The sequence below is a fragment of the Pongo abelii genome, chromosome 1 (assembly GCF_028885655.2).
Source record: "Pongo abelii isolate AG06213 chromosome 1, NHGRI_mPonAbe1-v2.0_pri, whole genome shotgun sequence".
NCBI classification, from domain to species: Eukaryota; Metazoa; Chordata; class Mammalia; order Primates; family Hominidae; genus Pongo; species Pongo abelii.
In genome coordinates, this window is record NC_071985.2 from 67521288 (window position 1) to 67593376 (window position 72089).

A 72089-nucleotide genomic window follows, 5' to 3' on the forward strand; every position below is an offset into this window, starting at 1 on the left:
TCTCCTTTCCACCTATGGAATGCTTTCTCCCCATCTTGTCCATCAGCAAATAGTGCACATTTTATTGACAATCATATTTTGAATCCTTCCATTTTTATCCTCTCTACCATCACATTTCTAGTTCAAGTCACCATCATCTCTCAGTTGTACTTATATTGTACCTCATACATGGTCTTTCTTCTTCAACTCTAATTTTTAATTAATTTCCCAACAGCAACCAGAGTAATCTTTTAGAAACCTAAATCAGATTATGTCCCATCTTTCCTCAAATTTTTTTTTTTTTGAGACAGACTCTTGCTCTGTTGCCCAGGCTGGAGCACAGTGGCATGATCTTGGCTCAGTGCAACCTCTGCCTCCCAGGTTGAAGAAATTCTCATGCCTCAGCCTCCCGAGTAGCTGAGATTACAGGCATGCACCACTACTCCTGGCTAAGTTTTGTATTTTTAGTAAAGATGAAGTTTCACCATGTTGATTCAGGCTGGTCTTGAACTCCTGGCCTCAAGTGATCCACCCGCCTTGGGCTCCCAAAGTGCTGGGATTACAGGTGTGAGCCACCGTGCCCAGCCTCCTCAAGCTTTCTAATGGCTCTCCACCATTGTTGTAATGAAGTTCAAACTCCATTCTGTCATCTCTTATACCCTGTACTGATCTGGACCCTCCCCGCTTCTCCAGCTTCATGTCAGAGCAGGGTGTACTTGCTCCTTGTGTTCAGCTCCACTGTCCTGCTTTCAGTTCTCAGGCCACTCCAAGACAATGACCTTTGAATTTGCTGCTTCTTCAGGCCAAAGAGGATCATCCTGAAGTTCCAAGAAGAGCTGTCTGATTCTCACAGGTCTCAGAGAAGCCTTCTATTATCACATCATCTAACACCTCTACTCTTTCCTCTGTTAGGTTCCATCACATCAACTTTAGGATTTCTTTTAGGACAAGTATTATAATTAGCACAATGTTATCATCCTTCTTATTCATTTCTGTGTTTGTTATCTGTATTCTTTAGAATAATTATTATTTCCAATGTGATATACTAGAAAGAGTTTGGGACTTGGAATCTAGATTAATTTTAGGTGTCATTATCTATTACATGATCTTGGCAATTTACTCTCTCTGTGCCTTGCTTTTCTCATCAGTAGGATAAGGTTAATGTAGAATTGTAAGGTTGTTGGTTAGGATTGATGACATAACATCTATAAAATATTGCTAAAGAGAATTTTTCCTATTACTGAACACTGGGTGTGGCATTTCTAAAGATGTTCACATTCACAAAATTACATCCCAATAAGGTCATTTTAAGAATGATTTAAGAAGACTTTATGGAATGTTTTTCTATAGTTTCCTTCCCAACATAATGGCATGAATGAAGAAATGCTCTGGGTGCCTTCAATGTTCTGGGCAAACTAGTAGAATGGACAAGAAATGAAGAAAAAGTTTTCTTTTTTTTTTTTTTTGAGACAGGATCTCACTCTGTTGCCCAGGGTGGAGTGCAGTGGTACGATCTCGGCTCACTGCAACCTCTGCCTCGTGGGTTCAAGTGATTCTCCTGCCTCAGCCTCCCTAGTAGCTGGGATTACAGGCACCTGCCATTGCGCCCAGCTAATTTTTTCATTTTTAGTAGAGACCGGTTTCACCTTGTTGGCCAGGCTGGTCTCAAACTCCTGACTTCAAGTGATCTACCCGCCTCAGCCTCCCAAAGTGCTGGGATTACAGGTATGAGCCACTGTGCCCGGCCTCAAAAAAAGCTTTCTTGACCCACATAGTGAAAACCCAGTGAGGCTCAGGGAGAGCATCAGGAGATCCAGTGCAGTCGAGGTAGCATTTTAAAGCAGCTCCATGCAAACTCCTGACTTAGACGTTCAAAATAAGACTGGCCATTGGAGTTTTGGTTCCTTAATGACTTTTATTCAAGTGTGCTTTCTTTTCTTTTCTCTCTTTTTTTAAAATTTTTTATTTTATTTTATTTTATTTTTTTCTTGAGACAGGGTCTCACTCTGTCACCCAGGCTGTTGTGCAGTGGCACAATCACAGCTCACTGCAGCCTCGACCTCCTGAGCTCAAGTGACCCTCCCATCTCAGCCTCCTAAGTAGCTGGGACCACAGGTGTGCACCACCATGTCTGGCTAATTTTCAATTTTTTGTAGAGATGGTCATCTCATTTTGTTGCCCAGGCTGGTCTCGAACTGCTGGACTCAAGCAATCTGTCTGCTTTGGCCTCCCAAAGTGCTGGGATTACAGGTGTGAGCCACAGTGCCTGGCCTAAGAATTTGCTTTCTTTACTCCTAGAAGTTAAGCTCCAAGAGTAAAGACGCTACTCCTTCTATTTCATTTAAATTCTAACTTTCTCCTAGCTCCTTTAAATCATGTATGTGTGGAAGGGAACTTTTGCATAAAAGGAAAAATAAACAAACACTAGATTTAAAAACAAGTTTTGGGTCTGGGCACTGGTTCTGCTAGACACAATTTAGTTAGAGAAGTCTCCAAACCTTTCTGGCAGGTTGAAATCACTGGCAGCCTCTCAAGTATGGTTACTGTAAATCGGGACATCTTTTGTGGAGCGTTGTTTTACAATTTTAATCATTATTTCCAATGGACATGTCATTTTGACCCAGGAACTCTCCTTCCAGGAATTTATCTATAGATGTACTTGCATATGTGCACAACGGCATATGTACAGGAAAGTTCATTGCCCCATTGTTTATATTAGCAAACTACTGGAAGAAACAACTGATTAGATAATATGGCCCATCTACATATAAACATTATGCAGTTGTTAACAAGAATGGAACAGATCTATGTGCATTGGTAAGGAAATTGAAGCTATGCCGTTCGGTGAAAAAAACAGGTGCAAAACAGCATATTGCATCCCATCATTTCTGTGTGTGTGTACATGCATATATATGAAAGCACACACACACACTCCAGACGCATATACTATCCCTGGAAAGTCTACAATTTCTGATATTAGTGACTTATTCTAGGAAGGGAACCTGGAGGCAGGGTTAGGAGAGAATTTTGTGTTGATGTTTTTCTCTAAGCTTAAAGTTTTTTTTTTTTAACCATGCATTTATGATCTTTTCATAAGATCTTATGATCTTATGATCTTATGAAAAGATATAAGATAAAGATCTTATGATCTTATCTTATGATCTTATGAAAAGATAAAAGATAAAGATCTTATGATCTTATGAAAAGATTTCAGTGAAGGAGCGGTATCTGATCTTATTGCCTTTGGGCAAGTCAGTTAATCTGAGATTCAATTTCATCGTCTATAAAATGGTTACAGTGATGTACAGCCCTCAGGATGAAGTAAGGCTGCCGCATTTACGTGACAAAGCAGACTGTAGGGAACATAGCAGACATCTCCCTTTTTGTCCCCCTCACCGGGGGTAGAGCCAGTGGAGCGTCATCTCTCATGGCTTGGGTTTCCTTTCTGAGGCCAGGAAAGTTGCTGTGGATGCTGTAGCTATTTAAATCGACTGACCTTTCCTTCTAGGGCTCCAGGACACCTCTATCTTAGGCTGGCAGTGACTAAGGTTACTGATGACAGAGGTTGCTGGGGGTGTGTTGGGAGGTGGTGCAGGGGTGGGACTGTGCATTCATCAGATACGTATGACCCACTGGCTCACGGGCTCTGCAACTTTCTCTTGATAGAGATGCCTGCCTGGAGACTGGTAATCTCAGAGAAGATAGAAATAGCAGGGCTCTTGACTCTAAGTCCCTGCCTCTTCTCAGCCTGAAGTCTCTCCAATGCTGTCAGAGCTTTCTTCTACTTCATTGCTTTGGCTGCCTGAATCTCTCTCCTGAGGAGGAGCAGAGTTGGGCTGACAGGCCTTCCAGAGGACAGGATAGGGAAACTGATAAGAATGTTTCATTGCTGGGTGCGGTGGCTCACGCCTGTAATCCCAGCACTTTGGGAGGCAGAGGCAGGTGGATCACCAGAGATCAGCCTGACCAACATGGCAAAACCCCCTCTACTAAAAATACAAAAATAAGCCGGGCGTGGTGGTGCATGTCTGTAGTCCCAGCTACTCAGGAGGTGGAAGTTGCAGTGAGCCAAGATCGCCCCACTGTACTCCAGCCTGGGTGACAGAGTGAGACTGTCTCAAAAAAAAAAAAAAAAAAAAGAAGAAGAAGAAGAAGGACATATCTCCTTAAGAGACACTGACAGTGTATCATTGTCCCACCTGGTTTATTCAAGCCCAGTGATACCGCCAAGGAAAGGTCTAGGGGACTTTAACCCCCATCATGATCTTCATCAGCTCCCCTCACCCCCATCCCCATCATACAATCTAAACAACACAGTGTGCTTGGCAGCTCCAGACAGTAAACTCATGCCACATAGACTACCATGGCTTACTGGAAAACAAGTGCCTCCTAGAGTTAAGCTCAACCTGCTCAAGGTTGAACATCTGAACTGCTTTCTACAAAGCTTTATGCAAATATTGTTCTAGTATGAGAAAACTCACACAGAGCTCCATAGCTTTTATTTATAAAAAGCTCTCATGAAGTGTTAGATATTTGATCAAATTTTACTCTGGATCTTCCTTCCTTCCCTCCCTTCCTTCCTTCCTACCTTCCTTCCTTTCTTTCTTTCCTTTCTTTTTTTTTCTTGAAATGGAGTTTCACTCTTGTTGCCCAGGCTGGAGCGCAATGGCATGATCTTGGCTCATGCAACATCCTCCTCCCAGGTTCAAGTGATTCTCCTGCCTCAGCTCGTGTAGCTGGAATGCAAGGACCTGCCACCACGCCCAGCTAATTTTTATATTTTTAGTAGAGATGGGTTTTGCCTCATTGGCCAGGCTGGCCTCGAACTCCTGACCTCAGGTGATCCACCTGCCTCAGCCTCCAAAAGTGCTGGGATTATAGGCGTGAGCCACCACAACAGCCTATCCTGGATATTTCTGAGAAGTGGTCTTAGATGAGATTAACATTTAAATAAGTGAACTCTGAGCAAAGCAATTTACCCTCCCTAATGTGAGTGGGCCTCATAAAATCAGTTGAAAGTCTTAGAACAAAAGACTTACGATAAAGACTTAGAACAAAGGATTTGCTCCCTGGAGCAAGAAGAAATTCTGCCTGCAGAATGCTTTGGGACTCAAACTGCAACTCTTCCCTGAGTCTCCAGCCTGTTGGCCTACCCCATCAGATTTTGGACTCCTTAAACTTCCACGACTGCATGAACCAATGCCTTAAAATACATTTCTTTCTTTCTCTTTTTCTCTCTTTCATTTTACCCGTTTATGCAGATATAGATATAGATAATCTCTTGTTGGTTCTGTTTCTCTGAAGAACCCTGACTAATACAGGGAGTATAATTTTGTCCTATGATCAAATAAAACCTAATTAGATGATTTTTATCAATTATCTTACCAAAGTCAAAATAAAGAAGAAGCATGCATTGAAAAAGTTGGCAAAAATATATTAAATGTTAAAATTAAATGGTGGAACTATGGCTGATTTTCCCATTTTTTTTTCTTCCCAGAAAAAGGAAGCCTCTTACATTTTCTAAATGTTTAGTAATGAGAATTTACTTTTTTATAGAGACAGGATCTTACTCTGTTGCCCAGGCATGAGTGCAATGGTGCAATCTCAGCTCACTGCAGCCTTGACCTCCTGGGCTCAAGTGATCCTCCTGCCTAAGCCTTCTGAGTAGCTGGGACACGCACCAACACAACCATCTGATTTTTAAATTTTCTGTAGAGACAGGGTCGCTCAATGTTGCCCAAGCTTGTCTCAAACTCCTGGGCTCAATAGGTCCTCCAGCCTTGGCTTCCCAAAGTGTTGGGATTACAGGCATCAGCCACCAAGTCCAGCTGAGAATGTATTACTTTATAATGAAAACATTTAAAGGCACACTCACCCTCAGCTGGATTTCATCTGATTCCCACAACTCCTCTGCATGAGAGGTTGATTATCCTCACTTAAGTAACGAGGAACTGAGGCTCCAGGAAGTAGTGTGATTTGCTCAAGGCCACACAGCTGGGTAAGAGGCAGAGCTAGGATTTCAGCGCTAGTTTTCTAACTCCAGCCTCAGTGCTCTTGCCTCTACATAATGGCTGCATTTTATGGGATCCTAGACCTGAGAGAGGGCGGCATCAAGGGTATGGTTCTTTCTAGACTAGCCTTTATGTTGGACAGAGAAAAATGGAGAAAAATGCACATGTTCAAAATTATTTTCTTAAAAACTTTTTTTTTTTATATTTCTCCAAAAAAGAGAAATGGTTTTGTTTGTTTGGTTGGTTGTTTTAGATATGGGGTCTCATTGTTGCTCAGGCTGGAGTGCAGTGCAGTGACTATTCACGAGCATGATCATTGTACACTAAAGCCTTGGACTCCTGGGATCAAGCAATCCTCCTGCTTCAGCCTCCTGAGCAGCTGGGATGACAGGGGTGCACATGATGAAAATTTTGCATACCATTTCTTGGGGCTCATTGTCCCCACCTCACCAAGTATCTGTGAATCCCACATTATACTTCTTGCTTAGACTAAGAGAAAGGGAGATGTGGCCACTTCATCCCCTCCTCCTCTTCCTTGCACTCAGCACACTGTAGACTCTGACCCTCTTTGGCCCATGCTCAGCCCCTTCCTGGTTCCCATGGTGTTCACACGGAAATCTGCATCTCCTTTTTGTTCTTCCTCTGCCGTTATTTTCACCCCTAAAAAAACTAAACTTCTCATCTGCCCCTATTAGAGCGCAGGAGCAAGGCAAGGATGACCTGTTGACCCTGAGAGGAGGAGGCGGGGATAGAGGAGAGTCGGGGGTTGGTGGGAGGAAGTAGCTTGGGACAATGGAGACAAAGCGCTAAGGAATGAAAAAGCAGTGGTGAAGAGCACAGACTCTCTGAAGGCAGGATTATGTGAGTTCAAATCTCAGCTCTGCCCCTGAGTGTCTATATGACCACAGGTGAATGATTTAGCCTGTCAGAATATCTACCTCACAGGGTTGATGTAAAAATCAAATGAATTAAAGATATAAACAGTAAATTTCCTGGTATATGCAGTCCATGTTTACTTTTATAATCCCTAAACTAGCTGCGTGACTTGGGCCACTTATTTCCTCTCTCTGACCTTCAGTTTTCTCATTGATAAAGTAAGGGGTTTGGACACAAGTTCTTTTTCACTTTCAGGTTCAAGTCTCCTGACCTCCTTTTAGCCATTGGAGAATACACTCAAGTTTCTATCCAAGTGCTGGCTCTATGAATAGACAGCTGCCTATGGAGTGTAGTTTAAATGGTCACATTGCCCTTGCCACTTGGCATCTACCATTATAACTTTATGCTTTTGGATATTACAAATGCTTCACATTTTTAAGAGTGTCCAGGCCAGGCATGGTGGCTTACACCTGTAATCCCAGCACTTTGGGAGTCTAAGGCAGGCAGATCACTTTAAGGCCAGGAGTTCAAGACCAGCCTGGGCAAGCCTAGCGAAACCCTATCTCTACTACAATAAAAAAATTATCCGGTGTGGCGATGTGCACCTGAAGTCCTAGCTCCTCAGATGGCTGAAGCAGGAGGATCCCTTGAGCCCAGAAGTTCGAGGCTGCAGTAGCCATGATAGCGCCACTGCACTCTGGTCTCACAGAAAGAAAATAAATAAATAAATAACAACAACAACAACAACAACAAAAACATAAACAGTGTCCAGTGAAGTTTATATCCTCTGGGAGATCCTAAAAATAAAAAAAATGGAAGGACACTAACAGCAAAAAAGAGGCAATAGGTCCCCTCCCCTGGGAGGTGGCCGAGGAGCATGACTGTAGCCTGTCACAATCTAAAATTCTCACTCAGCTTGCTCCTTCAGTCTTACCAGATACTTCTTTGGCCTAGACAGGCTTATCTTCCTTTTTTTCTTGACTCCATCACTTATCAAGCTATTACCATCTTTTCTTTCTTCTGTTCACTGCTAGATTTTAATAAAGAACGGTCAACCCCAGCCACCTCCACTGGCAAGCCAGCTGGTCACACCCCCAACCTCCCTGCCTCTCTGAAAAGCTTGGCCCAGTTTTCTTCTCAAAATATTCTTCCCCTTAGTGTCAGTGACCTGGCACTGTTGTCTCTTCTGAGTGCTTTTGACTTTCAAACAGCCTCTAACCCTAGTCTAGCCAAGCCCAGGTCCAAAGGATGGTGAGGCTCAGGGAATTATGTTGGGGGATATTTGGCCCATCCAAAAACATCAAGATTGTCTTGGGGAAATGTGACCCTCATAGAGTTTAGACCCTACAATTCCATTTCGAAGGTGTGTGCCATTCTTTTTCTTCTTTCTTCCAAGCTCCCTTCCTGCATCCCCATCCCAACTCTACTCTTCCCTCTTCTGCTTTTTAAGCAAATGTTCAGGGAGCTGCCTTGGCAGGTTCAAAACAAACAGCTGCCAAGAGCACCACTCCGTCCTCCTGGCCCACCTGCTGGTGCTATAAATAGAATGGGATCTATACCCCCAAACACTGGAGTCAAGTTGCCAATGCTCAACCCTCTAGCAGGCCGTTCTGCTGCCCTACTCTTGCTTAGGGGGATCTTAGGGGAATCTGAAGCCCCATAAATCCCCTGGCTCCGTTTCATGATTCCCTCTGTCTTTGAGGGCTGTGGCTCCTTCTGGTGGCTGGCACATGCCCTGGGCCTCAGGGGATCCTAGGGTAAGTCAGGGTGGAAGAGCAATTCTTTCCTATTTTCAAAGCCAGGCTAGGGAGGCTAACTCCTTTCAGGTATCTCTATTCCTTCCTAAGGATGAGGCTCTCTAAACCCCAGTGAGTTCATTAAATTGCACTTGTCACCATGGAATGAAAACTGACTGTGCGCTTAACAAAAAATAGGTTTGTTTTTCTCATGTAACTAGGTTAGGAGTAGCTGCCAGTACTGTGCAACAGCACCCAGATGTCATGATGTCCAAACTTTTTTCTTCTTCTAAAATTTTTTAAATTCTTCCCCCTAGATTGCTCAGCAGAACTTTTTTTTCCAAACTCTTTATATGTTTTTGCTTCACCATCCTTAGTAAGTGGCTCTTCTCCTTATGGTCTATAGATGGCCTTTGGAATCTCCCAGCATCATTTCTGTAATCTAGGCAAGAAAAAGGCATGAATGGTAAAGGGCAAAAGGCCAGGTGGCACTTACTAGCTGAGGTTGCCCCCCACCCTTGTTGCTTTTGTTCTTCTGCCTCTATAATTACAGAAAGGGTCTGCCCCTTTAACAAGCCCTTTCCTGGATGCAGCCCCTGTTTGCACCTCATTGGCCAGAACTGTCACCTGGTTGCCCTCAACATGCAAATGAGGCTGAGGGTTTTGACTTAGGGACTTTGACACTGAACACCAAGTCAGCGTTCTCTTAGAGAAAAGGAAAGGGAAAATGGATATTTTGTAGGTAGTTAGCCCTGTCTGCCATAAATAGGACTTTTTCTTTTTTCTTTTTTTTTTTTTGAGACAGAGTCTCGCGCTGTCACCCAGGCTGGAGTGCAGCGGCACGATCTCTGCTCACTGCAACCTCCACCTCCCGGGTTCAAGTGATTCTCCTGCCTCAGCCTCCCAAGTAGCTGGGATTACAGGCACCTGCCACCATGCCTGGCTAATTTTTTATATTTTTGGTAGAGATGGGGTTTCACCATGGTGACCAAGCTGGTCTCAAACTCCTGACCTCAAGTGATACGCCTGCCTTGGTCTCCCAAAGTGCTGAGATTACAGGCATAAGCCACCATGACTGGCCAAATAGAACTTTTTCAACAGTACCCACAATAAGTTCACAAATATTTCCAAGCCCTGACTCTACCTCTGTAGATCATCCATGCTCTCTCTATATTTGGGCAATGCAGCATAATAGTTAAGTCTAGACTCCGGAGTCAGAAATGTGTTCCAATCCCTATTCTACCACCCATTAGCTTCGTGGGCTTGGTCGAGTCAGTCAAGGCCCCAGTTTTCACACCTGTAAAGTGGGGATAATAATTGTTCCTACCTCCTATGGTTGTGGTCAAGATTAAACAATTTAATAGATATATAGCACATGCTATATAATAAGAACTCAACAAATATTAGCTATATTCAATTGCTGTACAGATCATACTGAATTATATTTTAACGTATATCATTTAAAAGATTGTGAGCTCCCTGAGCAAGGTTGCTACTTCTCTCCTCCTCCACTTTTAAGTATTGAAAGCAAATATTTTTAACTACACAAGTGAGACATAAATTCACCTACCTTGTAAAAATTTAAAACATCACAGAAAAGGCTAAAGTCCTCTTTGACAATCCTACCCTTTACCATCCCTTTCCCCAACCCCTGGAAGTACACATTGTTACCAATTTATTGTTTTTCCTTCTGACTGCTTCCTATGTATTTAATATGTATATATATACCCACAGAAAATAAGTTGTTGTTTTTTTAACCCCTCTGTGGGCATGAAGGTTTTAAAAAATGTCACTTGTATCACATTGTTTGAATCATCCTTTCACTCCCTATTAAAAAAAAAAGTTCAACCGTATAGCTTGGCAACCATGGCAAAAGTAAAAACCACGTGGTTTCCCAAGTTTTCTTTACTTTTCCCAGACTACTTTCTGGTATTTCCTAGTATGGATAATACTATAGGTTATTTAGCCAATTCCCTATTAATTGACAAATAGATTATTTTCAACTTACGCTATTGTGAAATAACTGCACAAAGAATATCTGTATACACATGCCTCTGATGCCTATGTAAATACCATAAAATGAAATGTCTGGGTTTCAGAATGTGAGCATCTTAAATATTTAAAGATATTACCAAATAATCTTCTCCTCTCACCCAGAGACAGCTGTATCTAAGAAAGTGTTTTTTTCATCTTTAACTCAGGAATACCTTTGGGTCTAGCAGTCTAAGCTCAATAAACGTTTGTTAAATTGCATGCCCCGCCAAGATTTTGTCTGGTGATTACATACGGAATTTGCTATAATACATCCTGAGGTCTCCTCAGACTGTTTTCTGTGTTTGAAAATTCTGTTGAGTCTAATGTTATCTCCCTCTAACAGTATACTCTGGTCCTTTTCTGCCCCTTAGGTCAGGGAGAACAAACTAATTCCTGTTTCACATGATGTGCCCAGTCTGTAACGGACTGAAATTCCTACCTCTTCCCCTACTACCCTCATTTTTAATTTTTCAAGGTTTTTGTGAAGACAAAGGAGATAATCTTTGTGAAAGCAGTATCCAGTTCTGTTCAAGGCTGGAATGTAAGTATAGCACCAGTATGTCCCAGTTTTTTAAGACAGATTTCTTTCTTTCTTTCCTTCTTTCTTTCTTCCTTCCTTCCTTCTTCCTTCCTTCCTTTCTTTCTCCCTTCCTTCCTTCCTTTCCCTCTTTCTTTTCTTTCTTTTTTTTGTTTTTGAGATGAAGTTTCACTCTTGTTGCCCAGACTGGAGTGCAGTGGCGCGATCTCGGCTCACTGCAACCTCTGCCTCCCAGGTTCAAGTGATTCTCCTGTCTCAGCCTCTCGAGTAGTTGGGATTACAGGTGCCCACCACCATGCTGCTAATTATTTGTATTTTTAGTAAAGACGGGGTTTCACCATGTTGGCCAGGCTGGTCTTGAACTTCTGACCTCAGGTGATTCACCCACCTTGGCCTCCCAAAGTGCTGGGATTACAGGTGTGAGCCACCGTGCCCAGCCCAAGGACAGATTACTTTTCATGTAATGCACTTTTATTTATTTGAGGTTTTTGGATATGCAATACAATCACATGGTTAAAAATACCAAAATGTGTATGTTGAAAAGTCTTACTCCCATGCTTACCCCTCATCCTTTTGGTTCCCAACTCCTTTATCCATGTCCCAGGTAACCACTTTAATCAATTTCTTGAATGTTATTTGAGAATTTATTCAAGTACTGGTACATATGAAAAGACATTTTTCTCTCTCCTCTCTGAGCCCCGCTGAGCCCCACCTGTGTTCTACCCCTTGGTTCTTCCAATTCACGTTATATCTCAAAGATATTTCCACATGAAAACACAGAGCGCTTCTCTATTAAAGGAAATTCCTGACAGCCTATCATTTCATCAATAAATATTTCCATAAAAATTTTCTTCTTTTTTTTTGAGACAGAGTCTCTGTCACTCAGTCTGGTGTGCAGCATTGCTATCTAGGCTCACTGCAACCTCCACCTCCCAGGCCTAAGCGATCCCCCCACCTCAGCCTCCCAAGTATCTGGGACCACAGACCTGTGCCACCGTGACCGGCTAATTTTTTTGTTAGCTTGAATTACTGAGCTCAGGCTACCTGTCTACCTCAGCCTCCAAAAGTGCTGGGATTATAGGCATGAGCTACTGCACCCACCATTATTTTTAATATATATTAAAAATAATATATATTAAATTATATATTATATATAATTTCATATATATAATTTATATTATATATTACATATTTATAAATTATATATAATTTATATTATATATTACATATTTATAAATTATATATAATTTATATTATATATTACATATTTATAAATTATATATAATTTATTTATATATTACATATTTATAAATTATATATAATTTATATTATATATTATATATTTATAAATTATATATAATTTATATTATATATTATATATTTATAAATTATATAGAATTTATATTATATATTATATATTTATAAATTCTATAGAATTTATATTATATATTATATATTTATAAATTCTATAGAATTTATATTATATATTATATATTTATAAATTCTATAGAATTTATATTATATATTATATATTTATAAATTCTATAGAATTTATATTATATATTATATATTTATAAATTCTATAGAATTTATATTATATATTATATAATATAAATTCTATATAATTTATATTATATATTATATATTTATAAATTCTATATAATTTATATTATATATTATATATTTATAAATTCTATAGAATTTATATTATATATTATATATTATAAATTCTATATAATTTATATTATATATTATATATTATAAATTCTATATAATTTATATTATATATTATATATTATAAATTCTATATAATTTATATTATATATTATATATTATAAATTCTATATAATTTATATTATATATTATATATTTATAAATTCTATATAATTTATATTATATATTATATATTTATAAATTCTATATAATTTATATTATATATTATATATTTATAAATTCTATATAATTTATATTATATATTATATATTTATAAATTATATATAATTTATATTATATATTATATATTTATAAATTATATATAATTTATATTATATATTATATATTATATATTATATATAATTTATATTATATATTATATATTATAAATTATATATAATTTATATTATATATTATATATTATATATAATTTATATTATATATTATATATTATAAATAATTTATATTATATATTATATATTTATAAATATATATAATTTATATTATATATTATATATTTATAAATATATATAATTTATATTATATATTATATATATTTATAAATATATATAATTTATATTATATATTATATATATTTATAAATATATATAATTTATATTATATATTATATATATTTATAAATATATATAATTTATATAATATACATAATTTGGTAAGTGGGAATAATATGTATAATTTGATAAGTGGGAACCTTTTGATAAGTGGGAATTGCTATAAGTGTATGTATATATAGATAAAGATGTAAATATACATATACATACACATGTTACTTTTTTTGTTATTTAAATATTTTATAGAAATAAATCCATTAATCAGAAAAACAACCCATGGTTTTAATTTTTTTTTAATTTTTAATTTTTTAAATTTTTTGTGAGGTGAAGTCTCACTCTGTAGCCCAGGCTGGAGTGCAGTGGCACGATCTCTGCTCACTGCAACCTCTGCCTCCCAGGTTCAAGCGATTATCCTGCCTCAGTCTCCCAAGTAGCTGGGATTACAGGCGTCCACCACCACGTCTGGCTAACTTTTGGTTTTTGTTTGTTTGTTTAGTAGAGATAGGGTTTCACTATGCTGACCAGGCTGGTCTCGAACTCCTGACCTCAAATGTTCAGCCAGCCTCGGCCTCCCAAAGTGCTGGGATTACAGGCATGAGCCACCATGCCCAGGCCCCATGGTTTTAATTTGGAGTTCATAAAATCTAATCACTGCAGGCAGGGCCTGAGCAGCACGGTGAAGGCTGCCGTCTGGGAAGCAGTGCTGGCCTCTTTCCTTCGGGTCTTCTCAAATTGCTGTAGATTTTATTTATGTATCTATTTTGTAATATTGTTTTTTTCCTGGGAGCATAGATTCAAGTTTCCCTGAATATATACATTCTTGATTTTAAATACCTGCTTATATTAATATTCTCACATTTTCATGATTAAGAAAGCTATTAATTTTCTGAATCCTATCCTTGGTTTTCACTTTACAAGATTTTTCTTACCTTACCCAGACTTCACTCCGTGGGTTTCACCCCCAGCACTATTGGCATACTGGGGAATAACTTTTGGCTCTGGGGCTGTCCTGTGCATGGTAGGATGTTCAGCAGCATCCTTGGCCTTTACCCACTAGATGCCAACAGCATTCCTCTCCCCACATGAAGGCACGGACAGGGCTCACTGCAGCCTTGACCTCCTGGGTTCAAGTGACCCCCCTGCCTTGGCTTCCTGTGTAGCTGGGACCACATGTGCATACCACCCCACTCAGCTATTTATTTTATTTTATTTTTTGTAGAGACAGGGTCCCACTATGTTGCCCAGCTGGTCTTGGATTCCTGGGCTCAAGTCAGCTAATTTTTAAAAAATGTATTTACCTTTTTACATTTTCTTTTTCTCTTTTTAAGTTTAATTCTAAATATGGGACTCTGCTTGGTAAGGTTGCCTAATTTTTTTATTGTTTGTAGAGATGTGGTCTCACTTTGTTGCCCAGGTTGGCCTGGAACTCCTGGGCTCAAGCAGTCCTTCTGCCTCAGCCTCCCAAAGTGTTAGAATTACAGATGTGAGCCACTGTTCCAGGCCTCCCCAACTTCCATTTTAATAATCAAATATGTCTGCAGACATTGCCAAGTGTTTTCTAGGAAGCAATCTCCCCACCTTGAGAAATACTGCTGCAGCCTTAGAGCAAAAGGAGGAAAAATAGAAACAGCTCAGTCTACTAGCTAATATCCAAACAGAAAGAACTATTAGACTGAAGTATGCTTCTGCTTCATTTTCCGTTCCAGAGCCAAGTACTTGTTTATCTAACCAAGAAGCTCTAACTTACTAGTTTAAAGAAGGTTTGAGAATAGAGGTGGAAGCCAAAGGATAATGAAAAAATTTGTTAATTTATCTTTCCAGCCAGTGACTTTGGTGATATTTCTTCGCAGTCACACATCTCAAGTACTGTTTGTCTTTTTACTTTTGATAAATCATATTTTATATATGTGTGTTGTGAATCAATGCCTTGTTTTCCATTAAGTGTCTCAAAGTTAACTTGATGAAGTTGAAACTTTTTTTATACGTGACAAATTTATATCCAAGTCTTGATTAATTTCTGCATCAAAAGTTCGTTTCCTTTTCAGTGTTTCTCAGAATGTGCATTCAGTTTTAGAGCTGGCTACTGGCTTTGGATGAGAAAGTGGAAGAGAAGTATGAAAGAGTGTCCTCTGTCCTCCTTCTTGAGACACAACTTGTTTTTCTTTTCAGAGGGAAGAATAGAATAGAATTTCCCAGCCTAGAACATAAACATGCTGTCAGATGCCTGGAAATCCTGCTTGGCTGTCAAAGACCAGTTCACTTGCCTGCTCTTCTATGAGGTTCCTGAACCTGCTAAGCAAAACAAGTCTGTTTCATCCTTCCTTTCTGGTAATGTTTCAACACTGCCTGACATCATACTGAAGTGGGGACACACGTCCCCCTTTAACCTGGCCCCTCCATTTGGCTGTGAGCACTTTATGGTCATGAACTTTTTTATATGTATCTCTGGAATCTCCAGTGCCTATGATGGCACTTGGCACGTACTAATTGCTAAACAAATGTCGTTTAGTTTGGATTGTTTAAATCATTGAACCTTCTCCTCTCAAACCTTATGACTGCTTTAGAAGTATTTATTGTTTCTTCCTTTTGGAGTTCATGTCTTTGGAATATTCCTTCCATGCCCAGAGATCAGCATTGCTTTGTTACATTCAGTGAAAGATAAATTTCATCATCATGATGATCATCATCATCACTATTAATAAGCAACTTTTATGTGCCAGACACTTTAACATAATCTTATCCAATATTTTGCAATTACATTGCAAAGCAGGCATTGTTATACCCACTTCTCAGATGAATTAGAAAGCTGAAGCTTAGAGAGGTTGAGTAGTTTACCCAAAGTCACCAAATAATAAGCAAACTAGAATATAAAATCAGATCTCTAATTTCTAAATATTTACTCTTTCCACTGTGTCATTCCAGTATGTCATACAGGGGAGTCTCAGGGGAAGCTCCAATGTGGAGTAAAAGCTTTGGTCAAAGACATTTTTATTTTCTTCCCTGACAGGCATTCAAACCCCTAGTGGTTGCTTAGATTTCTCCTGTACAGAAGAGAATGCTTTACCTGTTAGGGTTGGAAGGACACACCTGGAAAATTAGTGTGTTTGTGGTGATTCAGAGACCCCTTAGAAGGGTCGCCCGGGGTAGTAAGAACTCTCTGGCATGGTCCAACCTCATTTCCTCCTGTTCAGTAGGTCATATCTCTGGGATTGTGCAAGGAAGGGAACATTTGAGGCAAGGCCAGCAGGAGAATGTAGAGTGGGGCAAGCCTGGAGAACATCACAGCTCTAACCAGAACTTTCTCATGCTGACTGCTGAGTGACCACTTGAGCAATTCATTGTGTAGTTTTTTTCCCATTCTTTTGTTCCCAGTGTATATTGGATAGTGACTAAGACAATTTCGAGAAGAGGGCACTACCAATAATTACACTGGGATATCAGATTGCAACTAGAACTTTCCTGGGGAGACCAGCATATATGTTCTCCCTATTTGGAAGTCCTGTTTTCACGGTTTCTCAAAAGCCCAGAGTGCGAATGCCTCTGAGACACTTTGGGTTTTGTTTGTTTGTTTTATTTTGAGATGGAGTCTCACTCTGTTGCCCAGGCTGGAATGCGGTGGCACGATCTCAGCTCACTGCAACCTCTGCCTCCCAGGTTCAAGTGATTCTCATACCTCAGCCTCCAGAGTAGCTGGGATTACAGGCACGTGCCACCATGCACAGCTAATTTTTGTATTTCTAGTAGAGACGGGGTTTTGCCATGTTGGCCAGGCTAGTCTCCAACTCCTGACCTCAAGCAATCTGCCTGCCTCCGCCTTCCAAAGTGTGGGGATTACAGGTGTGAGCCACTGCACCTGGCCCGCTGAGACCCTTTGAACTGGCTGGGAGACCTCACAAGGTAGTACAAATTGATGGGGCCTTTCCCAAGCTGGATAGCTTTGGATAAGCCATGCAAACTCTCTGCATTCAGTTTCCTCACCTATAAAATGGGTACAGCGGTATTTATCTCAGGGGCTCACATGGAGCAAATGAAATATAATATATACCATGTATAGTACATAGCAGTCCCTTTCTTAGCTGGACTGGGGGACCCCAGCAGGTACTGGTGGTGATGGGGATCATTGGATATTGGTCCAGGTTCAGGAAAACTCTGGAAACCCTGAGAGATGATTGGAGGTTTAGATTCCTCTGATTTGAGGATTCTTGGCTTACTCTCAGTTGATCAACATGGACCCCACTCATTCTGACTGGCTAAGGAATATCTATCCACCAGATGTCAATAAGGGGCAGGGGCACAGGTGGGAAGAAGAGAAGAAAGGGCTTTGAAATGTGCTTCTTGGACTACCCTGGAGATGGGTGGTGGGGGAGAAAGCCCTGACATAGTCCTGCCCAGTGACAATCTGGGAGAATATGGGAGCTAATCTTGGTTGCTGTGTTTGCAATTTCCACCCAAACAAAAAGGAACCGAAGGAAAGAGCTAAGCACCTTAAGTCCAAGGCTGGAAAAGCCCTCAAGTTTTTCCTGTTTTTTTGGGCGGGGGGGAGTGGCAAGGGGCTGGCAATATGCTTTCAACCTCCTGACTGGACAATGATTATTTGGGCATCCAAGCTCAGGGAGCATTTTCCAAGACTCGTTAGAGTTTAGAAGAAAATGTTTGGTGCAAGGCCCCCTCTTAAAGTAGCCTCCACCTTAGCCTTCCTTGCCCTGAGGGAAGGGGAGAAGGGGGCCCACCTGCCTGCGATTCACTAGGTTTGCTCAGAAGGTAAAACTGTTGAGCCCTGTGCTTGCTTAGTCAGTCTTGGTTAGTTATGCTGGAACAGCTAGAAGATGGGCAATGTGACGTCTGTTCCCTGAGACCTCACTGGGAACACCAAGTAAGTAATAGGCAGGCCTTCCAAAGGGGCAAGGACACAATTGACTCAGGTTACAGGCCTCCCATGAGGTAAGCACACAGCTGGGCCTGGGCTGGCACCAGGCAGGGAAACTGACATGCAAAGCATTGCATTCTCACCTTCTGCCCTACCTTTGAGGCTCTTCCCGAGGCCTAGAGTTGTTTTCAGCCTTCCACGCTCCTTTTTGCCATTCCAGTGGGAGGAGCAGCTGATGTGCAGAAATACTAGAAGGCACATGGCTGGGTGCTATTTCTGGCCTGGGCTGAACTCACAAGTCCTAGAAAGAATGTTTCTGACACTGTTTGCCTTCCGAGAATCCATGAAGCCCAGGGACAAACGCTGCCTGGCTCTGTACTGACTCAGACCCATGGGCTTGCCAACCATGGCATCCCGAGGGGCTGGAGCAGGAGGGTGACAAAAACAGTGACACTGCATGGAAAGAGCCCCCAGCGGCTGGCTCAGAGCACACTGCACCCTTGGCTGCTTCTTTTATTCATTCATGCATTTATTAAGCAATTGTACCTATCAGAGGTTCTTCTAGGTGCTTGATATACACAAGAGAACAAAACAGACATTTCTGTTTTCAAAGATTTTACATTCTAGCAAGGGGAAGGCGGATAATTAAAAATGAACATAATAAATCAGTAAAATTTTGTTTGTTTGTTTTTCGAGACAGAGTCTCGCTCTGTTGCCCAGGCTGGAGTACGGTGGTGTGATCTCAGCTCACCATAACCTCTGCCTCCTGGGTTCAAGTGATTCTCTCGCCTCAACCTCCCAAGTAACTAGGATTACAGGCACATGGCACTGCACCTGACTAATTTTTGTATTTTTAGTAGAGACGGGGTTTCACCATGTTGGCCAGGTTAGTCTCAAACACCTGACCTCAAGTGATCCACCAGCCTCAGCATCCCAAAGTTCTTGGATTACAGGCATGAGCCACCACACCCGGCCTAAAATGTTTAATATGTTAAATGGCATTAAATGTTAAGGAAACAAGAGAAAGCAGAGTAGAGTAAAGGAAATCTATGCTGGATGGGGAGGTTGCAGCTTTAGATGGGGTGGTCAGGCTGGACGTCGTTGACCTAGAGAGCTGCAAAGATGTGAAGGAAGTGGTTAACTTAGCCAGGCTCACAGCTGTGGGGAAGAGTGATCAGGGTAGGGGAAACTGCTAAAGCAAAGGCCCAGGGATGGGAAGACATGTGCTACATCAAGGAACAGCACAGAAGCCAGTGTAGCTAGAGCAGAGGAAGCAAAGAGGAGAAAAGTAGGAGAAGCTTCAGAGAGGTGATGGGCACTGAGGAAATAACAGATCCTATGGTGCTTTGTAAGTCCTTTGTAAGGACTTTGGCCTCTACTTTGAGTGAAATGGGGATTCATTTCAAGATTTTTGAACAGAGAAGCGGCATGATCTGACATTTTTGGAAAGAATCACTCTGGAAAGATGGCAACAGCAGTGTTAGCCTAGTTTTTGGATATTTCTGAATCCTCACATAAAAACAGAAAATAGAATGAGAACCAAGGCTGGGATCCATGGCTCATGACTGTAATCCCAGTACTTTGGGAGGCTGTAGCAGAAGGATCATTTGAGCCCAGGATCTCGAGACCAGCCTGGGAAACATGGTGAAGCCTCATCTCTACAAAAAATACAAAAATTAGCCAAGTGTGATGGCATGTGCCTGTAGTCCCAACTACTTGGGAGGTTGAGGCAGGAGGATTGCTTGAGCCTGGGAGGTCAAGGATGCAGTGATTCAAGAAGGCACCACTGTGTGCTCCCATCCCCCTAAAAAATAAAAAATAAAAAATAGAATGAGAATGAAAACCCTTGGACAACATTTAGCTCAAAACTAGGTGATGAAGTATCCTTATGAACCCCAAAATAGAAGTGGATAGAAAGAAATTACTTATAGCCGCAGACCTGGACAAGTATCAGCATCAAGGCAGAGGAAAGGGACAGAGTATTTGGTGGGCCTGAGAACAGGAGAGCCACAAAATAGCCAATAGTTATTGTATGGAAAGCACAGGAGGGTAGTTTGAAACACACTCTACTGGCAGGTGGTGCAAGGGCCTGCAGCAAGGCCTGCAGGTAGGGGCTGGAGTGCAGTCCCCGGACCTGGGGAGCTGACCATTGCAGGAATCCTGGACACCATCTTATGTGAGGAGGAACTGCTGGGTGTGGATTGAAGAACAAACAGGACAGCACAATAAAGAAACAGAAAGAGAAGGTCAGAGCAAAGTGGTGGAAGAGAACAGAACCCGGAAATCCTAGAAAGCAAGCCCTATGGGCTTTTGTTTGGTTTTGTTTTTTCAATATGACCCAAAAACAATAGAGGAGGAAGCTCTGTGAAATTAGAGAAGCTAACTGAATCAAGGCTCCTTCTAACAGTTCTAGAAAATTTAATTTCCATAAAAATGAGCAACAGAAATGTGTCAAATTCAAATTCAAACAGAATGTTTATAAGGAAAACAGTAGTAATAATGTGTCCACAGATCATGAAATCATGACAGGAAGATGTACTAAAAGAAAAAAAAAAAACAGAAATATCCAAAATACCTGATCAAAATAATAGTATTCTTTTTTCAAAATGCAGTAAAAGACACTAAGAAAATGTCTTAAATTAGCTGGGCATGTTGGTGCACCTGTAGTCCTAGCTACTCAGGAGTGGGGCTGAGGCAGGAGGGTCATTTGAGCCCCAGAGTTCTAGGGTACAGTAAGCTATGATCACGACACTGCATTCCAGCCTGGGCAGCAAAACAAGACCTCATCTTTTAAAAAAATTATATAAAAAAATAGAGGCTGGACACAGCGGCTCACGCCTGTAATCCTAGCACTTTGGGAGGCCAAGGAGGATCATTTGAGCCCAGGAATTTGATACCAGCCTGGGCAACATAGTGAGATGCCATCTCTAGTTTTAAAATAAAATTTTAAAAAATTAAAAATTAAAAATAAATAAATAATGTCATATCAGAATTAGATAATATAAATCAGAATTAAATAAGCTCAGAAAGGAGGTGACAAAACTTAGGAAATAGAAAAGGAAAAAATCAAAATAAAGATCAAACTAGAATAAATACAAAACCAAACAAACATAACAAATTTAACAGAAATAGAAAGTCAAAAGGCAGAGAATTATAAGAATCAAAAAGGAATGCAGAAAGATTAAAAAGGATTTGAGAAAAATGACAAATATTTAAGACAGGCAAAAAGATATAAAGATAATAAGAGTTCTGAAGAAGAAACCAAAACAAAGAAACTGAATGAATACTCAACACTATAACTCAAGAAAACTTTCCTGTCCCAGCTACTCGGGAGGCTGAGAGGGGAGGAAAACTTGAGTGCAAGAAGTCGAGGCTGCAGTGAGCTGTGATGGCACCACAGCCTGGATGACAGGGTGAGACTCTTTGTTAGAAAACAAAAAACAAAAAGCAAAAAAGAAAACTTTCTAAAATCGAAAAAAAAGATAGGAAAACATATTTTTTTTTGAGACGGAGCCACGCTCTTGTTGCCCAGGCTGGAGTGCAATGGCGTGATCTTGGCTCACTGCAACCTCCGCCTCCCAGGTTCAAGAGATTCTCCTGCCTCAAGGAAAAGATTTGAAACTACATATTGCAAGAATATATAATGTGCTTGAGAATAAACATATATTAGTAAAGTTTTTGACATGTTCTAACAGTTCTAGAAAATTTAGGATCATGAACAAAAAAAAGCCAAAAACATATATTAGTAAAATTTTTAGACTTTAAAGGAAATGAAGGAATCCATTTGGTATCTCAGTAAAAAGAGCATGTTACTTGTAAGGAAAAGAAAATTAGTTTATCATTAGACTTTTCAACAATAATGCTTAATAAGCAAATGGAGTAACATATTTAAGGTGCTCAAGGAAAGAAAATGTAAACTAAAGATTTTAAATCTGGCCAAACTTAACCTTAAAGCAGAAAGGACACTGACAAATTTATCAACATGTAAGAAGAACTTAAGGAATATCGCTCCCATGAGCCCTTCTTAAGGAATTTATTAAACAATATGCATTAGACAACCCAAATGACTTGAGAACAATCAGCATAGAGATGACTGGTGAGCATTAAATATATAATCACTTGTAGAATTAGATTAACTGAAGGTTAAAAGACAGAGGGTATAGTATATGTAATAGTTATATGCTCTGACAATGCAAATTTAGTATAACCAGAGAATGGGTATAGGATCAGCAAAATTTTTTAAGCTGTTTTCAATAATCATAATGACTTGTGGTAATATTAATATGGTCATTCTGAGACTATTGTATTTATAATGCAGGATAAAGCAGATGAGCAACTGTAGAATATTCCATTATCCTTAGGTCCTTGAGAAACAGGATTTTCAGAATTTGAATCAGAAATATCAGCCCTGAATTCGAATTGGAAACATCACTATGAACTCATGAAGTATTTCATCTTCACATATACATATATTTTTTTCTCCCTACTCAGTCTATTAAAATCAGCCAAGAAACACTGCAGGCCTGGGTCACAGACTATTCAAGATGAGCCTGAAACGCGTTTTCATACCATGTAGTGAAAAAGTTATCAAAGATTATGAATTGGTTTTCTAGGGCTGTTATAAGTGCCACAAACTTGGATGTTTAAAACAACAGAAATTAGGCTGGGCACAGTGGCTCACGCCTGTAATCCCAGCACTTTGGGAGGCCAAGGCGGGTGGATCACTGGAGGTCAGGAGTTTGAGATCAGCCTGGCCAACATGGCGAAACCCTGTCTCTACTAAAAATACAAAAATAAGTCGGGCATGGTGGTGCGCATCTGTAGTCCCAGCTACTTGGGAGGCTGAGGCAAGAGAATAGCTTGAACCAGGAGGTAGAGGTTGCAGTCAGCCAAGATCACATCATTGCACTCCAGCCTAGGCAAGAGTGAGACTCCGCCTAAAAAACAAACAAACAAACAATAAATCAAAACAAAACAGAAGTTTATTCCCCCTCAGGCCTGGAGACTAGAAATCTGGAATGTAAGATCAAGGTGTTGGCAAGATTATCCCCTCTGGAAGCTCTAAAAAAGAATCTGTTTCATGCCCCCCTCCTAGCTTTTGGGGGTTGTTGGTAATTCTTGGATTCAGCTTGTGGTTGCACCACCCTAATCACTCCCTCCATTGTTACATGACAAATGTCCCTCTTCTTAGTTTTTTTTGAGATGGAGTCTTGTTCTGTCACCTAGGCTGGAGTGCAGTGGCACAATCTTGGCTCACTGCAACTTCTGCCTCCTGGGTTCCAGCGATTCTCTAGCCTCAGCCACCTGAGTAGCTGGGATTACGGGAGCATGCCTCCATGCCTGGCTAATTTTTGTATTTTTAGTAGAGATGGGGGTTTTGCCATGTTGGCCAGACTGGTCTCGAATGCCTGACCTCAGGTGATCCTCTCACCTCGGTCTCCCAAAGTGCTGGGACTACAGGCATAAACCACTGTGCCCAGCCCCTCTTCTTTTAAGAACACCAGTCAGATTGGATTTAGGGCCCATGTGAATCCAGTATGACCTCTTCTTAGTTTCATTACATCTGCAAAGACCCTGTTTCCAAATAAAATCAGTCACAGGCTCCAGGTGAACAGGAGTCTTGGGAAATCCTATTCAACTTAGTACTGACTGCTAGGGTCAGGTCAAAAGAACGAAAAGAAGCTCACCCAGCTCACCTCTCCTGGGCAGCATTCTATGGCCCAGATTGTGCCCACCATCCTGATTTACCTATCCTGTGTCTCATTTTCTTAAACCCCTGTTTCCTGCTAGTTTATCTAATAGATGATATCAAATCCATTAATGTTGGTAATGGTTGAACAAGAGCTGTTTAGACACGGTCCACTTACATCTTCACAAATGTATTTTAAGCCATGACTGACAGAAGGAAATCACGAAGCAATATCTGGCACTCAGCAGACATGGTGGACCTCGCCGTTATGCAGGAAGCTCAATGCTCTGACAAAAAAGAGGGCTCTCTTCGTTCTTGCCCTAAGAATGAGGTCCTGATGATCACCCTGCTGAGTGCAGAGTACTTGCTCTAGTTGGATCTTATCCATACCTCTCTCGGTTTCTCTTAGCCTCTGGAGGTTGAGCTCGGTTACCTAAGAGCTTACAGTCACATGTTAGCCACTGAGCACTGTTCAACCCAGGGTGAAGGGGAAAGGGACATGGAGTCCACCTTCTGAAGGATTTTTCAGGCTACAGGCTCTGAGTCCTAAGTTTTGAATCCGCTTATTAACACAGTGGGTCTCATCACTCCACTCAAGGCCAGTCTGGGCCCAGAGTTCAAAGTCATGGTTGTGTGAGGAAAACTCATTGCATGCCACAATTTCTGTATTGTGCTTCAAAGAAAGGAGAGCAAAGGCATCTGGGCATCTGGTGTTAGAAAAATGGCTTGTATTTTCTTTTTCTTTTCTTTTCTTTTTCTTTTTCCTTTTTTTTTTTTTTTTTTGAGACGGAATCTTGCTCTGTCACCCAGGCTGGAGTGCAATGGCATGATCTCAGCTCACTGCAACCTCTGCCTCCCAGGTTCCAGTGAGTCTCCTGCCTCAGCTTCACAAGTAGCTGGGATTACAGGTGCCCGCCACCACGCCTGGCTAATTTTTTGTATTTTTAGTAGAGATAGGGTTTTGTCATGTTGGCCAGGCTGGTCTCGAACTCCTGACCTCAGGTGATTCGCCTGCCTTGGCGTCCCAAAGTGTTGGGATTACAGGCATGAGCCACCATACTCGGCCTATATTTTTTCTACTCCCTCTTTGGCGTTCAGCCTTAGTTCTCTCAGCCTCACTGTGCGTGGAGCTTGGCTCCTCAGCACCCGCAGGTCCTGACAGACCCTCCTGTCAATGGGCTAGAAGGCATGTCCAGCCAGGAAGCCCCGATCTGGGAGCAGTGAATGCTCCCATTCCAGCTCCAGCCTTTCACTAAGCAAACAAAGCAAACAATCCACTTTCAGTCCCCAAAAGTCATCTTTGGCCTCTGTTAAAAAAAGAAAAAAAAAAAGCATGTTAGAGTATTTGTCCCCTAGGGGTGACCTATTTGTGTCACAAGATTTTCAGTGATGACTTCTTCTCTTCCTCCTTGTTCCCTGAAGATGCCCAAGAGGCAGGCATGGACTTATTACGGGCACGAATCCTTTACATAATAGGACTTTTATTTTCAGATCCCTAGTGACCCTCAGAGTATCCATGATCCCACTGAAATTGTATGGGCATTTGAAAAATATCTTTTTTCCCTCCCCCATTGGAGAGTTTGGCTATGGCTTTAATCAGATTCTTTTTGTGTTTGTCAGACAAAAAAAAAAAACAGTCAGTACAACGAAAACACTGTCCTTTTATTATCCCTACAAGATAAAACATAATCTTTTTCACTTTCTGCTACCTTCTTCACAATTTTATTTAGAAATAATTTTAACATTTCCAACTGTTAAAATAACCCAGCCAGGCATGGTGGTGTGTGCCTAGAGTCCTAGCTATTCTGGAGGCTGAGGCAGGAGGATCACTTGAGCTTGGGAGGTCAAGGCTGTAGTAAGCCATGATAGCACCACTGCACTCCAGCCTGGGCAACAGAGTAAGACCCTGTCTCAAAAACAAAAACAAGTACACAAACAAAAACCCTTGTAAACTTATAAATATTTGTCCAGGGCTTTTGAGTATTCAAAGATCTCAATCTCCTTTAGCTTTCAGAGACCCTGTGAAGTTACATACTACGATCACCCCATTTCACAGAGGAGGAAATAGGCTCAAGGAGGCAGGTAGGGCTGGGTGTGGTGGCTCATGCCTGTAATCCCAGCATTTTGGGAGGCTGAGGTGGGCAGATCACTTGAGGTCAGGAGTTTGAGACCAGCCTGACCAACATGACGAACCCCGTCTCTACTAAAAATACAAAAATCAGCCAGGTGTGGTGGTGCATACCTGTAGTCCCAGCTACTCAGGAGGCTGAGGCAGAAGAATCACTTGAACCTGGGAGGTGGAGGTTGCAGTGAGCCAAGATTGTGCCACTGCACTCCACAGAGTGAGACTCTGTCTAAAAAAAAAAAACAAAGGAGGCAAGTAGATGACCCAGGGTGATCTAGAATTCTGATGGAAATCTCTCCCTCTAGAGAGCACTTCTCACTCTACGCAGAGCAGAAATAGTACAACAGCCTATCACTTCCTTTGTGCCAAGAGGCCGAGAAATTGTATGCACATTAAAAAATATACATGAAAGAAATAGTTTTTGGATGGGAAAGAAGGGCTTATTTTATTTGTAGACAACTTCTCTAGGCCATGTTACCGAAGTATGTGTGGGGTAGGGGGGTTTGGGGGTTGCTTTCTTGGAAGTGATTGGATCACTGGAACCCAGGAGGCAGAGGTTGCAGATAAAAAAAGCTAGGGCAGAAAAAGACTTGAAAAGAAGGATGCCCCCTTTCCACCAAATCCCAGGAAAGTCTCCTAACATGGCCCGTCTCCTCATTTTCATCTGTAAAGGGTCATGTCTGAAAAGAGCTTTGCAGTGAAGTTCAAACAGCTGCCCACTCACATTTTTCTAGCCCACAGACTGTTTCCCTACCCAACAAACATTGTTCCAATGTCACTGCGATTGCTATCTCAGTGGCAGTAACAATACCCTGAAGACAAATCTTAGTCCAGGAGTTCAGGTTTTTACTAAGTCTCTTACTCATTTGCCTCCCGTGTTTCTTTTTACTTGGCTATTTAACATTCCCAAGCCTTGATGACAGGGTGCATGAGAATTGTGTAATACTGATTTAAAGCTATTGTTTTATGTTGTTCTCTTTAGTCTGTATCTGTAATCTCTAGGGGCTCTGCCATGTCAGGTGCCCTCTCACAGTCTCCTGAGTCCACAGCGACTTCCTGGCACAGATAGAGGCAGCATCAGGGTCCTCAAAACCACCTCCCATTCCTTCCTGCAGCCCCCAAGCTCACCCTTTTCCTGCCTGCCCCGTAGCCTGAGCCTGATGTACAAACACGTGGAATCCATTTTGTTATGTAAGCTTCCTGGTTGCTGAGCTGGGTGACTCAGTGCCGAGATTGTCCCTCACTCTTTCCCAGCCTCAGGCAGCGTGCTAGCCCACACCAGGTCAGCGGCAAACTGGAATGGAAATCTAGGCCTGCTAATGGGGTCCAGCTGAGTGGCCTTCATTTCCCGGTGGAGCCTGGTGAGCCCAGCAAGCCCATGGGAACTGTCCTGGAGCTGTTGTAAACTAACCCATGGGTAGAATTCTCCATCTTCTTTGCTCATTTCCTTTTACCTCCCCTTCTCAACTTTGGCTGAAGATCACAGAAGGTTCACATTCAGCAACCCTTTGCCCTGGGGCTGCCACCTTCTGGGTCCCTGTTATGGAGTGAATGTTTGTGCCCCCCTCCAAATTCGTATGTTAAAGCCCCAACCCGCAATGTGATTGTGTTGGATGTTGGGACCTTTGGGAGGTGATTAGGTTTAGATAAGGTTATGAAGGCGAGGCCGCATGATGGGATTAGTGCCCTCTATGAGGATAAGAGACACAGCCAAAGAGGAAGATGTATGGTGACAAGGCAGCCTTCTGCAAGTCAGGAGGAGAGCCCTCACCAGCACCTGACCATGCTGGCCCCTGATCTTGGACTTCTCACCTCCAGAACTGTGGGAAATAAATGTCTGTTATTAAAGCTCCCCATCCCATATTTTGTTGTAGCAGCCTGAGCAGACTAAGACAGTCCCACTGACCCGAGTCCTCACCTCTGGGCTCTGGCAAGGCTCAGGCAGTAAGTGGTGCTGGTGTAAGAGGATGTGCTCAAAGTTTTAACTCAATGGGAATACAAATTCTGTCTCCTTGGCTTGAGGTTCTCATCACACAGTAGGAAATCCATGGGTTGGGGACATTGTCTATAGAGAGGACAGACAGGCTGATTTTGGTCTCTTGCTGTCTCTCATTTCCCTCCCCTGCAATTATGTGATTGTTTCTCCTCTCCCTTCTAGGACAGGGACAGCATCCTCCTGACTATGGGACTAGGAGCCAGAAGGCTCCAAATTCTAGCACACGTTCTGCCACTAACCTGGCATTAGGGATTAGGCAGCTCACTCTTTCTCTCTGTGCCTCAGGGACTCGACTTTCATCTGCTTTTGAATTGTTACTTGTTCCTTTCATTAATGCAACCAGCTCTTCCTAGTGGTGGGGTATGGTGCTAAACAAGATGGCAGTATTCCCTGCCCTTGTGGAGCCTCCCCATTCCAGAGTGGGGAGATAGTCAACGAGGAAATGGTTAAATAAGATAGCCACCAGCTATGACGCGTGCTCTGAGGTAGATAAGCAGAATAATGAAACAGATTAACTTGGAGGAGGTGATAATTATTTAAAAGACTCCTTAGGCTGGGCCCAGTGGCTCACGCCTGTAATCCCAGCACTTTGGGATGCCGAGGCGGGAGGATCACCTGAGGTCAGGAGTTCGTCATCAGCCTGGCCAACTTGGTGAAACCCTGTCTCTACTAAAAATACAAAAATTAGTCTGGCGTGGTGGTGGACATCTGTAATCCCAGCTACTCGGGAGGTTGAGGCAGGATAATCGCTTGAACCTGGGAGGCAGTGAGCCGAGATTGTATCACTGCACTCCAGCCTGGACAACAGAGTGAGACTCTATCTCAAAAAATAATAATAATAATAATAATAATAAAAGCCTCCTTCTGCAAGCTGAGAAAGCACCAGCCCATCAAACAGGGAAGAGCTTTCCAGGCAGAATTATGAGCTAATGGAAGCAAAAATGCTTGAAAAATTATACAGTGCAACACAGTTAGCAAGCTTAATCTAAGTAAAAGTGCCTTCATTCTCTGCAGCTTTGTCTCGTTCTTTGATTAGAGCCTAGAATTGGCACAGCTGCCTAGCACCTGGAAAACAGTGTTAGGGACAATGAAATCACACAAGAGGCCAACGCTAAGGCTCTTGCTGGGCTGGAAAGGTGGGTGGACTAAGTGTTCTGTTCTCTTTGAGGACCTGACGATCCAATCTATACAGAGAAACACTTTATCTCTCACAGTCCCACATCCCCAACTGCTTCAGTCCTTTGTTAATCCTTCTTTCAACATTCAACTGCCATTTATGGAGCATCTGCCAAAGATAGGGAGCCTCCCCTCCTCTGAGCAGGAACTCAGGAAGTGATACCCTCCTCCCCATGTCACAGTCCAGGCAGAGGCTACTCCCCCAGCTTGTTCAAATTTGGGTCCACGTTGGCTATGGTCCACTTTGCTTGCTGTTTTGCTCTCCAGCTAGATCTCTTTGGGGAGCCAGAGGGTCATCTAGGGATCACAATGTTTAGCACGCATGTTCTCTCTCTGGACAAATGTCTGCAGGCATGTTGTGGTGTGGACACACAGTGAATCTCCCTCAGGGAATCCCAGTAGCAAACTTCACTGACTGACCAACTGAGGAAATCCGCAAGGTTGGGCCCAGTGCTGATCTCTGGGCACATTTTCTTAGTGACAAGGGCACTGGACAGAGGCCATAATATCAGGTTTTCACTTGCTAAGCATGAAGCCTGATATGCAGTTTTATATCTCTTAGTTGTGCTGCCCCTTCGGCTCTGACATTCTATAGCTGTGTGACTTTAGGGGGACAGTGGTTTTCTTTTCTTTTTTTTTTTTGAGACTGAGTTTCGCTCTATCACCCAAGCTGGAGTGCAGTGGAGCTATCTCGGCTCACTGCAACCTCTGCCTCCTGGGTTCAAATGATTCTCGTGTCTCAGCCTCCTGAGTAGCTGGGATTACAGACATCTGCCACCATGCCCAGCTAATTTTCGTATTTCTGTAAAGACGGGGTTTCACCATGTTGGCCAGGCTGGTCTCGAATTTCTGACCTCAGACCATCTGCCCACCTTGGCCTCCCAAAGTGCTGGGATTACAGGCATGAGCCACTGTGCCCGGCCAGGACAGTGGCTTTCAAACTTCAGTGAGCATCAGAATTTCTTAAGAGCTTGTGAAAATGCAGATTGTTGAACCTGCTGAATAAGCAGCTCATTGGATGGGGTGTGTGGGAATCTGCATCTTCCAGACTAATTTATTCCTACTCTCTGGCCTGTCTCTCATCCTGCAATACCTTTGACCCTTTCTCATCTTAGGGGCTTTGACACTGCTGTCCTTCCTGTCTGAATGCCTTTTCTCGCGCTCCTTAAAAGGATGGCTCGTTCTGCTTCTTCAGGTCTCAGCTCAGATGTCACCTCCTCTGAGACGCTCTCATGGACTTCTCTATTTAAATTGCCCTCCCTCATTCATTTTGCCTACCACCCTAACTTTAACAATCTCATTTCAGTGTCTGTTTATTGTTTATTGTTTAGTTCCTTTGGTTAAGGACCTTGTTTGTCTTGAACACTACTCTAGCCTCAGTCTTCAGCAAATATTTGCAGAACGAATAAATGAAAATGTAAAAGAGGATTTCTCAAGGCCAGGGGCTCTCAAGCTTTAACATGCAACAGATTCACCTGGAAGGCTTTTTAAAACAAGATTGCTCAATCTTTGTTGCCAGAGTTTCAGATTCTTATTATCTGGGAGTAGGGCAGTTCTAACAAGTTTCCAGGTGCTGCTGATGCTTCTTGTCTGGGAACTGCACTTTGAGAGCCACTGCATAAAATTAAAACGCCATCTGTATCCCATTAAAGTATATCCACTGGTAAGTTGTACAGAGGAGCCCGAGAGGAGGAAGTTCAAATGAGTTGGTCTCAAAGGTACTTGGAAAAAGTAAGGGGCTCCAGGACAATGCTAAGGTCTCTTTCCTCTTGGAGTTCTTGGGTTTCTGAGATAAAAGACGGCTCCCCCACACTTTTTTTTTTTAGTTTATTGCATGAAGGAGTTACACTAGTCCAAGTTAAGAGCAGACCCCAAATGGTTACATTACATAAGCTGTGGAGGTTTTCCAACTTGTGACAAGGGACAGAAGGGAAATTCGACTCAGTGCAAGGAAATCCTCACTTAAGCTTCAGTGAGCCACAAGCACTTAAAATCCATGAACCTTCAGCTGATCATCCTTAGCCAGTCCAAGCTCTATGAGGAACTGGCATATGTTCTTGCATTGGTCACCCTGAGGCTGAATTACTTCTCCATATTCTGGATGCTCAATTACAGTACCACTGCAGGCAAAACTCTTCAACGCCTTCACTAGTTTCTTTTTATCATAATCATCAGCAATCCCTTGGACAGTAGTAAGGGTCTTTCTGCCATTTCTCTGTTGAATTCTTATATGGATATAATCCTCAGTGCCAGCAGGAAGCAGGTCATCACCCTTACTTGCATCAGCAAAGGGGTCGATAGAGTGGAGGTTCTGGATAGCAAACTTATAATACGATTCCTTTTCCTTGGTGGAAACAGCCTGCGGAAGGCAGCGGTGGCGGGAGAAGGCAGGCAGCCGGGACAGAATGTCAGGAAGCGAGGGGGCTCAAAAGAGAGGCTGCTGAGTCCTTGGTGGTGGCTCAGTGACTGGATCCCCCTGCTTTTTTTTTTTTTTTCGTAGAGATGAGATCTCATTATGTTTCCCAGACTGGTCTCGAACTCCTGGCCTCAAGCAATCCTTCTGCCTGGGCCTCCTAACATGTTGAGATTATAGGTATGAGCCACCACATCCAGCCCAAAGGCTGCTTTTCTGATGAGGAAGTCGTGGTGGACAAATAAGTCTATTCTTCTTCAGCTACCAGAATAAGAAAAGCTTAGAAAATGATTCTTAGGCTCCCAAACTGAACATCCAACAGATTCTCAAGTTGCTGTGGTGACCTGTGTTTCTAAATCAAGTCCTGCTTCCACGATTCCAAAAGAGTAATTAATAAATCAGAGATTAGGAAATGGGAAAAGAAGAAATTCTTATCCTCATCTAAAGACAGCTTTTCCCAGAGTATATTCTGAAGAGTATTAGTTCCATAATTAACAGCAAGATAAAAGCGTTCCATGGTCCAGTGAAATTCAGTGACACCGAAAGCCGTATCCATTACTTGGAGGCTCACGGTATATACCTGCAAAGTCTCATAGTCCAGAAATCAGTTAAGATAGTTAAGCCCCATCCTGGGCAACATAGTGAGACCCTGTCTCTACAAATAATAAAAAATTAGCTGGACATAGTGGTGAGCACCTTCCAGCTACTTGGGAGGCTGAGGCAAGAAGATTGCTTGAGCCCAGGAAGTCGAGGCTTCAGTAAACCATGCTCATGCCACAGCACTCAGCTCGGGCAACAGAGTGAGTCCCTCAAAAAGAAAAATGTTGTTAAGCTCCTCCTTCCTTCCTTCCATCCTTCCTTCCTTCCTTCCTCTGTCTCTTTCTCTCTCTCTCTTTTTCTCTCTTTTTTGAGACAGGATCTCACTCTGTCACCCAGGCTGGAGTGCAGTGGCACGATCACAGCTCACTGCAGCCTCAATCTCCCCAGGCTCAGGTGATCCTTCCACCTCAACCTCTGAGTAGTTGAGATTTTTTTTATTTTTTGTAGAAACAGGGTCTTGCCATGCTGCCCAGGCTGGTCTCGAACTGCTGGACTCAAGTGATCCACCGCCTTAGCCTCCCAAAGTGTTGGGATTACAGGCGTGAGCCCTAAACTGCCTTTTGATATACAACCAAAGAGCAGTTTTGCTCATAACATATCCTGAGGCACATATTTAGAGAAGCACTGCCTTTGGGGACCTTTTCTCTTTAATGGGAGAAATTTTGTTTTGTTCTGGAAGGAAACTTCATGTAAACATGAAAAACCCTCTGATACACACACACACACACACACACACACTGCCTTAGTCCCCAGATAGGCAGGAAAGAAAATATCCAGAATGACCGTTCCAGTTCTCGTAACTTCCAGATGTGAAGCTGCCCTGAGGTGTGTGACATGGGATGTTGTCTCTACCTGGGTGGGGACCTGAGGCTGCTCTTTGATTGGGCAGTTAGGGTGAGTGGAGGAGGAAGCTCTGGGGGTGAGTGATAGGCAGCCAGGAAAGTGATGGCTTGGGGAGCAGAGAGTGGAATTTTCCCCTGGAAATCCTTTTGAACTGAAGCGGATTTGAATGTTGCACCCATGGTCACCTAGATCCCAGGCCTAAATGATTTTTCTCTTCATTTTCCAGTAATAATTAACATTGCTGTAGTGATCACAGGCAGTTTGGAGACAGTTTGTCTGGCTGTAGTGATGGAAACAAGAAGGAAACTCCTCCCCAAACCCCTCAGGGAAACTTTCTTTTCTCTTCTGACAGTTGGTGGGAAGAGCAGGGCACTGAAACATTCCTTAATTGGCAAGGATTGTTCTGCCTTTTTTTTTTTTTTTTTTTGAGAGGGAGTCTCTCACTGTCGCCCAGGCTGGAGTGCAGTGGCACGATCTCTGCTCACTGCAAGCTCCGCTTCCCAGGTTCACGCCATTCTCCTGCCTCAGCCTCCCGAGTAGCTGGGACTACAGGCACCCGCCACCATGACCGGCTAATTTTTTTGTATTTTAAGTAGAGAGGGGGTTTCACCGTGTTAGCCAGGATGGTCTTGATCTCCTGACCTGCCTTTTCTTAAATACTTTTCAGCCGAGCATAGTGGCTCACGCTGGTAATCCCAGCACTTTGGGAGGCCAAGGCGAGTGGATCACCCGATGTCAAGGGTTCAAGACCAGCCTGGCCAACATGGTGAAACACCATCTCTACTAAAAATACAAAAATCAGCTGGGCGTGGTGGCGTGTATCTATAAGCCCAACTTCTTGGGAAGCTGAGGCAGGAGAATTGCTTGAACCCAGAAGGTGGAGGTTGCAGTGAGTTGAGATCCTGCCACTGTACTCCAGCCTGGGCGATAGAGTAAGACTCTGTCTCAAAAAAAAAAAAGCAAAAAAAACAAAAAAAAAGTTTTCAGGATCTTATATACTTTTAGCAAAACACTCATTTTGGGTAAATGAATGATGTTTTCATTAATCATCCAAGTGACACTCCAGAGGTGGTTTTAGATTAGGAAACAGAGGCTGAGAAGCCAGGAAATCTTCCTGGGGCAGGGGCAGGGAGGAATGTGGTGTCTTGTTTTCTAGCTCACCGGAGACCTCTGAGCCTCCAGGCATGTTGTCAGTGGCATCCTGCATTTCACTTTGAATATACAAGTTGGATTTGATAACCAGGTGAGGTCAGAGTCATGGCCATGGGATAGAATGTCTCTTTTTTTTATTTTTATTTTTTTGAGGCAGAGTCTTACTCTGTCACCCAGGATGGAGTGCAGTGGTGCAATCTCAGCTCACTGCAACCTCTGCCTCCCGGGTTCAAGCGATTCTTCTGCCTCAGCCTCCCGAGTAGCTGGGACTACAGGCACGTGCCACCATGCCTGGCTAATCTTTGTATTTTTAGTAGACACAAGGTTTCACCATATTGCCCAGGCTGGTCTCCAAGTCCTGACCTTGTGATCCGCCCACCTCGGCCTCCCAAAATGCTGGGATTACAGGCGTGAGCCACCACGCCTGGCCTTAGAATACCTCTTCTGCAGCCTCTTGCATTGCAGAGGAGCTGCTTTAGTCCTGCCCCAGCAGCTGAGCAACTCTAAAAAGCATGGCTTTGTGTTTTATGGTTTTAATTTTGTTGATTTCTAAAGGCTTTTCTCTCTCTGTCCTTCCTTCTTTTCTCCCAAGGAAAAAGGAAACGATAACAAAATATTACCATATTTGAGAGAGCCATCAGAATCTGCATCTGGGAGTGAAGAGAGGGCTTTCTTTTCCACGACACAGTGCATGCCATAGAATGTCCAAACAATGAGGGACCTCAGGGATTATCCTGCTCACCTCTTATAAGAAGGTGGAGGCCCAAAGTTAAGCTCTTGCACAGGACTCTTAATCACAGCTCCATCTCTTTCTGCTACTCCAGGCTGGAAGGGAGAGCATTATTTGTTATGTAATTTCATGAGTTCTGCTGGAGCTCTGACGGAGTCTCTGCAGCATGACTTGACATGACACTATTTGGAACCATTAAGCTGGGTTATCGTCTGGTGTGCTGTAAAGCTGGGGTATCTTCTGGTGTGCTGAGGATCTGGCGAGCTTGCTTATATTTGTGGGCTGACTGGCTGAGTAAGAATGAGATGACTTCAGCCTGCAAAGAAAGCTGCTTATCTATCCTAAAACAGGATTGATGCTTTTCTTTTTTCTTTTTCTTTTTGGAGAAGGAGTTTCGCTCTTGTTGCCCAGGCTGGAGTGCAATGGCGTGATCTTGGCTCACTGTAATCTCTGCCTCCTGGGTTCCAGCAATTCTCCTGCCTCAGCCTCCGGAGTAGCTGGGATTACAGGCACATTCCCCCATGCCTGGCTAATTTTTTTGTATTTTTAGTAGAGATGGGGTTTCACCATGTTGGCCAGGCTGGTCTTGAATTCCTGACCTCAGGTGATGCACCCACCTCGGCCTCCCAAAGTGCTGGGATTACAGACGTGTGCCACGGCACCCGGCCGGCTTGATGCTTTTCTGAGCACTCAACCAAATTAGTTTGGAAATGTCTGAGGCTCCTATAATGGAGAAAGAATGAAACTGAGCAAGGTGTGCAATAACCCCCCTGGTGAAAACCCACCAGATGCTGACATCACTGGAAGCCCCTGTGTAGCTCCAACTCTCAATTCTGTCACTTCTTTACTCCTCCTGAGTGACAGCTGAGTTTAAATTCTGGGTCTCTCTGCCATGCTGTGAAAAATTGTCTTCTAAAGGATGGCCACCATGTAATTCAGGGCCTGCAGCTGCACCAACACCTACCCATCTAGTTCCTCCTTCAAGGAGTTTCAGATCATTTGATGCTATGGAGCCATTGATGCAGAGGATGGTAATGTCTATTCTGGATACTTTATTTCTTATTCTGGTGACGGGCTTTCTTTTTTATTATGTAAACTTTTTTTTCCCCCTGATTGGCAATATCATCATTATTTGTCAATCATATTCTTTTTGTTTGTTTGTTTTTGTTTTTGAGACAGAGTCTCGCTCTGTTGCCCAGGCTGGAGGGCAGTGATGTGTTCTCGGCTCACTGCAACTTTTGCCTCCCAGGCTCAAGTGAGTCTTGTGCCTCAGCCTCCCGAGTAGCTGGGACTACAGGTGTGTGCCACCATACCCGGATAATTTTTGTAGAGTTGGGTTTAGCCATGTTGCTGAGGCTGGTCTTGAACTCCTGGGCTCAAGTGATCCGCCCCCCTTGGCTTCCCAAAGTGCTGGGATTAGAGGTGTGAGCCACCACACCTGGCCTCACATTCTTAAAATTAATGTGTGTTGACAGTAATTGCCTGTTAGCTGGACCTGTGACTACATTAACAAAAATAATCTTTCATGTAGCATATAGGGGTAGAGTGATAGGGAGAGCAGGAAGAAAAAAAAAAGGAAAAGGATAGAGAGAGAGAGTTCTGTACGTTAAAGAGTGTGTTGCTCTTGGAGTCTCTGAGATCTTGGCCAGGCCTGCAACTAATTATGTGTGTTGTTTTCTCTGGATCCTCAGTGACAATTTGAGCTATGAATAAGAGTTAGAAAGAATAGGACACTGTATTTTCCAGAGCAGAAATATAAATACATGTTTTACAGCCTCAGAGTAATCCCCATAACTGAACTCACACTGTAGAATATAATTTGACACCTCCCTCAGTCATAGCCACTAAGAGTGACTGCCATCGGGAACCTAATGTTACTCAGAAAATAAGGACCATCAAATCCTAGGGTTGGGAGGATCTTGGAGGTCTTCTTGTCCCTTTTATGCCTTCTAGCTCTTGAGCAATAAGGTAATCTGGAGCAGTGAGGGATGGGAGGGGACAGGGGTGGGGAGCCTCTGCCTCTGACTTTGTCTCAAATATTCCAGAAATGAGGATGCATTCTTGGTCACCAAGATGCTATCTATCTCTTCTAGCATTTAGTTTTAAGAAACCCCAGTGCATGGATAAGAGTGATTAGTACTATCAAGAGCACATCAGGTTGTGCCTGGCACCATGCCAAGCACTTACAACACATCTTTCCTCATTTACTACAATAGCCCCATGAAGGTAGGCACTTTATTTATAAAGAGAGCAACACATAAAAAGGTGAGTAAGTTACTCTAGACTTAGCAAGTGGCAGAGCTGGGGTTCAAACTAAAGTTTGACTGGTTTCACACCTCAACCTTCTTTTTTTTTTTTTTGAGATGGGGGTCTGTCTCTATTGCCCTGGCTTGTCTTGAACTCCTGGGTTCAAGTGGTCCTCCTGCCTCAGCCTCCCCAGTAGCTGGAACTATAGGTGCACACCACCATTCCAAGCTCCTGTACCTCCAACTTTTCTGGTATTATTCTGCTCTGCCATTTGCAAGAAAGTCTTACTATTATAAAATGGTTCTTTTTATGTGCTGTATAATTGGTTTTGACTTACAAGCCAAAAGACATTTTCTTTGAAAGTAACAAGAAGTTCATAATTAGGGTTGCTGGGCTTAGCAAATAAAAATACAGGGTACCCAGTACAGTCAAATTTCAGATAGACAACAAATAATTTTTTAGTTTGTGTGTCTCAAATATTTTTAGCATAACTATGTCCAAAATATTACATGGGACATACTTAAAACTAAAAAAAAAAAATTATTCTTTGTTTGATATTCAAATTTCCTGGTCAATCCTGTATCTTATCTGATATCTGTATTCACAATGAATGAGACCAAGTTGCTAAATTTGGTCCCTTTGTAGGCCACAGTGTTGCTCTGTTCCATGGCTGATGACTCTCTACTGGGAACCTCTTCATCTAGGGCCTTCTGTAAACCCTTCAGTCCCATCCCTCAGTGTCTTTCTTTTTTTTTTTTTTGTTCTGAGCCCTTTGTGTATTCCAAATTCTACTACTTCATGGGTTATGTGTGTGGCAAGTATCTTCTCCCAGTTTGTGTCTAGCCTTTTCACTTTCTTTTCTTTTTTTTCTTTCTTTCAGCATCTGATATGGTTTGGCTGTCTCCTCACCCAACTCTCATCTTGAATTCCCACGTGCTGTCGGAGGGACCTGGCGGGAGATAATTGAATCATGGGGTGGCGGGGGGGAGTCTTTCCCTTGCTGTTCTTGTGATAGTGAATAAATCTCACGAGATCTGATGGTTTTAAAAAGGGGAGTTTCCCTGCACAAGCTCTTTTCTCGTCTACCGCCATGTGAGATACGCCTTCCACCTTCCGCCATGATGGTGAGGCCTCCCCAGCCACGTGGAACTGTAAGTCCAATAAATCTCTTTCTTTTGTAAATTGCCCAGTCCCGGGTATGTCTTTATTAGCGGGGGGAAAACGGACTAATACAGCATCCAAAATGTTTTTAATAAGAGAGTAGGATCAGGGTTCGTTTTTATAGTGTGGCTGGCCCATGGGGCCCTGGCACAGTGAAAATTTCTGCCCTTGGAACCCAGGTAGGGTTTGGTGTGGCTGTGTGGGGTTCCCGGGGTAAATGCCAGTGTCCCTATGGGCCCTTTTGAGGGCCAAAAAGCAGGATGGTGCCACGGCCCTTGCGGGAGTCCAGGGCCAGCCGTGGAGTTGCGGCTGGGCCCTGGCCGCTCACACGCAGTGCGAGGCTTTGCTCTGGGCACCTCCTGAACCCGCACAACCGCAGCTGTGGGCCTGAAACCACAGCCGTTTTGTTTTCCGGGCCTGGAAGCTTCATTTTCCGATCAGGATCAGAGGTGGCCGGTTGGTGCGATTCACAAAAAGCCTCTTCAGTATAACCTGGCTGAAGATGGACAGCTTGACCAACAGCCGTAGGTAGATGTCCAGCTGTTGGGCTCCCTGCGCCCGGCCTTTTTGTTCTTGCTGTGGTGGATGTTGACTCCCACGATGGCGCCTCCTGCTCCACCATTTCACTTTCTTTTTTTTTTTTTTTTTTTTTTTTTTGGAGGCTGAGACAGAACTTTATTTACTTTTTAGCTTTACTTAGGCTTGCTATACCTCTTAACCTTGGCATTCCTGTCGGATTTATTTCCATAAAAGTTATATGCTAATTCTTATTTTATCTTTGTAGTATGATATGCTTTTAAAAACTTTCATAAAAAAGTGTTACTGCCATTTCACTTTCTTTACGGGATCTTTTGATAAACACATTTTCTTCAATTAAGGATAGTCAAATTAATCAGTGTTTTCCTTTATTATCTATGTATTTATTTTGAGATGGGTTCTGGCTTTGTTGCCTAGCCTGGAATCCAGGGGCACGATATCAGCTCACTCCAGCCTCCACCTCTCAGGTCCAAACAATCCTCCCACCTCAGCCTCCTGAGTAGCTGGGACCATAGGTGCACATCACCATGCCCAGCTAATTTTTTGTGTTTTGTCGATACGGGGTCTTCCTACATTGCCTAGGTTGGTCTTGAACTCCTGGCCTCAAGCAAATGTTTTCCTTTATAGTTAGTATTTTTGTGTCTTATTTAAGAAACTTGGCTGGGCATGGTGGCTCATGCCCTGTAATCCCAGCACTTTGGGAGGCGGAGGTGGGCAGATCACTTGAGGCCAAGGAGTTAAAGACCAGCCTGGCCAACATAGTGAAACACTGTCTCTACTAAAAACACAAAAAAATTAGCTGGGCGTGGTGGCGCACGCCTGTAATCCCAGCTACTCGGGAGGCTGAGGCATGATAATCGATTGCATCTGGGAGGCAGAAGCGGTAGTAAGCCAAGATCACGCCACTGCACTCCAGCCTGAGTGATAGAGTGAGACCCTATCTCAAAAAAAAAAAAAAATTCTTCCCTACTCTGTGAATATAGACGTGTTCTCTTATTTCATTATGTTTTTTTTTGTTTTATTTTTTGTTTTTAAGTCTTTTTCGTTTTTTTTTTTTTTTGAGATGGAGTCTTACTCTGTCGCCCAGGCTGGAGTGCAGTGGCATGATCTTGGCTCATTGCAACCTCTGCCTCCCAGGTTCAAGTGATTCTCCTGCCTCAACCTCATGAGTAGCTGTGATTACAGGCTCCTGCCGCCACACCCAGCTAATTTTTTTGTATTTTTAGTAAAGGTGGGGTTTTACCATGTTGGCCAGGCTGGTTTTGAATTCCTGACCTCAGGTGATCCACCCGCCTCGGCCACCCAAAGTGGTGGAATTACAGGCGTGAGCCACTGCGCCTGGCTATATTTAAGACTTTAATCTGCCTAGTATTTCTGCTTGTGTGCAATATGTTGTTGAGTCCTCCATTGTCCCAGCACTATTTATGAATGATCCATCTTTCCTTGATGATCAACAATTTTAAAAAAATCTTTAAAAAAATATGGAATGCTGAGTTTACAGTGAACTATGATTGTGACACTGCACTGCAGCCTGAACAACAGAGCGAGGCTCTCTCTTTAAAAAAAAAAGGAAAAAGAAAGAACTTTTCACGATTTGGTGTGCCATCCTGGTGAAGGGGCCATGCTAATCTCTGTATAGTTCCAATTTTAGTATATGTGCTGCTGAAGTGAGCACTAATCAACAATTTTAATATTTGTTTCTGTGACTGTTCCCACTGCTGGACTATGAGCTACTTTTATATCTGTATTACTAGAGTCTAGCATATAGGATTTGTCTCTGAGAGTGGGCTAAATAATTGTTGAACTGTGTTCTTTTTTTTTTTTTTTTTTGAGATGGAGTCTCGTTCTGTTGCCCAGGCTGAAGTGCAGTGGTGCAATCTTGGCTCACTGAAACCTCTGCCTGCCAGGTTCAAGTGGTTCTCATGCCTCAGTCTTCCGAGTAGCTAGGATTATGGGCATGCACCACTACGCCTGGCTAATTTTTGTATTTTTAGTAGAGATGGAGTTTCACCATGTTGACCAGGCTGGTCTTGAACTCCTGACCTCAGGTGATCCGCCTGCCTCGGCCTGCCGAAGTGCTGGTATTACAGGTGTAAGCCACTGTACCTGGCCTGAACTATGTTCTTAATCCTGGGCACCATCTTGCAAAAATATGTTAATGTAAGTTAAGTAGGGGCTTAAGCAAAGGAAGATTTCTGCTCATGAAGATTTTTATCTAAAGTAGCTGTTGAATTTACTAAATGAGTTGCTGAGTCTCATTATTGGAATAATAATTGTATTAGTCAGTTCTCGAATAGCTATAAAGAAATACTTGAGACTGGGCCGGATGCGGTGGCTCACACGTGTAATCCCAGCACTTTGGGAGGCTGGGGTGGGTGGATCACCTGAGGTCAGGAGTTCGAGACCAGCCTGACGAACATGGCAAAACCCCATCTCTACTAAAAATACAAAAATTAGCCCGGCATGGTGGCAGGCGCCTGTAATCCCAACTACTCGGGAGGCTGAGGCAGAAGAATTGCTTGAACCCAGGAGATGGAGGTTGCAGTGAGCCAAGATCATGCCATTGCACTATAGCGTGGGTGACAGAGCAATACTCTGTCTCAAACAAACAAACAAACAAACAAAAACATGAGACTGGGTAATTTATAAAGAAAAGAGGTTTAGTTGGCTTAGGGTTCTGCTGGCTGTACAGAAAGTGTAGAGGCTGCTTCTGGGGAGGCCTCAGGGAACTTATAATCATGGCGGAAGGCAAAGGGAAAGTAGGCATGTCTTACATGGCTAGAGCAGGAGGAAGAGAGGGTAGGCCAGGGATGCCACACACCTGTAAACAAACAGATTTCAGGATAACTCACTCACTATCACCAGAACAGCTCCAAGGGGATGGTGCCAAACCATTCATGAAAAACTGCCCCCATGTCCCAATCACCTCCCAGCAGGCCCTGTCTCCAACACTGGGGATTACAATTGAACATGAGATTTGGGTGGGAACACAGATTCAAACCATATCAATAATAATATTTCAATAATAATTTAATGGATACCTTTCACTGAGATTTGACCAAGGCCAGGCGAGGCTTTACTCACATCCTCACTTTTCATCCTCACACAACACAGTCAGGAAGAAAATATCAGCATCACTATTCACAGAGGAAGAAGCTATGGCTCAGGGTGACCTGGTGTTCTGGAGGTCACACAGAGCAGGATGCAGGCTGGGACTATAAGCAGCTCTGTAATGACAGCTCAGAAAGCCTCTAACACAAACTTGACCTCATTCTGCCTCTTTAGCATCACCAGATGCCTAGAAATAGGGCACAGCTCTCCAGCTAGGACATTTCTATACAGGACCTGTAAAATCTATACAAAAGGGATCCTAGGTGAGAGTCTACATGTAAAAGTTAGTGGGGCTTACATTTTGGCCCGACTCCAGAAGAAACTTTCTAAAGTAGAATTGTTTGAAGTGGAACCACTCCTAGCAGTGTTAGAAGCTTTGCACCATCCAGCTGGACTGTGCAACATCCACCAGGCATTGGAACAGGTCCTGACAGAGTAGTACCCACTCTCCACAAATCTCATTTCCAGGTCTCCATTCTCCCATTGTCCTGAGGTCCCCATTTCTCTTAGAGCTTCTGTATCTTGAGTATTCGATAAACATTGCTTGAACCCCTCTTAGTTGTCAGGTACTGTACCAGGTGCCAGGGGTGCAGACATGGATAAAAGAGAGTTATCCTCAGGATGGTCCACTGAGGCAGAGAGATTCATTAACATGATTTTTTTATAATCTGGTAAATGTTAAGATGTGCACTGGCTCCTATAGGATCCTAGAGAAGGGCCCCAGTCCTAACAGGAGGATGTCTGGAAAAGATGCCTTTTGAGATGAATGCCTCTTGAAGGATGAGGAGATGTAAGTCAGGCAAAGAAAGGCCATAGTGATGGGGCTGGGGGTGGTGGAGAACCCTTGCCACTCTAAGAACCAAAGAGTAGTGACCGGCCGCAGAGGTTCATGCCTGTAATCCCAGCGCTTTGGAAGGCTGAGGTGGGCGGATCACCCAAGGTCAAGAGTTCGAGATCAGCCTGGCCAACATGGTGAAACCCTGTCTCTACTCAAAATACAAAAATAAGCCAGGCATGATGGTGGGCAATTGTAATCCCAGCTACTTGGGAGGCTGAGGCAGGAGAATCACTTGAACCTCAGAGGCGGAGGTTGCAGTGAGCCGAGATCGTGCTACTGTACTCCAGCCTGGGTGACAAGAGCGAAACTCCATCTCAAAAAAAAAACCAAAAGAACAACAACAAAAAAAAAACACAAAAAAACTGAACCAATGAGTATCTTTGAATCCCAGCATAGACTGCTTCCCTATTCCTCAGCTTTTCCCCTTTCCCTTCTCCCTGGGACTTTTCCCAGTCTTTTCCCTGGATAGAAAGCCTTGGAGTTCTCCCATTATCTGTAATTCTTACCTGTCTCCAGAAAGTCATTTATCTCTTGACCTCTGTTTTATTTTATTTATTATTAATTTCTTTTTTTTTGTTTTGTTTTGTTTTTTAAACTGAGTCTTGCTTTGTCGCCCAGGCTGGAAGTACAGTAGCGTGATCTTGGCTCACTGCAACCTCCACCTCCTGGGTTCAAGCGATCCTGCCTCAGCGTCCCGAGTAGCTGGGACTATAGGCGTGTGCCACCATGCCTGGCTAATTTTTGTATTTTTAGTAGAGATGGGGTTTTACTATGTTGGCCAGGCTGGTCTCAAACTCCTGGCCTCAGGTGATCTGCCCACCTCAGCCTCCCAAAGTGCTGGGATTACAGTCATGAGCCACTGTGCCCCACCTTGACCTCTGTTTTAATTCTAATTATGTGCTGGGGTCTAAAAGTTCATTGTAAGGCAAACTCTCAGAGATAGTAACTCAGGAAAGGAGGGGAGAAGGCTCCAGACCCAGCATCTGCAGTGCACACTGGCCTGCGGGGAGCAGAGTGAGTGAACTGTGCATGGTGCACTTGAGGTCCAGAAACCCCTTGGCTGCCTAAACACCACTTAGCTCCTCCCTGGTGGCAACCAGGTGTATGGAAAGAGTTTCCACTCCAGAAAGACCTGGAGTTAAATTCTGGCCCCATTTCCTAGCTTCTCCACAGAAAGTGACTTTACTTGTCTGAGTCTCAGTTTTCTTATCTGTAAAATTGGTAGGAAATAAATGCCCTTCAGGGTTGCTCTAGGATTAAACAAGATGGCCCACGGAAAGAACTGCCGGGGAGGTGCCCAATCAGTGTCGCTTTCATCTAGATTTCTTTGTGTGAAAGAACTGCCTAGAAGAAAATACCCCATGGCAATCAATACTTTTTCCCAAAGCATTAGAATAAATTTAGAAATTTTGCACTTAAAATCTTATTTGTGGTGGCCAGTCGCAATGGCTCACGCCTGTAATCCCAGCACTTTGGGAGGCTGATGCGGGCGGATCACTTGAGGTCAGGAGTTCGAGACCAGCCTGGCCAACATGGTGAAACCCCATTTCTACCAAAAACAGAAGAATTAGCCAGTCATGGTGATGCACACCTGTAATCCCAGCTACTGAGGACGCTGAGGCAGGAGAATCACTTGAACCCGAGAGGCAGAGGTTGTAGTGAGCCAAGATTGTACCACTGCACTCCAGCCTGGGCAACAGAGTGAGATGCCATCTCAAATAATAAAAATAAAATAAAATCTTATTTTATGGAAAACGTAAGCCTAGGGATATTCCTAGGGTCAGAGAGTGGGCAGATTTAAAATTTTTTTAAAAAGCTTTAATATTTTATACAGATGGAATCACACTATGTTGCCCAGGCTGGTCTCAAACTCCTGGCCTCAGGTGATCCTCCCACTTTGGCCTCCCAAAGTGCCGGGATTACAGGCATGAGCCACCATGCCTGACCCAAAGAGTGGGTGGATTTTGGGGGCAACTGGACTTGAGGATCTTTTTCCAGCAAATACTAGAACAGATCATCTGAGAGATGAATGTTGGCCATCATCCCACTACACCTTCTGAGGGATATTCTGCAATCACCCACATGTCTGACTCTGTCTCACAGTCCTTATATTATTGAGAGACCTTTCTGTTATCTTACTTCAAGTTTCTTGTGCTTCAGCATAAGTCATGCTCTCTTCTCATAGCAAGGGAACACTGCTACAAAATGGACATTTTAGCTACATAGCAACATCCTGTTTCATCTGAAGCTCTGTCGCTCCTTCATTTGCCTGATTTACAAGTTATGATACTGTATTATGGAATGCTGGGCCTAGGCCAGACCTCTTCATTCACATGAGGAAACTGAGGCTCAGAGAAGTCCATTACCTAGCTATGATTCTACAGCCAGTACGGCACAAGAGCTGAGTTAGAACTCAAGTTTTCTGAGTCCCAAATTTAGAGTTTTTTTCTCTTCCCTTTCACTGAAGGGCTCCTTTTACTGGTCACATGTCTGGAATGACCCAGGCCCTTTCATATGTCTCTAAGAGCCAATGTCAGATGTTTTATCCTGGGAGTCAGAAGGCCCAAGAGTCCCAGTCTTAAGCCTCTTCAGAATTGCTCCTCTGGGCTGAGCGTGGTGGCTCATGCCTGTAATCCTATTTTGGTAAGTCAAGGCTGGGGGATTGCTTGAAGCCAGGAGTTCGAGACAAACCTGGGCAACAGAGGGAAACCCAGTCTCTACCAAAAAAAAAAAAAAAAAAGGATTTCTGCCAAGGAGAATGACAGCAGAGCTTTTGTTTATGTGCTTTTTAGGGATACCAGATACCATTGGTGAAGCAGGAATGTCTTTTGCAAACTGGGACCTTTGCATGAGAAAATTCAATTAGAGATAGATAGATAGATAGATATAAAAATGTAATAATATGTATTGTAATTATATATGTATAAATTATGTAATATAATAACATATATTTTATATTTTTGAATATATGTATTTGGGGGATAAGGTAAGAATCATAACTTCCACTGATTTTTTTTTTTTTTTTTTTTGAGATGGAGTCTCCCTCTGTCAGCCAGGTTGGAGTACAGTGGCACAATCACAGCTCACTGCAACCTCCACTTCCCGAGTTCAAGCGATTCTCCTGCCTCAGCCTCTCAAGTAGCTGGAATTACAGGCGCCCGCCACCATGCCCAGCTAATTTTTGTATTTTTAATAGAGACGGGGTTTCACCATGTTGGTCAGGCTGGCCTTAAACTGCTGACCTCAGGTGATCCACCTGCCTTGGCCTCCCAAAGTGCTGGGATAACAGGCATGAGCCACCGTGCCAGCCACTTCCACTGATTTTTTAAAAAGGGGTCTAGGATTTGAAAAAGTCTGAATCATTCATTCATTATTCATTCATTCAACAATTTTTTTTGAATGCTTATTTTATGGAAGGCACTCTACTAGGGCCAGATAATGTAATGGAAATATGGAAATAAAATACACATGTTCCTACCCTCATAGCACTTACATTCTAGTGAGAGAACTAAATGATAAACAAACAAATAAGAACACACAAAATGTCACCTTAGGACAGACTGCAAAAAAAAAAAATAAGCTAAGAATTACTGATCTGACTATACTTTGTATTTCTCTCTGGATTTTATATTTTTCACTTTCCTTCTGAGAAAGTCAAATTTCTTTAAAAACATACCCAATTTAACTTCTCAGTTATAATTTAAAGGATAGTTAAGTCTCTAAGTCCTCCAAACCTCCACTTCAATGGTTTTGTTTGTTTGTTTGTTTTGAGATAGAGTCTCATTCTGTTGCCCAGGCTGGAGTGCAGTGGTACCGTGTCAGCTCACTGCAACCTCCGCCTCCTGGGTTCAAGCAATTCTCCTGCCTCAGCCTCCCGAGTAGCTGGGATTACAGGCACCCACCACGATACCCAGCTAATTTTTATATTTTTAGTAGAGACGGGGGTTTCACCACGTTGGCCAGGCTGGTCTCAAACTCCTGACCTCAGGTGATCTGCCCACCTCTGCCTCCCAAAGTGCTGGGATTACAGGCGTGAGCCGCCACATCTGGCAATGGGGTTGTTTTATCCACCAGGCTATTGAATAGAAGAATGCTGCTTTCCTCCCTGCCTTGCAGGCAGAGAGGCAGGCAGGCAGGCAGGCAGGATCATTCCAGGTCTCTAGAAATGACAGGTCTGTTTGCCCAGCATGAGCAATGTGGTTTCCCATTGCAGAATCTCCCTCCCTGTAGATTGCAGCTGCTGCTTGTGCAAGACTGAATGATCTGAAAGACTCAGAAAGACCACCAAGATGTACCAGTGAATTTTAAAGATTTGTGAACTGGCAGGATATTGTTGAAAATTGTATCAGAGATTAAATCTTTGCTTATTGCTAAGTGAATTTTTCATATGTGCATATCTGTTTTATTCAAATGCAAGTGATTTACACAAACCCCCATCTGCAATCCTTAAGACACTCACAGAATGATGCAGTGTTAGGTAACTAGAATTGTATCTATTTTTTTGTTGTTGTTGCCTCCCCTGCCATACCTTTTTTTTGAGATGGAGTCTCTGTCTGTCACCAGGTTGGAGTGCAGTGGTGCAATCTCGGCTCACTGCAGCCCCTGCCACCCGGGTTCTAGAGTTTCTCGTGCCTCAGCCTCCCGAGTAGGTGAGACTACAGGCGCACACCACCACGCCTGGCTAATTTTTGTATATTTAGTAGAGATGGTGTTTCGCCGTGTTGGCAGGCTGTTCTTGAACTCGTGACCTCAAGTGATCCATTTGCCTCAGCCTCCCAAAGTGCTGGGATTACAGGTGTGAGCCACTGTACCTGGCCATCGTACCTATTTTTGAACTGGTTGTTCTAAATTCATCTATGTGAGTGGGCAGTAAAAAGAAGGGGTGACCTGTCAAAAGTCTTACAACTCAAAGAAAACAAAAAATAAGTAAAACAAAGAAAAGAAAGTCCTACAACTCAATGGCAAAGGTGAAATTCAAATCTAAGACGTGATTTCTAGATCTCTGCTCTCCAGGCACGAGATTAGATCCGACAGCCTGACTCAGATTACACCTGTTATGTGCATACGGTATTATCAGAATGCTGTGGAGCTCCAGCCTATTAGAATTTTCTGTTTTAGCTGGGAGTGGAGACTCATGCCCCTCAGCATTTTCAAGGCTGAGGTGGGAGGATCTCTTGAGCCTAGGTAGTCCAGGGTGCAGTGAACTATATGACAGTGCCACTATACTCCAGCTAGGGTGACAGAATGGGAACCAGTCTCTAAAAAAAATTAAATTTAAAAAACGAATTTTCTGTCCGGTGCTGTGGCTGCTCACGCTGGTAATCCCAGCACTTTGGGAGGCCACAGTGGGAGGATTGCTTGAGCCCAGCAGTACAAGACCAGCCTGGGCAGCATAGTGAGGCCCCATCTCTCCCCACCAAAAATAAAATATTTGCTGGGCATGGGAATGTGTACCTGTAGTCCCAGCTACTTAAGAGGCTGAGGAGGGAGGATCGCTTGAGTCTGGGAGTTCGAGGCTACAGTGAGTTGTGATCACACCACTGCACTCTAGCCTGGGTGACAGAGTGAGATCCTGTCTTTTTGGTTTGTTGTTATTGTTGTTGTTTTCTTTTGAGACAGAGTCTCTCTGTCAACACTGTCTCTTAAAAAAATTTTTTTTTCTTGTCCTTACTAGTTTTAGGGAAAGTGTCACACCATTGACTGAAAGGCCAGTTCTGATTTAGAAAAAAATAAACCTTTTCAATTAAATATGAAGATGTAGTTATAACACTTTGGTCCAAAAACACAAGTAAATGACACTTAAAAAAAAAGATGTTGGTGAAGGCCATGGACATCACTTGGAAAGTGAGTCATGTAAGGTTAGCAATGAGATACCATCAGATTCCCAGGTGAGTGTCTGAAGTCCCTTTGGTTGTCCAAAGAGGGTCTGAATTGGTTTGAACTCAGCTGTTGACTTCTCTTTTTCATAACCTTTCTTCCTACATCCGTCTTCACTTAGGTTCTCCCTCCCATTTCCTAATATATTGGATTTGATGAGAAGATGACATTCCCTTCCTCTGAGAGTCTCTTTGGAGGTAGGCTTCAGGTCATGGTATTCCAGCATTTAGGCTACATGGCAGCCCTCCAGTGAAGGCATTGGAAAGTGTCAGAAAAGGAAGTGGGCCTGTACTGGAGAGACAGTCCAGCTTCCTTCCCAAGGCCATCGGATATTTATAGAGAGCCAGGCCTAGGATGTATGCCCATTGCTGAGAAGGTTTTATGACCTGATCTGGTATACATTAGAGGCTCTATCTTTCCATCTCCTCAGTTCATGAAGCATTGATTCCTGGCCTAGGAGAGACTGAAAGCCAAACCAAACAGGGGACTTTTCTTCCTTCATAGTTATTGTGAGCCAGCCAATTCCAGGATTTAAGCTCAGGCTTGTTGTTAGGCTTTAGTTCTTCTGGGAAATGCCATCTGTTCGGAGAATGGATTTCTGGGCAGCAAAAGTGCTGCCCAGATTAATTCTATTCTAGTGTAGTTGCTGAATGGCAAGGCTCATATTATCCTTCACCCTGGGGGCAGGGAGAAAGGGTTAGGATCAGGCATTTGCCACCATTAAATCCACCCTCCTTTTTGTACGGTCTGCCTGTTGCCCCAGTTCACTGCCACACCCTCGCCCCATACATACACAACAGACCTCTCCTTTAGTTTTCAAGCCACCACGGAGTTGAAATGTTTGTGTGAATTTTCACATAAAGTCTAGTCTTTGTGTCAAGTGTGCAATAAGGCTCAACATTTGCATAAAGCAAACAAGGAAGTCCTGTTAGGAAATTTGTTCCTTAGGAGCTTATGTCTTAAATTGGACTGGTGTCTTTTGTTGTCACAGTTGTTTTTATAATGACATGCACATAGGTTTGCCTTTCTGAATTCTTATGTTGAATCTACTGTTGGTTGGCACCCATGGCTAGCATAAATTTCTACTCTTTCAATCAGTGGGACAAATTCGCATGCCAGTCGAGGCTGATTCACCTGTTTAGTGCTGTGAGTGATTTGAAGAGGACTACCTTCTCAGCACTTCTTTGGCCCAAGTCATAGGAACACTCTTCTCAAGAATGTGGTCCTGGTAAGGGAACTTGCAAAATACTTACAGATTTCAGGAGTCCACAGTCTCAGGCAGAAGGAGAAGAGATATATCTGCTGGTTTGAAATCCTGGAGACAAATTTTTGTCCAATGCCCAGGAAAATTGGTTTTCTGACCAAAGACTCAGGGAGACTGGAAACTCTTGGGATGTGGATGACAGAGGAAGGGGTTAGGGATGGAGAAAGGAGTAGAAATCCATGTGTTCAGGACAGAATCAAAGACAGCATCCTTGATTTCTCTCTCCTTCTTACTCTTCATAATCTATTAGCAGGCTCTGTCAGTCCCACCTTCAAATCATGTCCTTGATGTCTTTCACATCTCCCTACCTTCACTATCATCACCCTAGCCAAGCCTCTGCCATCTCTCAGCTGGTCAGCCCCAATACCTCCTCTGACTAGTTTCTGTGTATCTTCTCTTGCTGCATTCTAATTCGTTCTCCATGTAGAAGACAGGGAAATCTTTTGCAATTGCAAATTAGATCACAAGGCTTTCCTGCTGGCATCCCTTGGGCCACTCTCCTTTGTTCCTGGAATTCCATCAAGCCACCTACCATGGCCTACAGAGTCCCCTTTGTTCTGGCTCCTGCTCACCTCTTCTAAGTCTTTTCTTTCCTCTCTCCCACAGCCATGGTGCTCCAAGCACATGGCCTCCACTCTATTCCTGGCCAAGCATTTTGGTTTTTTGCTTCTTCTTCTTCTTCTTCCTCTTCCTCTTCCTCTCCTTCTCCTCCTCCTTCTTCTTTCTTTCTTTCTTCTTCTCCTTCTCCCTCTTCTTCTTCCTCTTCCTCTTCTTCTTCTTCTTCCTCTTCCTCTTCCTCCTCTTCCTCTTCCTCTTCTTCTTTCTTTTTTTTTTTTTTTTTAAACAGGGAATCACTCTGTTGCCTAGGCTGGAGTGCAGTGCAGTGTCCCAATCACAGCTTACTGCAGCCTCAACCTCCCAGGCTCAAGAGATCCTGCCACCTCAGCCTCCTGAGTAGCTGGGACCACAGGTGCATACCACCACACCCGGCTAATTTTAAAATTTTTTCTAGAGACAGGGTTTCACCATGTTACCCAGGCTGGTCTTGAACTCCTGAGTTCAAGCAATCCACCTGCCTGGGCCTCCCAAAGTTCTGGGATTATAGGCATGAGCTACTATGCCCAGCCTAATATGGATCATTTTAAGCCCTCCTCAATGTGCATTAAATACTGTACTTGTATTCGGGCATGGTGGCTGATACCTGTAATCCCAGCACTTTGGGAGGCTGAGGCAGGAGGATTGCTTCAGCCCAGGAGTTCGAGACCAGCCTAGGCAACATGGCAAAACCCTGTCTCTACCAAAAATACAAAAAAAAAAAAAAAAAAAAAAAAAAAAAAAAAAAATTAGCCAGGCATGGTGGCATGTGCCTGTAGTCCCACCTACTTGGGAGGATGGTTTGAACCTGGGAGGTGGAGGTTGCGGTGAACCAAGATGGCACCACTGCACTCCAGTCTGGGTGACAGAGCCAAACTCTGTCTCAAAAAAAAAAAAAAAAAAACAAACAAAAAAAAACTATACTTGTTTACTGAATGATTGTTTATTTGCCTCCACTTACCCTTTGAAATTTACCAAAGATAAGTGACTAGGATTATCAACCATTCTTTATTTCCCTGTTCCATCTGTTTTGAGTTAAGAGAAAGACAAAGCAAAATGCAATCTCACCAACAGCAATATCAACAAAAGAAATCCCTTGAGCCATCTAGCCCCTAGCAGCTAGCCAAGGAAGGCAAGCTGGGATTTGGGAACAAGTGGGTAACCCGGAGCTGCCACAGTAGGGATAAGCAGCTTCAGCAGCCAGATATTTTCCCTTACTCTTAGGAGGTGACATAAGCAACTTTCCCAGAACCGTCTTGACACAAGCAGTAAATTAAGTAAACAAGGCAAAAGGTCGCTAGAACCTGGTCTCACCCAGTCCTGCTGTGACTCTCTGGCATCACGTGGACTAGGAAGCTGGAGGGGAAGTCTTCTCATTCACCAGTCCACCTAAAAACAAACCTAAAAACCTTTCTGCTTGTGTGGCGGAGGAATTGCAGAACTTGTAGTCAAAGTGTGGTGGTGTAAGGGAAATCACTGTGGGGACTTGAAACACCCTAATGATTTTTTTTCCTAGCTCTCCTTTTAAGGGCTTCTGGAGACAGAAGGGGATTAAAACTTCAAATTAGGGAAAAGTAAAAACTCAGTTAACTCATTAGCTGGGCTCACCTAATTAATCTTGGTAGCCTGGGGCACAATTCAACCCAACAGAATTTACTTACCTATGGAGACTTTAATAAGCTCTGAAGCCAGAGGCCCTGCCCCCATTGCTGTGGGATGGGAGAGTGGGTTGGGGGAGAAGGAGATAAGGCTTGGAGCTGACTAGTTCTGGGGACAAAAGAGCCCTAGGCAGGAGGAGCTGGCCCGTGGCTTTCCTCCCTTCACTGGATCTGAGTCTTCCATTCTAACCTACTTTCAGCTCCACTTACTCATTCAGCCATTCATTCATTCCACAAATATTGTTCTTACTATGCCCTAGGCTTGCTAGGGCTGTAAATTGACTACAGTGTTAAACAAGATATGCAAGATCCCCAACTTCTGGAAATTTACATTCTAGTAGAAAGGCAGACAATTGAAAAATAAACAAGAGCCGGGCATGGTGGTGGGTGCCTGTAGTCACAGCTACTTGGGAGGCTGAGGTGGGAGGATTACTTGAGCCCAGGAGTTCAAGACCAGCTTGGGCAACACAGCAAGACCCAGTCTCTACAAAAAATAAATAAATAAATAATACAAAACAAATGAAGCACAGGTAAACTGAGAAGTTCTGTGAAACAATTAAAGTGTGTACCCACTGAGTAAAGACCTCTTTCAGGAAGTGACATTAAATCCAACATCTGTAAGGAAGGCTTCCTCATTGCTTCATTTCATGCTTTGGAGATTTTATGAGTGCATTTCTCCATTCATCAAACATCTAGTGGTAGTATACAGATGAAATAATTTTTAAAAAAATTTAGTGAGCACCTTTTACGGCCAAACCCGTTGCTTGCTGGGCACTGCCAAAGGAAAGATAGATAAGTTAGGGATCTCCCGTAGAAGAATTTATAATTGAGTGGCAAAGCCTGACAAGTCAACAAGAAAACACTTATGAAGGATGATTTGGCACAGCTGAGCCAGATGGTCTCTAAGGTCATTCCTTTGTCTAAACATTCTATTGTCTAATAAGTTCCTACTGCATGTCTAGTACTTTGGGGATGCCCATTCTCTCCAAGGCTCTCATAGCCTAACTGTAGAGAAAAGGCTTACATGTATGACATATTAAGATTGTAGAAACCAGCACCTGTGGTAAATGATTGCTATGTTCTCACTTCGGCACCTGTCTATCCCAGAGACCACTGAGGCTTTTAAGATCAATTAGGCCTAGCTCTTCCCCCTTAACCATTTTTTGGATTTCATCTAGTTTACGGCAAAATATATGCACATTGCGGTTGTTTTTTCTTTTTCCCCTGGGACCTCTGAGAGGGTCTGGAATTAGGGTTCAGATACCATCCATCTGTTACGTGCTTTGAAGATGCCACTCCACCTGTGGGATTCAATTTACATAAACTGAAGACTGTTCTTCTGAGTTGAAGTGAGGAGAGGCATCAATCACACTGGAAAATTATTTGATCTCCTGGAAGCAAAAAGCCCACCATGAAGTTGTTCTTGCCATGGACTTCTAGAGGAGCTGACTGTCCTTTGGGAAGCTACAAATACAGCCTTAAAATCTGTTAGCAGGGAAGAGAGGCTTTTTCTGAGTGATCAGGTAGGTGAATCCTCCTCTTCCTCCTTTTTTCTCTTTTCCATAGCCATCTGCAATCCCAACCACCCCAATCCCCTGATATTTTGCTGAAATCGCTTCCACTAAATTCCCGATGACCTCCAAATCCGCTTGTAACTATGGAGCATTCGCATCTCTTGAAATTCTGTTTTTCTTTGGCTTTTGGGGACACCTCTCTTCCTTGGTTCTTGTCCTGTATTTCTGGCTGATTATCTTTTAGTCTTCACCTCCTTTGGCTGCCCTTTAAAATGGGTATTCCTGAAAGTCCTTAGTTTCTCCTTTACTCACTCTATTCACAGTTTTGGGGGCATTGATAACCAAAATCATGACTTCAGTTTCCATGTAGACATGGATTTCAAAACGGTAGGATCAGCTCTCCAAAGTGCATATGAGGTCCTTATTTCTCATCTGATTTTCAGACACATGTATTAAACTGCCTGCTAGACTTTCATTGGGTGAATTTAATTCCTAAACCACTTGTCCTTTGTTCCAGTCTTAGAGACTGGTACTATCAAAAACCTAGGGGCTATTTAGACTTCTGCTCTCTTATATCATTTGTTCAGTGGAAATATATTGATCTTTTACTGTATTCTAGGCACTGGGCCATGTGCTGTAGGTTCAGCCTCTGCCCCAAAGAGACTCATAATCCAGGAGACAGGCAAACAATCAGAGAAACACACTGTATGATGTAGTCAGAGGGATAAGTACATGAATATAAGCACATACTAGATGCAAGACATAGAGAAAGCACAGCAGAAGGACTGACTAGGAGATAGAATAGGAAGAAAAGCTTCCTTGAGGAGCTGATGCCTAGGGTGGGTTGTGAAACACAGATGGGACCAGGTGCAGAGGTGCATGCCTATAGTCGCAGCTATTTGGGAGGCTGAGGTAGGAGGATTGCTTGAGCCCAAGAGTTAGAGCGTGTAATGTGCAATGATGGTGCCTGTGAATGGCCATTATACTCCAGGGTGGGCAACATAGCCAGATACCATCTCATAAAAAACAAACAAACAAAACAAAGGGAATGGAATTCCCATGACAAGCAGGGGAGGTGTGGTGTTTTAGGCATTTCAGACTTCACGTAAAAGGTATGGGTGCGTGAAACCAAATAACATTTAACTAAAAAATATGGCCGGGCGCGGTGGCGGGCGCCTGTGGTTCCAGCTACTCAGGAGGCTGAGGCAGGAGAATGGTGCGAACCCAGGAGGCGGAGTTTGCAGTGAGTGGAGATCGTGCCACTGCACTCCAGCCTGGGCAACAGAGCGAGACTCCGTCTCAAAAAAAAAAAAGAAAACAAACAAACAAACAAAATGAGCAGTTTGATATTGATGGGGTATAAAGTTTAAGGCAAGGGGAGATTTGACAGGAAGTGAGCCCGAAGTAGTAGGTAGAGGCCAAATCATAAGGGGTCTGTATAATAATAAGAGCAATAATAGCTACAATTGTCTGGGCTCTGGCTCATATCTGTAATCCCAGCACTTTGGGAGGCTGAGGCGGGCGGATCACTTGAGGCCAGGAGTTCGAGACCAGCCTGGCCAACATGGTAAAACCCCGTCTCTACTAAAAATACAAAAATTAGCCAGGCATGGTGGTGCATGCCTGTAATCCCGGCTACTTGGGAGACTGAGGCAGGAAAATTGCTTGAGCCCAGGAGGCGGAGGTTACAGTGAGCTGAGATCGCACCACTGCACTCTAGCCTGGGCAACACAGTGAGTGAGACTCCATCTCAAAAAAAAAAAAAAAAAAAGTAATAATAATAATAGGTACAACTTACAAAGTACACTTTACCTACAGAACCACTAGTGCTCAATCACCCTGTATTATTATTCACACTTTACAGCAAGGGACCTAAGAGGCTGCATATCCGATAGTTGTTTAGCTGAAATCCACATCCAGGATTCTTTGATTCCAAATTGTAGGCTCTGGCCAAGAGCTTTGGCTTATGCTTATAATCCTAGCACTTTGGGAGGCCAAGGAAGGAGGATCACTTGAGCTCAGGACTTTGAGACCAGCCTGGGCAACATAGTGAGACCTCATCTCTACAAAACAATAAAAACAAATTAGCTGAGCTTAGTGGCACACACATGTAGTCCCAGCTACTCAGGAGGCTGAGGTGGAAGTTTCCCTTGAACTCAGGAGTTCAAGGCTGCAGTGAGCTATGATGGTGCCGTTGCACTCCAGCCTGGGTGACAGAGTGAGACTTTCTCCCTCTTTCTCTCTCTCTCTCTATATACATATACACATATATATGTGTATATGTATGTGTGTATATATATGTTTATGTGTTTATATATATATATAGATAGATATAGATATAGATATAGATATATAACCAAAGCCTAGGCTCTTTGCTGTCTACCATGCCTCACTTGCGCGATGCTCAAATGTCCTTCCCTCGTGGGGTTTATAATCTAGTGCAGGAAACATTAGCATCCACATGTCTGTCCTTTTGTGTGAGTCACTACTTCAGTTGGAGGAACTGGCACTGAAGCTATAAGGATGGAGGAGGATTACAAAAGCCAACCATGGCAAACCCATCCTTTTTGACAGTGGTTGGTTTAAAAACCAAGGCTTAGTCTATCAACTGATTAAAAGATATATAAAATGTGGTATATTCGTACAGTGGAATATTATTCAACAAGAAAAAGGAATAAAATACTGATACATGCAATAACATGGATGAACCTTGGAAACATTATGCAAAGTGACAGAAGCCAGTCTCTAAGTACCTCATATTGTATAGTTAACATTTATATAAAATGTCCGCAATAGACAAATCTGTAGAGGCAGAAAGTAGAGTAGTGGCTGCCTAGGGCTGAGGGGAATGGGGGAGTTGGAGGATGGTGGCTAAAGGGTAGGAAGTTTATTTTGGAGATAATGAAAATTTCTAAAAGTGATCGTGGTGATGGATGATGGATACACAACTCTGTGAATATACTAAAAGCTATTGAATTGAATACTTCAAATGGTGAATTGTACGGCATGTGAATCGTATTTCAATAAAGCTGTTTTAAAAAAGGCTAAAGTTAACAGTCCCATAGAGGAAAAAGTACTTAGTGCAGGGTGAAGAAGGCTGGATGCCATGAATTGGGAGGGGAAGGGAGATGACCTCTGCTGTTTGTGAGGTCAGAAACTAGGGTGAGGCTGCCTTGGCCACAGATGGTGGTGGCGTATGGTTGTGAGGTAAGTAGAGACGTTTTTACTTCCCTAATAGTTCTTTCCCCTGGCCTCCCAGGCTTCCTACCCTGCTTCCTCACCACCTCCCACTGTGCAGATCATCTCTAGCATCGTCCAAATCTGACTTTGGCAGTTCCCTACTTAAAATCTTCCTGGGGACTCTTGTTGCCTTCGGGATAAGGCCCAAATCTTCACACTTCTTTGCTGGCCTATGAAGCCCCTTGTGGTGTTGCCCTCCCACCCCTCTGCTTTTGTCTCCCACGTGTATCCACAGCCACACTGGTTTGTTGTCTCACACCTCTGCCTCTCCCAGGATGCTGAAATTCCTGCCTGGAATGCCCTCCCCCTTGCCTGACTTCCTAATCTGCCCACCATTCAGTGTGGCTCAAATATCACCTCCTCCAGGAAGCTTTGGACTTGTCCAGGCTGGGCTAAAGGTCGTCCCTCTTTTGTGTTCCTAGCACACTTTTATATACATTCTGGCTGTCTAATCTATGCACTTGTTATTACCTGCTTCTAATTGTGTTAGTTTCAACTCTTAGTCTGAATTCTTACTACTTGACCTTGGCCGAGTTACTTAACCTCTCAATATACTGATCAAAAAGGGGATTAAAAACAATATCTTCTTCCTAAATGTGCTGTGAAGATTAAAGTTATTAAAAATACGAAAAAATGTGTTAAGGCCATATATTATATACTGTACATATTATATATTATATATTAAAAATATATGTTCAAATGCTTTGCACAATGTCTTGCACAGTGTAAACACTACATAAATGAAGATTTTATTCTGGCTGTTATTATTGATCATTCATACTAAACTATAAGCCCCTTGAGAGTAGTGACATATTTATCTAGTCTACTGCCTGACATCTGGTATACTAGTACACTGCCTGACATCTGGTATACTAGTACACTGCCTGACATCTGGTAAGCATTCAGTAGCTACCTGGGTTTATGTCTCCCCCATGTTTTCCATGCTGGCTTTGCCACTTTAAGTATTTTGTATTCACAAAGACTTGGTAAAACTATAACTCAACTCAATTTTTTTTTTTTTTTTTGCTTTTTCTTAATTAAGTTATCCTCCCTCCTCAGCCTCCACGTAGCTGGGATTACAAGTGTGTGCCACGCATGCCTAACTCTACTCTTGGACTTTTTGATTTTCAAAGAATGTGGTAGTGTGGGGGAGGAGGAATTTGCATAGGGGAAAAAAATCCAGCTTTCTGAGACAGTCCCAGAAGAGATGAAGAAAGATGAGTTTTTTTACTTTGCCTAGGTGCCTGGAGGCTGGGAGGCTTTATCTGAACAAGAATATCTGCCTCATCCTTGAAGACAGAGGGGGAATTATTCCTTTCCACGTTTTTATTGGAACATTTGGAAATCCTGAGAACAGGGAGTTCATTTGTCAGATAAAGGCTCAGGCGAAAGAGGAGCTAGACTAGATGGAGTAATCATTGTGGGTATATTTTCCAAACTCCAAAGAGGACAAACTATGGCTCAAAAGAATTGTTTTTATCCTGATTTGTGATTTTATTTATATAGAAAGTTGTGCAAAGATATAAAACATTGAAATTGCATGAATGAATTATCTTTATTAAAAATAGACAAAAGAAACAAGTGTAGTCAAAAATACTTCAGTGTTTGTAATGTTTTATGATAAAGAAGGTTTAATTCACCAGGCACATTGGCTCGCATCTGTCATAAATAAATAAATAAATAAATAAATGCCTGTCGTGGTGGCTCACGCCTGTAATCTTAGCACTTTGAGAGGCTGAGGCGGGAGGATGACTTGAGCTCAGGATCTCGAGATCAGCCTGGACAACATAGTGAGACTTCTGTCTCTAAAATAATGAAAATAGGCCAGGAGCGGTGGCTCATACCTGTAATTGCAGTGCTTTGGGAGGCCAAGGCAGGTGGATCACTTGAGGTCAGGAGTTCAAGACCAGCCTGGCCAACATAGTGAAACCCCATCTGTACTGAAAACACAAAAAATTAGCCGGATGTGGTGGTGCATGCCTGTAATCCGTTACTTGGGAGGCTCAGGCGGGAGAATCGCTTGAACCCAGGAGGTGGAGGTTGCAGTGAGCCAAGATTGGGCCACTGCATTCCATCCTGGGCGACAGAGTGAGACTCCATCTCAGAATAAATAAATACAAAAAGGAAGGTTTAATTCAAGTTTTATTGCCCACTTTCACACTGAGCTATCTTTTTTTTTCTTACTGATTTCCAAGAGTTCTTTAAGAACATTGGTTATGATTCCAAATACATTATCTCACTTAGTGGCTTGCTTATTTATTTATTTATTTATTTATTTATTTATTTATTTATTGAGACAGTGTCTCACACTCACCCAGGCTGGAGTGCAGTGGCGTGATCTCAGTTCACTGCAACCTCCGCCTCCCGGGCTTAAGCAATCCTCCCGCCTCAGCCTCCCAAGTAGCTGGGACTACAGGAACATGCCACCAGGCCTGGCTAATTTTTTATTTTATTTTTTGTAGAGATGGGGTCTCACTATATTGCCCAGTCTGGTCTCGAACTCCTAGGCTCAAGTGATCCATCTACCTTGGCTTTCCAAAGCTGGGATTACAGGTGTGAGCCAGCGCAGCCAGCCTTTTTTATTCTTTTAATGGTGTCCTTTGATGAACAGAATATTTACTTATTTTTGGTTTGTTTGTTTGTTTGAGACAGGGTTTCACTCTGTCACCCAGGCTGGAGTGCAATGGTATGATCTTGGCTCACTGCAGCCTTACCTCCTGGGTTCAAGTGATCCTTCCACCTCAGCCTCCAAATTAGCTGGGACTACAGGTGCACTCCGCTACACCAGGCTAATTTTTAATTTTTTTGTGGAGACGGGGTTTTGCCATGCTGCCCAGGCTGGTCTCAAACCCCTGGACTCAGGCAATTCTCCTGTGTCAACCTCCCAAAGTGCTGGGATTACAGATGTGAGCCACTGTGCCTGGCTCAGAATGTTTACATTTTAATGGAAGTCTACATTATCACTCTTTTTCTTTATGGATAGGGGTGTGTGTGTGTGTGTGTGTGTGTGTGTGTTCTATTTAAGTGTTTTCCAGGTGCAGTGGCATCTGCCTGTAGTCCCAGCAACTCTGGAGGTTGAGACAGGAGGATTGATAGAGCCTAGGGGTTTAAGGCTGTAGTGCGCTATGATTACACCTGTGTATAGCCACTGCACTCTAGCCTAGGGAACATAGTAAGATCTCATTGCTTAAAAGAAAAAAAAAGAAATCTTTGCCTGTCCCAAGATAATGATGATAGTCTATGTTTTCTTCTCAAAGCTTTATTAATAAAGAGAATGTCTAGATGGCTAATAAACATATGAAAAAATGCTCAACATCATTATTTATTAGGAAAATACAAAATACAAATGAAAACTATAAGAAGGTACTTCTACACCAGAACAGTTAAAAAGTAAATAATACAGGCCCGGCACGGTGGATCACGCCTGTAATCCTAGCATTTTGGGAGGCTGAGGCGAGAGGATCACGAGGTCAGGAGTTCGAGACCAGCCTGGCCAATATAGTGAAACCACATCTCTACTAAAAATACAAAAATTAGCCAGGTGTGGTGGCACATGCCACTTGGGAGGCTACTTGGGAGGCTGAGGTGGGAGAACCACTTGAACCCAGGAGGCAGAGGTTGCAGTGAGCTGAGACCATGCCATTGCACTCTAGCCTAGGTGACAGAGTGAGACTCCATCTCAAAAAAAAAAAAAAAAAAAGAAAAAGTAAATAATACAACAAAAACTTAGAATATCAAGAGTTGAAAAGGTTGTAGGGCAACTGGAACTCTCATATTCTGCTGGTAGGTGGGTAAATTGGCACAGTAGATTACTACAATCACTTCGAAAACCTTTTGGGCCATTGCACTCCAGCCTGGGCAACAGTGCTGGAGTCAGTCTCAAAAAAAAAGAAAAGAAAACCTTTTGGGCAACATCTACTAAAGCTGAACATAAGCCCATAAGCCTACCCTATGACTTAGCAATTTCATAGATAGGCTTATAACCGACAGAAATGTGTAGATGTATGCACCACAACACAAAACTTTTCACAGAAGTTGTGCTCCCAGTAGCCCCAAATTGAAAACAATCCACAAGTCTATCAATAGTAGCATGGTGTGGCAGATACAGTCAATGGAATACTATACAGTAATGAAAAAGACCAAATTATTATTAAATACAAAAGTATATATGAATCTAACCCATATAATTTTGAACAAAAATAGCCAGACACAAAAAAGGACATATTTTATGATTGTATTTATATGAAGTTCAAAAAAGAAAAGCCCAAGTATGGTGAAAGAATTTAGAATGCTGACTACCTTTGGTGGGAGTGGGGCCAGGGGTTCATCAGAACGGGGCAGAAGGCAGGGTATGAGGTGTGGATAATGTATATATTGATCTGAATGGCAGCTTTATGGTTGTATATATTTGTAAAAGTATATGAAGTATCATTCAAAGATTTGGGCAATTCAATGAAAAAGTTCAGGGAAAAAATGTTAGTTAATAAAATACTTGAATTGTAATTCTCACCATTTGTTTACAGTAGAAGTTGGTATTGTTTTACTCATATTTGCATGTTTGATGAACTCAGCTTACTAAGTCATTGTGATATTTGCTAACTTAACTCTTTCAGATATTGTTTGTAGGAATATTAGAATTTCTGTGAAATGTCAATGATTTATGGGATCTAGAATATTTAAATTTGATATAGTCCCCAAAAATACAAGGAGTTAGGAGCTCTCTAAGATCCCTTCTGGTACTAAGATATAATGACCTGTCTGAGATCAAATATATATTATTAGTGACATATATTAATGTAATAATTTGATTATAAAAGTAATGAGATATAAAAACCAGTTTGAAGTCATGTATAGTAATCATGATAGTATCATCCTTTATTATAAATGCACATTTTGAGTTTTGGCTTCAGGACTGTTGACTAGATTTACATTGACTGCATTTCTCTTCAGAAAATGTTCCAGGTATTTGGATCTTATATTTTTGGAAGAGATTTTTCATATATTGTACGATCAGCTACTTACAACATATTGAATGAATGAATGAACAAAAGAACATGTTATTCATTTTTTGATGCTTGGTGCTAGGGTCGTAGTAGTAAAAAGGCAGACCAGCTCCCTGCCCTGATGGATGCTTAATATTCTAGTAGGAGAGACTGACCTTAAACAACCAACACAAGGCATTTGAGTCCTAGGAAATAAACATATAATCTGATCTAGGGGTCTAACCAAGCCTAGGGAATTGAAAAGAGTTCCCCGAAGAAGCTGGCATCAAAACTGAGAGGAGTTCAAGGTTGCCAGATAAAGTGTGAAAACTGAGGCCTCTAGGGAGAGGATTAGTACATTTCAAAGCCACAAGGAGAGTGAACAGCATGTTGCTTTGGAAGAAAAAATTCCACTTGTTTGGACAAGAGAATTGGAGGAGAGATCTGGCAGCTATTAGATGTGCAAGGTGCTGTTTGTTCCTACTAAGGATACTGAGCTTAATTCTAGGGCAAGGTGAAACCACACTGAAGGTTTTAAGCAAATGTATTAATCATATTTGTATTTTAAGAAAATCAAACTAGAGTAGGAAAACTCTCTCCTTTGGTAGAACCTGGGGATAAGAAGTAGAGCTGGAACTAGAACCCAGGTCACCAGGGACCTGGTCCCATACTACCCTAAGTTCTCCACTTTTTGTTGGTCTCAAGCTAAAGTAGGAAAGAAAGCTTGGTGTTAGAAGAGAAGCTTGAGAGTGCAGCCGCCCCCTTTCCCTTCTTCACTGGCACCGTGTCATTCACTGGAGAGAGAGGAGGACTGACTCCCTACGCAGACCCATGGCAGACCCCTTTACAGGGGTACCCATCCTGTGGGGTGTACCCCCACTACCCCAGGAACTTTTCAATCTTTTTATTGATTTCCTCTAGAAACACTTTTTTGGCAAGAGCAAAAACCCTGCAAATCATGGGTTCCTGTAAGACCCTCTTGGAATTCTGTGAAAGGGTAAATGTGACCTTGGAGAGTTATGAAAATGGATTGGTCTATTTTCGGAAAACAGCACCCAGTGAATTGAAAGCAGAAGTGTTTTCCAGGACAGACAATTGGTGTTTAAGAGAGAGAGAGAAAATGAAATGAGGAAAGCATAAAACAGTTGTAGAAATGCCACTTTTGAAAGTGCATGCTTTACTTCTTGTTTCTATTTCTTCAAATCCACTGACTTCTGAAACCACGTAAATTTGTCTCTGCTCCTATTACTCTACTGAAATGTTTCCTGGCTGAGTCGCCAATGACTCCTTTTTGCAAACCCAACAGCTGCTTTTTGGTGCCCATCAAAACCAATTGTCTGTCTTGGAAAACACCTCTGCTTTCCAGTTTATTAACCCTAGGCACTGAGTTCTGGAAGCAGGCCAATTGATTTTTATAACTCTCCAAGGTGACACCCTTTCACAGAATTCCAAGTGGGCTTTATGGGAATCCATTATTTGAGAGAGTTTGTGCTTTGTGGGGTTTTGTTTGTTTGTTTGTTTTTAAGTTTTTAAATTCTCTTGACCCTCTCCAGTGGCAGAGAAACTTCTGAAACATCCTTCTTCGAGGCTTTGGCAATACTTTTCATTCTGGGTTCTCCTTTTTTCCCATCTTAGTTGGCTTCTCTTGCCTTGCATCCAATTAGATGCTGGTATTCCCTAGGGTTTGAATTGTAGATTTTTTTTTCCGCACTTGCTGAGCCCATGCATGAATGATGCACGGGTCCTCTGCTGTCATGCATCATTTACTGAAAATTATTAATGTCTATTTCTAGCTCCTACATCTTCTGGGCTCTAGACCTAGAGTATCAGTAATTGCCTACTGGATTTCTTAACCTGGATGACCTAAAACCATGTCATATGCTACAAGTCGAATACCACATTATAAGCCCAAATATCTTTTTCATCCCCAGTCAAACTGCTACTCCTTCACCATTTCCTGTCTCAATTAATGGCACCAATATTTGTCCAGGTACCCACTCCAGAAACCTGGGATTTATCCTCATACTCTTCCCTCTCTTTCGACTGTGAGTTCAATATATTGTGAAGTTCAATGAACTCTACATCCAAGATCTTTCTTCCCACCACACTTTGCTATCATCCATCACCCGTGACTTTTTTGTTGTTTTGTTGTTGTTTTTTTTTTTTTGAGACAGAGTTTTGCTCTTGTTGCACAGGCTGGAGTGCAATGGTGTGATCTCAGCTCACTGCAACCTCCGCATCCTGGGTTCAAGCGATTCTCTTGCCTCAGCTTCCCAAGTAGCTGGGATTACAGGCATGTGCCACCACACCTGGCTAATTTCATATTTTTAGTAGAGATGGGAGTTCACCATGTTGGTTAGGCTGGTTTTGAACTCCTGACCTCAAGTGATCCCCCCATTCTGCCTCCCAAAGTGCTGGTATTATAGGCATGAGCCACCGCGCCCAGCCCTTTTTTAAATTCAGGTTTTCTTTGTGTCAGCACATCCCTCCACGTTGCTTCCCATAATGATCATCTTCAAAGCACACATCTGATTTTCTCTCTCCCCTCTTTTAAAAATCTGCAAAGACTCTCCATCATCTCCAGGATAAAGTGCCATCCCCTGAGGGTGGTACAGAGGCTCCTCTGCAGTCCAGCCCCAGCGTGTCTCCTAGAGTCTCCTCCTGCACCCCCTGCTGATTGAATATGCCATACATGTCCTCCTCCCTCTTTGCTTTTGCCACTGCTATTTTCCTGTTCCATCAAGGATAAACCCTCTTTTCTCACCTAACCAACTTTCCCCACTCTTCAAAGCCTCCTAGGCCAAAGCTGTCACCCCCTGTGAGTTTTCCTGATGCTCCTCTTCAAAACCTAGTAGAATAAATTATTTTTTGTTCCCTCAGCGCTTTATGTCTCTATATAGGAATTATTGGATTATTTTATAACTACTTGCCTTTTTGTTTGTCTCTCCCTCTCTCAGGGACCTTTCCTTATTAATACATTACTGTAATTCCAGAGTGCCTGGCATATAGCAAACACTCAATAATGTATGCATTTTAATGCTTCCTCACTCTCTTCTTTCTAAACCCTTTCTAGTCAGCTGATTAAGGTATAAACAAAACCCAACTCATATTTTTTCCAGCTGAACCAGTTCAAATGGACACAGCAGGCCCTGAGAAGTTGTAATAAGAATGAAAGATCAAGGGCTTGGAGAACAAAGAGCACATTGAGTTGTTTCAGTAGTGTTGACTAGGATTCCACCACCCCCAAGTGCTTGCTCAGAACATAACAGTAATGCTTTATAGCCTAATCTGGTCTTACACTTTTCCAAGTGGAAGCCAGCTGGTGTTAACAGCATCATGGTGAATAAGCCAAGTGGCGTGTGGGGGGTGTGTGTGTGTGTGTGTGTGCATGCGTGCATGCTGGTGAGGGTTTTTCAGTGACAGAGAAGGTGTTATCTCTATTTGGAAGGTGGGAAGCAGGGCTGGAATTGGACTGCTGATCCTCTAATGCAAGGCTGATCAAATTTTTTTTGTAAAAGGCCAGATAGTAGATATTCTAGGCTTTGTGGGTCATACGTCTGTGTTGTACCTGCTCAGCTCTGTCATTGCAGCGGAAAAGCAGTCTTAGAGAAGATACATAAACAAATGAGTATGGTTGTGCTTCAGAAAACTCATTTATGGACACTGAAGTCTGAATTTCATATGTTTTTCATGTGGCATGAAATGTTATTCTTGCTTTTGACTTTTCGTACCCCAGTGATTAAAAAATTTAGAAAAATGTTAACTCTTGGGCTAAGTGGGCAGCAGGCAGGATTTGGCCTGCAGACATGCCATCGTTAGGCCCCGTGCTCTAATGCTTAGTTCATCACGACATACCCGGAGTGGCTGGATTTGGGGTGGGGTCATACGGAGGGTGCTGACCTTATGCAGTACTGACTACGTGCCAGGTTCTGTGCTTCAGCACGGTGCATATGCCCACTCATTTCTTTCTTTCTTTCTTTTTTTAAAATTCTACTGCGTGTTCTCTGAACCTGTCATTCATTTCTTACAACAACTGTGTGAGGGAGGAACTAGTGTCACCCAACTTGGCAAGTGATCAAACTGCTCACCCAGCTTGTAACTGTCGGTGTCAGACTTTTACCCAGGTGTCTGGTTCTGAGGTGCATCCTACTACTGCCTCCTGTAGCAAAATGTCATTGCCATGGAGATCATATGTGATGGGTTATGTTTTTCAAAAACACAGACATTCTTATCAAAACGGGGTCAATTTTCCAAAAAAAAAAATTGGGGACAAGGAGGACCGAAGGACAGATGTTGACATATCCAGCTGTGGGAAGATTGGCTCAGAATCCGCCAGGACTTAATACACTTTTCTGAATTTGTTATCAAGTTCTTTCTCCAGAAATTTGGAGGAATGCAGATAGTACTCTTACCCTCTCAAAAGATCTTCCCTCTCGCTCCCCTTCCACCCACCCACCCGCCACCAACACACACACACACACACACACACACAGAGAGAGTTCCTAGTTGTGCATATTAAACTACTGTCAAGTAATCTATTTGGCATTAGTAGCTAAAGAACAGATGTCAACTTATTGCCGCTTCCAGAGGGCCTGCCAGATGAATGCAAAAGTTATCAATTCTCCCAGTAGGAATTACCCACAACACTTTTGTGCCTGCCCTTTCCTCCCTGCTGTTTCCAGTTTCTTCTCCTTGGACACCCACCCACTCTGAATCCAACACTTGACAGTGGCTCAAGGCTCTGACCACAGTGACAATGTAAGAAGAGTTGGTGGTCTCAGCCACCCTCTGCAGTTCTGGGAAGTTTACTCCAAGCTTTGCTTCTCCCCAGCCCCCAATTTCCTCTTCCTCCCTGACCTCATAAGCTCATCCCCTTCAAAAACCGAGGTATGTCTGTCACCCCAGGCGCAGCAGCTGCAGGCCCTGGGAGCTCAGTGGATGGTGATGCAATTAAGTTGGGGGTGGGGGTAGAAGCTGGTGGCTGGGTGAGGGAGATAAGAGAAACAAAAGGCAGTTAAAAAGATCTGTCAATGAGAAGGATGGTTAGAGCCGGAGGAGGATGTGGGTGTCCCTGAGCTGATGTGAACCTTGCCTCAACTCCTTGGCTTTCTCCCAGTCCTTCTCTTCTGACCCTCAGGGGTCCCTGGAAATCTGCTACCTCCTGAGCAGGGCACTCTCCTCTCCTCTCCCCTCCCCTCCCCTCCCTTCCTCTCCCCTCCTCTCCTCTCTCCTCTCCTTTGTCTTTCTTTCTCTCTTTCTCTCTCCCTTCCTTCCTTCCTTCCTTTCTTTCTCTCTCCTTCCTTCCTTCCTTCTCTCTTTCTTTCTCTCTCCTTCCTTCCTTCTTTCCTTCCTTCCTTCCTTCCTTCCTTCCTTCCTTCCTTCCTTTCTCTCTTTCTCTCTTTCTTTTTCTTTTTTGAGATGGAGTCTTACTCTGCTGCCCTGGCTGGAGTGCAGTGGCACGATCTTGGCTAACTGCAACCTTCGCCTCCTGAGTTCAAGCGATTCTCCTGCTGCAGCCTCCTGAGTAGCTGGGACTACAGGTGCCCGTCACCACACCAGGCTAATTTTTGTATTTTTTTGATAGAGACGGGGTTTTGCCATGTTGGCAAGGCTGGTCTCGAGCTCCTGGCCTTAAGTGATCTGCCCATCTTGGCCTTCCAAAGTGTTGGGATTACAGGCGTGAGCCACTGTACCCGGCCCAGGGTAGTTTTAATACTTTCCCAGTAATCCCCTTTTTATCTCCTTTGCCTTGTTCTCCTCCTACTCCTCGAATCTTTTTGGAGCAAGCTCTGGGGGCACATTTAGGTTGGGGCATAGCTGTGGAGCCACTGGCCACAGGTCTGTCTCTGAGCTTGGTTCCTACAGGCCTATATATGCCTGAGCCACCTTTTCCATAGGGCTTTAGCTCACCTTCTGCCCTCATATAAGGGTAATGGCCTTCACCGGACACTGTGCTAGACAACAGGAGGGAGGGCCTGTGCCATGGGGTAGGAGGATCTGAAGGCCTTAGTACTCAGGTCACTCCTCAACTTTCAGGATTTTTTTTTTTTTTTTTTTTTTGAGACAGAGTGTTACTCTATCGCCAGGCTGGAATGCAATGGCACGATCTCAGCTCACTGCAACCTCCGCCTCCCCAGTTCAAGCGATTCTCCTGCCTCAGCCTGCTGAGTAGCTGGGACTACAGGCATGCACCACCACGCCCAAGTAATTTTTGTATTTTTAGTAGAGACAGGGTTTCACCATGTTGGCCAGGATGGTCTTGATCTCTTGACCTCATGATCCACCTGCCTTGGCTTCTCAAAGTGCCTGGATTACAGGCGTGAGCCACTGCGCCCGGCCGGGTCACTCAGCTTTCATCTGGGCTTCTTGATGACACTGGGAGACAGGGCAAAGTGTTCCACATTTGAAAAACAAATTAAAAAATTATTAATCCCCACCATTACTAGAGTCACATTTGCTCACAGTAAAAGACTTGGGCAGCACAGAAATATACAGGAAAGAAGAAAGCAAAGATCACCTGTAACTCCAAACCTGGAGAAAACCTCTCCGGACATTTTGGTGTATTTCCTTCTCTCTTTGTTCAATGCCTATCTTTGTCTCTATCTCTGCTTATAACGCATGGTGTCTATTTGACGTCCTGCTTCTCTCCCCACCCACATTGGCATTGTTTTCTGAGTATTTCCCATTAAAAGTTCTTCCAAAGCAATGATCATTTAATGAACAGGTATTCACCTTCCAAGATGAAGATAATGTTTTTATGTAGGTATTAGTATTGAATTAGTCTTGACTAAGACAATGTTCTTATCTAGGAATTAGTATTGAATTAGTATTGACTATATTAACATCCCCATTTAACACCACACACAGACACACACACACACTCACACATACATACTTCTGCCTGAAAGTTTATTAGGAAGGCAGGTAGATGAAACACCCCTCACTGCAAGGCACAGGCCCTTTACGTGAGATCTATGGGGAGGATGTGGGGCAAGAGGCTGGGGTAAAATGTGGGCCTGGGAACATGGCTTCCAGCTACTCGTTGCCCCTCTCGAAATTCCCACCCCTTGACCTAAGAGCTTTCTCTGGGATGGAGTGTGAACCAGCTACCTGACAGGTGGGACCAGGGCTCAAAACTATGTGGGTGACAGGGTGAGGTGGCTCATGCCTGTAATCCCCACAATTTGGAAGGCCGAGGCGGGTGGATTACATGAGGTCAGGAGTTCGAGACCTGGGCAACATGGTGAAACTTTGCTTCTACTAAAAATACAAAAATTAACCAGGAGTGATGGCGTGTGCCTGTAGTCCTTGCTACTCAGGAGGCTGAGGCAAGAGAATTGCTTCAGCTTGGCAGCAGGGGGAAGGGGAGCGGCAGGCAGAGGTTGCAGAAAGCCGAGATCTCGCCACTGCACTCTAGCCTGGGCGACAGAGCGGGACTCCGTCTCAAAACAAAAACAAAAACAAACAAACAAAAAAATCCTATGCATGTGTATGTTTTGATGCTCAAGAAAGTAAAACGGTCTCTGCAAAAAATAAAACTGGATTGGACAAGGGAGTTTTATCTGTTTTCCTGGGAGTGCCAACATTATGCTCCCACATCATTGTTTATATTCCAGATTCCCTGGGTCACCCTTAATCTGGCACATACTCCAGAACAGAATGCACTGTTTTCCTCACTAATGGTGGCCAGCATACCCTGAAGGCCACCAGCACAGCCTATGTGTCCAGTCTCCAGAGGCAGGACAGAGGTAGTCTTTTGGGTTCTTTGGGACTAGCACAGGACAGGAGAGTGGAGTGTAGGTGGGGAGGGCAGCCAACAGCAGCTGTGAACCCATCTCAAAGAAATCCCACACGAGGCTGGGCGTGGTGACTCACGCCTGTAATCCCAGCCCTTTGGGAGTCCGAGGCGGCCGGATCACGAGGTCAAGAGATCGAAACCATCCTGGCCAACATTGTGAAACCCTGCCTCTACTAAAAATATAAAAATTAGCTGGGCATGGTAGTGCACGCCTGTAATCCTAGCTACTGGGGAGGCTGAGGCAGGAGAATCGCTTGAACCTGGGAGGCGGAGGTTGCAGTGAGTTGAGATCGTACCACTGCACTCCAGCCTGGTGACAGAGTGAGACTCCGTCTGAAAAAAAAAAAAAAAAAAAAAGAAAAGAAATCCCACAGGAGCTTCAAGGGGGTGTCCCAAGGAACGGCTCTAAGACTCTAAGGGTCATATTTCTCAGCTTTGAGGGTTAGCAGCCAGACGACCCAGGAACTGAGACCACTGGAAGTAGGAAAGAAGTGGGTAGAAAAATGAGGGTGAAGATGAAGAAATAGAGAAGGGCTGGATTACTCAAGAGGAATACGATCATTCTGAGCCATCCAGAAAATGAGGGAACCATCAGGGTTTTGGTGGGTTTTTTTTTGTTTTTTTGTTTATTTGTTTGTTTTTTGAGACGGGGTCTTGCACTATCTCTCAGGCTGGAGTGCAGCTCACTGCAGCCTTAAACTCCTGGGCTCGAGAGATCCTCCTGCTTCAGCCATCCAAGTACCTAGGACTACAGATATGCACTACCACACCCAGCTAATTTTTATTTTTTGGAGATGGGAATCTTATTTTTTTGCCCAGGCTGGTCACAAACTCCTGGCATTAAGCCATCCTCCTACCCCAGCTTCCCACAGGCATGAGCCACTGTGCACAGTTTGGGAACCATCAGTTTTTTAAAAAATAGGATTTAATATTTAATATTTCACAAAGCATCTATGTATTGCCTGAGAGGATGGGTGAAGGTAGGGCAAAGGTAGAGAAGGGGAAGGTAATCCCTCACCTTTAGTAATTAGGGCCTCAGTTATTTTTAGTAATGCAGGCTCAACAGGTCCTGAATGGGCAGGAAGGAGATGTTAAAGGAGGAAAAAGAAAGAAAGATGGAAGATAAAAAAAGATAAGAAGGTCAGTGTGGTGGCTAACACCTGTCATCCCAGCACTTTGGGAGGCCAAGGCAGGAGAATTGCTTGAGCCCAGGAGTTCAAGACCAGCCTGGGCAATAAACAGTGAGACCCTGTCTCAGAAAAAAAAAAAAAAAATTAAAAAAAGGAGAGAAAGAAAAGCAAGTATGAGTATCCATTGGCAAATATGTACTAAGTGTGTGCTATGTCTCAGGCTGTGTGCTAAGAACTGGGAATGTAGAATTAAAACTTTCTGATCTGCTGAGAGAGAGAAGAGGGAAGAGGAGGAAGAAGAAGCAGAAGCAAGCAAGAGAGAGAGAGGAAGGAAGGAAGAAGGAGGAGGAGGAAGAGGAAGAAGGAAGAAGAAGAAGAATGAAAGCTTTCAAGCCCTGCCTTCAAGGAGCAGTATGCCACAGAAACTTGGTGTACAGATTGTCACTGGTTGTGTTACTGGGCTGCTGCCGAGCTGCCATCCCTTTATGGTTGCTTGTTCTTCAGGAGGAAGTCCAGTCTACACTGTTAGATGTAATTTGTCTTAGAATCTTTGGAGGGGCCGAACTCTATAAGGCAAACCAACAAATATCCTTTTTCTTCATTTAAATAGGGTCTGGCATGTTTATCATTCATTCCTTTTTTTTCTCTTTTCTTTTCTTTTCTCTTTTCTTGTCCTTCCCCTTTCTCCTTTCTTCTTTCTTCTCTCTCTCTCTTTTCTTTTTTCATTCTTTCAGATGGCATTTTGCTCTGCCACATAGGCTGGAGTGCAGTGGTGCAATCTCAGCCCACTGCAGCCATTGACTCTTGGGTTCAAGCAATTCTCCTGCCTCAGCTTCGGGAGTAGCTGGGATTACAGCTACACACCACTGCACTCAGCTAATTTTTGTATTTTTGTAGAGACGGGGTTTCGCCGTGTTGGCCTGGCTGGTCTCAAACTCCTGTCCTCAAGTGATCCACCCGCCTCAGCCACCCAAAGTGCTGGGATTACAGGCATGAACCACCATGCCCGGCCTCATTCATTCATTTTTCAAACCTCGAGGTTACACCTTACTACTAAAGGCATGCTACAAAGGATCTATCTAACCATT

General features: G+C 43.1%; 1 protein-coding gene and 1 non-coding gene across 2 annotated transcripts; both read right to left on the minus strand.

The window, feature by feature from the left end:
• Positions 1-31264: 31264 nt before the first annotated feature.
• LOC100455331 (eukaryotic translation initiation factor 1-like) lies at positions 31265-35013 on the minus strand. The gene is made up of 2 exons (XM_054548382.2): positions 34941-35013; positions 31265-31736 (listed from the first exon to the last, which is right to left on the minus strand). The coding sequence occupies exons 1-2, from the start codon at positions 35011-35013 to the stop codon at positions 31300-31302; spliced, it is 510 nt and encodes a 169-aa protein (XP_054404357.1). The 3' UTR covers positions 31265-31299.
• A 5553-nt stretch (positions 35014-40566) lies between these two features.
• Positions 40567-40670, minus strand: LOC112130965 (U6 spliceosomal RNA). Its single transcript, XR_002913132.2, has one exon. It is a non-coding gene; the product is annotated as a U6 spliceosomal RNA (small nuclear RNA).
• Between the last annotated feature and the right edge of the window lie 31419 nt (positions 40671-72089).

Coding starts and splice junctions, on each gene's coding strand:
- LOC100455331 (XM_054548382.2), bottom strand. CDS start 35,013: ATGCACTGTGTCGTGGAAAAGAAAGCCCTCTCTTCACTCCCAGATGCA. Junction 31,737..34,940: donor TGATGGCTCTCTCAAATATG/GTAATATTTTGT, acceptor CTCTCTTTTGAG/CCCCCTCGCTTCCTGACATT.